At 32.9% G+C, this 72,089-nt stretch overlaps 1 protein-coding gene across 1 annotated transcript; it reads right to left on the bottom strand.

Annotated features, from left to right (window-relative positions):
- Positions 1 to 19,536: 19,536 nt before the first annotated feature.
- LOC131876201 (lipase-like PAD4) lies at positions 19,537 to 22,277 on the bottom strand. The gene is made up of 4 exons (XM_059221038.1): positions 22,272 to 22,277; positions 21,438 to 22,085; positions 21,309 to 21,323; positions 19,537 to 20,376 (listed from the first exon to the last, which is right to left on the bottom strand). Exons 1-4 carry the CDS (start codon positions 22,275 to 22,277, stop codon positions 19,537 to 19,539), a joined length of 1,509 nt encoding a protein of 502 aa, XP_059077021.1.
- Between the last annotated feature and the right edge of the window lie 49,812 nt (positions 22,278 to 72,089).

The raw sequence follows: 72,089 nt of genomic DNA, 5'->3' as shown, positions 1-72,089 counted from the left end.
CGTATGCGCTGTTAGTCCATAAAATGTTGGCAATCCCAACGGTATTTTTTTCCCATTCTGTACTAATAAGTAGCGCGTGCGTGCTTCTAAGCCTAAAAAGTGTTATCGTAGTGTAGATAATAATGGGCTAAGTACCTCGTGCAAGATTACAAGTAAGAAGTATCACGTACGCGCTCCTACACCTTAAAAATGTTATGGCAAGGCAGTGAACTAATAGGTTCAGTACCCCATACACACTATTGGTAGTAGAAAAAATGTGAATGAAAAGGGAGAGAGAGAGAGAGAGAGAGAGAGAGAGAGAGAGAGAGAGAGAGAGAGAGAGAGAGAGAGAGAGAGAGAGAGAGAGGGGAGGAGAGTGGGGAGAGTAGGGGTGATGAAGAGAGGAGGGGGGAGGGAAGGGAAGGAGGGAGAGAGGGAGAGGAGAGGGGAGAGGGAGAGAGAGACAGAGAGATAGAGAGAGGCAGAGAGAGAGGAGGGGGGAGAGGTAGAGGGAGGGAGAGAGGGAGAGAAGAGGGGGGAGGGTGGAAGAGAAGAAGGGGTATGGAAGAAGGGAGATTAGAGGGGAGAGAGAAGGAGGGAAGGGGGGAGAGGGAGAGAGAGAGAGAGGGGAGAGGGAGGGAGATGTAGAGGAAGGGAGGGAGGGAGAGAGAGAGAGAGAGAGAGAGAGAGAGAGAGAGAGAGAGAGAGAGAGAGAGGGGGGGGATAGAAAAAGGGGTATGGAGGATGGGAGAGGGAGAGAGAGAGAGGAGGGGAGAGTAGTGGGGAGTGAGAGAGGAGGGAAGGAGGGAGAGGTAGAGAGGGGGGAGGGAGGGAGAGGTAGAGAGAGAGAGAGAGAGAGAGAGAAGGTAGAGAGAGGGAGAGAAGAGAGGGGAGGGAGGGAGATAAGAAGGGAGGTACCTATAATGACACCAAATAGCACACCATAGGACCTATAACGACACCAAAGAGTGTCCTAAGGGGTCATAGAACACCATATGACCCTTTAGAACACCATATGGTGATGTTATGGGTCATTGGTGTCTTGAGGGGTCACAGGACACCATATGACCTCTTAGGAAACAATATGACCTCTAATGACACCTAAGGGGTCATATCGCAGGTTAATAAAATGATATATTAAATTTAAAGTTATGAATAGAACACCATACAATAGAACATTAGTAGTTTAGTTTCGATATGGCTAAGTTAGACCATTGTCAGCATAAGAGAGACTCCAAGCTAACAAACAATGAGGCTTCGCTAAAAAGCAAGTGTAAGAGATTGACCTAACCCTAATAGTACTGCCTAAGTTTTAAAACATATGATGCTATTAAATTTGTAAGGTTATAGGACTGATCTCGATTGTGACTATAAGAATTACAGAAGAAGAGAAAGAGGAAGGGAGAGAAGAGAAAGAGGGATGGGGTATGGAGGAAGGGAGAAGGGGAGAGAGTGAGAGAGAGAGAGAGATGGGGCATGGAGGAAGAGAGAAGAGAGAAGAGAGAGAGAGAGAGAGAGAGAGAGATCGAATCCAGGACAAAATATGACCCTTAGAACACAATATGACCCCTAACAACATCTAAGGGGTCATAGGGTGTCATAAGGGGTCATGTGACACTTTATTATCCCTTAGGACACCATAGGACCTATAGCAACACCAAATAGTGTCCTAAGGGCTCATAGAACACCATATGACCCTTTAGAACACCATATGATGTTGTTATGGTTCATTGGTGTCCCGAGGGGTCATATGGCATCCCATGACCCCTTAAGACACCATATGATGTTGTTATAGGTTGTATGGTGTCTTAAGGGGTCATATGGTGTCCTAAGGGATCATAGGACACCATATGACCTCTTAGGAAACAATACGACCTCTAATGACACCTAAGGGGTCATATTGTGGGCTAATAAAATGATATATTAAATTTAAAGTTATGAATAGAACATAATACAATAGAACATCAATAGTTTAGTTTTGATATAGCTAAGTTAGACCATTGTCAGCATAAGAGAGACTCCAACCAAACAAACAATGAGGCTTCTCTAAAAACCAAGTGTAAGAGCTTGACCTAACCCTAAGAGTACTACCTAAGTTCTAAAATATATGATGCTATTAAATTTGCAAGGTTATAGGATTGATCTCGATTATGACTATAGGAATTACATAAGAAGAGAAAGAGGGAGGGAGAGAAGAAGAGAAAGAGGGATGGGGTATGGAGGAAGGGAGAAGGGGAGAGAGTAAGAGAGAGAGGGATGGGGTATGGTGGAAGTGAGAAGGGGAGAGAGAGAGAGACATAAAGAGAGGGAGAGGGGGAGAGGGAGAGAAGAAGGAGGGGGGGGGGAGAGGAAGAGAGATTGAATCCAGGACACAATATGACCCTTAGAACACAATATGACCCCTAACAACATCTAAGGGGTCATAGGGTGTCCTAAGGGGTCATATGACACTATATTATCCCTTAGCACATCATAGGACCTATAACGACACCAAATAGTGTCCTAACGGGTCATAAAGAACCATATGACCCTTTAGAACACCATATGGTGTTGTTATGGGTCATTGGTGTCCCGAGGGGTCATATGGCATCATATGACCCCTTAGGAAACCATATGGTGTTGTTGTGGGTCGTGTAGTTTCTTAAGGGGTCATATGGTGTCCTAAGGGGTCATAGGACACCATATGACCTCTTAGGAAACAATACAACCTCTAATGACACCTATATGGTGGGCTAATAAAATGATATATTAAATTTTAAGTTATGAATAGAACATCATACAATAGAAAATCAATAGTTTAGTTTTGATATAGCTAAGTTAGACCATTGTCAGCATAAGAGAGACTCCATGAGAACAAACAACGAGGCTTCACTAAAAAGCAAGTGTAAGAGCTTGACCTAACCTAAAATCTAATGCTTAAGTTCTAAAACATATGATGCTATTAAATTTGCAAGGTTATAGAACTAATCTCGATTGCGACTATAGGAATTACACACTTGATTTCTTTCATGGGTATGTACCATTCCAAGCCATTTGACAAGTGATGATCATCATATACTACCACTACCATGCATACAACAAACTTTAATTTCTTTAGGTGACACTCGTTGTGTAACAACATGGGAACTCTCGCATACCCACCACTATCATTCTCCAAGACATCATCTGTGTTACTCTCCCTCTTTTTCTTCCTACCAGTTGTTTCCTTCTAAAAAACATATTGCAGGTACTCTGGCTCATCATGTTGCTTTGTTGACATTATTTCCCACATCTGCTCTGCTCATTAAAAATACATTCGAGAAGAATATTGTTGCAGGTTTCCTTGTTTGTCATGGTAATGCACCCGTGGTTCAATTTCAAACCCCATTCCTCCTATTCAATATACACACGCAAATCCATCCATCAATTTTATTAGGAGAGCATACCTGATAAAAATCAAAGAGGAAGTTGCAGACAAGAAATAAATTCACTTACTTCTATAGAAGTGCAGACACAGTTGTTGTGGGGTATGGAGGGAGGGAGGGAGAGAAGAAGAGAAAGAGGGATGGGGTATGGAGGAAGGGAGCAGGGGAGAGAGTGAGAGAGAGAGAGGGATGGGGTATGGAGAAAGGGAGAAGGGGAGAGAGAGAAGGATGGGGTATGCAGGAAGAGAGAAGGGGAGAGAGGTAGGGAGAGAGAGAGGGATGGGGTATGGAGGAAGGGAGAAGAGGAGAGAGCGAAAGGGAGAGAGAGGGGGAGAGAGGGAGAGAGAGAGAGAGAGGTACCTTGTATGCATTTGAGAGGGGGAGACAATACACTTATATGTGTATATATATACTTAATATATTAGATATTATTATATACATATATATATAAATATTATATATTATATGTATATACATATATTTTATATACAATATCATATTATACACATATTATATATAGAATATCATGTTATACAATAGCGTACTATAAATAACACGTATATTTTGTTTATAGTCAAAAGAGCGCGTACGTGCTGTTTACAGTAAAAGAGCGCGTACGTGCTGTTTACAGTAAAAGAGCGCGTACGCGCTCTTTACAGTAAAAGAGCGCGTATGTGTTGTTTATAGTAAAAAGAGCGCGTATGCACTGTTTACAGTAAAAAGAGCGCGTACGCGTTGTTTACAGTAAAAAGAGCGCATACGTGCTTCTTACACCATAAGTACCTCATATGCGCTTTGTATACCATAAGTACCTCATACGTTCTTTTGACTGTTTAGGCTTGAAAATAGACCATGATGACAAAGCTATGGTTTGGAAGTTTGATTTCCCTCCATTTCTCTCATTTTTGACGTGTTTTATTTTATCAACTTGGTTTATCGAATTTGTCATCATCAGGTTTACACTTCATCAAGCTGGTATTTCTAAAACTATCACCATATTTTCACCCATCTTCTGAGCTTTCTAACCATATAATTTTTTTCAATTTGAACAATAACAACATATTATTATTGAATTTGTTTTACCAGTGTCTCCATAGTTCTCACAGACATAGGTGCACCATTTTTTTAATAAATTTTGATATACTTATCCAAATTTAAAAAACTTTATATATTATTATAGTGCATTTGATTCTTTACAATTTGAAAAAAAAATGTATTTTCAATTTGTTTAGTGCAACTTATGCTTCGCGCACGAACAGGTACCTAATTTTTCAAGATGTGCTCGATTGGAAAAATCATAAAAAAAAACATACTGAACAAAAAATTACAAACAAATACACATCTTCTAGTACTCACTCTTAACTATCTTTCTACCAAAGGATTTTTCAAAATACTAAATCTAACTATGACTTTTTTCATGCACACGTCAGACACTATGTTATGTTTTTCAGAAAAAATCAGGGTCTATTTTTCGTGCATGAAGGATTTTAACCCCTTGATCTTATTCAATTTTGAAAAAGTTTAGTAGTTTGGAAACTAGATTCAGACTACTACAATATTTGTTCTTTGATTATCTTCATATCTTGAGTGGATGACTTTCGAATTTTACCTCCAAATTCAGGTTCACCTAATTTCAAAAAAAAAAAAAAAAAGTGTCCACTTATACCCCCTTTTTTACCACCATCTTTGTGCACTTACCCTTAGCCATTGACATATTCAAATTATTATATATTTGATAACTATTTTCCTATTATTCTATGACATGACATAATAGGACCAATTATGGACCTATTATGGCATGTCATGGCATAATAGGACATATTATGCCATCATGTCATATTAAGACATGTCATGGCATAATAGGAATATAGTAGGTCCTATTATGCTGTGTCATATCATAATAGGACACATTATGCCATGATGAAAAATTGTGTTCCTATTATGCTATGTCATGGTATGATAGTACCAACTATAGGACACATTATGTCATGATGGCATAATGTGTCCTATTATGCCATGAAATTGCATAATAGGTCCATAGTTGGTCATGTCATCCCATGACATGGCATAATAGGACCTATTATGCCATAATGGCATAATAGGTACTATAATAGGTACTATTATGCCATGAAATGGCACAATAGGACCGCTAAATGTTTCTAAGAATTATTTTTTTAGGTATTGGGCCTTTCAACCAATAAACGAAAATATTTAACCACTTCTAGCAAGCCACCATTCCAATTCTTTAATTTGAACATTTGTACGAAAATTTTTCTTAATCCTCATTAGGCAATACAAAAGTTACCACTACTAGTATAACCTTAAAAGTAATTAACATTACTCTTCAAATTTTAGATATCAAAGTTTAGGCTTAGGTTTATGCCATGTCATGGCATAAAGGTCCTATTATGGTCCTATTATGCCATGTCATGGTATAAAAGGACACATTATGGACACATTATGCCATGGCATTGCATAATAGGTCCATAGTCAGTCCTATTATATCATGTCATGGCATAATAGGACCTATTATGCCATGATGACATAATAAGTCCTATTATGCCATGACATTGCATAAAAGTCCACCCATGGCATAATAGGTCCATAATAGGACCTATTAAGCCACGACATGACATGATTTTCTCGAATTGTCATTTTCATCATATAATTCATCTCCAACACTAAAGAGCTAATTCAACATGTTTACTTACGACCAATTATGGACCTATTATGCCATGTCATGGCATAATATGACCTATTATATCATGTCATGGCATAATAGGACCTATTATGCCAAGACGACATAATAAGTCCTATTATGCCATGACATGCATAATAGGTCCATAGTTGGTCCTATTATATCATCTCATGGCATAATAGGACCTATTATACCATGACGGCATAATAAGTCCTATTTTGCCATAACGTTGCATAATAGTCGACCTATTATGCCATAGGTAAGCCACGATATGACATGATTTTCTCAAATTGCCAACTTCATCATCTAATTCATATCCAACACTGAAGTGCTAATACGACATGTTTACTTAGTATGATAGGACTGATTATGGACCTATTATACCATGTCATAGCATAATATGACCTATTATATCATGTCATGGCATAATAGGACCTATTATGCCATGACGGCATAATAAGTCCTATTATGCCATGACATTTCATAATAGTCCAACATAATAGGTCCATAATAGGACCTATTAAGCCACGACATGACATGATTTTCTTGAATTGCCAACTTCATCATCTAATTCATCTCCAACACTGAAATCCTAATTCAACATGTTTACTTAGTATGATAGGACCAATTATGGACCTATTATGCCATGTCATAATAAAACCTATTATATCATGTCATGGCATAATAGGACCTATTATTCCATGACGACATAATAAGTCTATTAAGCCACGACATGACATGATTTTCTCGAATTGCCAACTTCATCATTTAATTCATATCCAACACTGAAGTGCTAATTCGACATGTTTACTTAGTATGATAGGACCGATTATGGACCTATTATGCCATGTCATAGCATAATATGACCTATTATATCATGTCATGGCATAATAGGACCTATTATGCCATGACGACATAATAAGTCCTATTATGCCATGACATTGCATAATAGTCCAACATAATGGGTCCATAATAGGACTTATTAAGCCATGACATGACATGATTTTCTTGAATTGCCAACTTCATCATCTAATTCATCTCCAACACTGAAATCCTAATTCAACATGTTTACTTAGTATGATAGAACCAATTATTGACCTATTATGCCATGTCATAATAGGACCTATTATATCATGTCATGGCATAATAGAACCTATTATTCCATGACGGTATAATAAGTACTATTATGCCATGACATTACATAATAGTCCACCCATTATGCATAATAAGACCTATTAAGCCATGACATGACATGATTTTCTCAAATTGCTGACTTCATCATCTAATTCATCTCCAACACTGAAGTACTATTTTAACATGTTTATTGGTAAATGACCACTTAGAGAGGTTACCATCTAATATATTAGTACTATTCCAACACAAAGTACTAATGTAACATGTTTACTGGAACTGTGACTTAATTATTTATTATATAAATTACTTTATATATCTTGATCTTATTTTACTTTTTTTACAAGTTCATGTATGGAATATTTTATATTGATTTTAATAGTTGATGCATTTTACAACAAATGAATGCATTAAATTGAATATATAATAGATTTATGAAGTTTCATTTAAATTTTTTATTAAGTTTTGTGAGCAAATTTTATATTTAAAGATTCAATAGTATGTACATGTATATTATTTTAAGTTCAATATTATATCATATTTCATGTGTATCCCATTCAATAACGTAGAAATGTTACTATTTAAAATTGCATAAAAGTTCACCTATTATGCCATCATGGCATAATTGGTCCATAATAGGACCTATTAAGCCATGACATGACATGATTTTCTCGATTTGCCAACTTCATCATCTAATTCATCTCCAACACTGAAGTAATAATTTGACATGTTTACTTAGTATGATAGGACCAATTATAGACCTATTATGCCATGTCATGGCATAATAGGACCTATTATATCATGTCATGGCATAATAGGAGCTATTATGCCATGACGACATAATAAGTCCTATTATGCCATGACATTGCATAATAGTCCACCTATTATGTAATAGGACCAATTAATCCATGACATGGCATGATTTTCTCGAATTGCCGACTTCATCATCTAATTCATCTCCAACACTAAGTACTAATTCGACATGTTTACTTAGTAAATGACCACTTAGAGAGGTTACCATCTAATATATTAGTACTATTCCAACACAATACTAATGTAACATGTTTACCAGAACTGTGACTTAATTATTTATTATATAAATTACTTTATATATCTTGATCTTATTTCATTTTCTTTACAAGTTCGTGTATGGAATATTTATATTCATTTTAATAGTTGATGCATTTTACAAGAAATTAATGCATTAAATTGAATATATAATATATTTATGAAGTTTCATTGAAAGTTTTTATTAAGTTTTGTGCGCAAATTTTATATTTAAAGATTCAATAGTATGTACATGTATATTTTTTTAAGTTCAATATTATATTATATTTCATGTGTATCTCATTCAATAACATAGAAATGTTACTATTTATAAATATTTTCTTAAAACTAAAATAGATTCTTCTTTGACATCGAGTTGTATATAATTCATGTATATCTTTATATATGCAGGAGCTCTTTGTTATCATGGATGTCTTTGACATAGATGAATTATTAGGTGAAAATCCCCCACTGTAACCCCCTCCTCCTCCACCTCCACCTCCACCTCCACCTCCTAGATTGGATGAAATTCGTTTAAGAGAACGAATTAATGAAAACCTACAAGTGATTGAACAAAATATTACTGCTATCCAAAATGAGCCAATCACACCACCCCATCTTCTAGAGTTTGTGAAATTAATTCAAACTGTTGTTGAGTCAGTTAGATCTATTGATTCTCAATTAGATCAATTTATAGACGACGACAAGAGTTGCGTGATGTTTATGTCATGATCCAAGATCCGCTTCAATTGCAACTAAGGATGATGCAACAGATGATACTATGATGACATCATATATGGATTTTATTTTCTCTGATGATCATCTTGAGCGGGTATAGATATATATACATGTGCATGTCAATCTAATACTTCATTAAATATAGGTATAAATTAAGTGCATGTTTTTTTTAATACAATCTAATACTTCATTAAATAAATTTGGTTTATGTAGATAAGGACTACACCAAATGTTAGAGTCAATATTGCATCTACTCCTACACAGCTTAGCACACCTTATGGGGTATAGTGTCAATTTCTATCTAGATATTGTACTAGATTTTTAAGTCAATATGTTATCATTGTATACTATATAAATTTTTTATGTTTATACATTGAATGCTTCTTTCTCCAGGATTCAGGTCATGAGGGACCCTCTACATCACATCGAGAAGAGGGTGTGACAACTGTGACACCATCTATTGTATGTATCTTTGAATTCATAAATTAAATATGAACTCTTACAACATTATAACTTAACTTGAGATTATTTAATACACATATATATATGTTCAATAAATATGATTTCATTAAATGCATGTTTGCAGGTGGACACTACTATCAGGATAGGTTATCCTCATCATTTTTATCAAAGCCAATTTGAACGCACATTGACATCCTTTGAGGTCTTAATATGTAATACTTAATTTGACCTTATTTTGACTCTTAATTTAAGATTTAATTGGACACTTTGAATTTGACCTTGTACAGAAATTAGCTAGCACTACATTTGGCGTTGATACTGCACAAGATACTGCTAGAAGAGATGAGCAACCTTATGTACGATATTTTATTATATGATTATTCAATCAAATTATAAATGTTTATTTTTATTTAATAAAAAAATAAACACGTGTATGTGATCATGTTCATTATATCATGTTTCTTATCTTGTATACAGGATGGCACAACTATCAAGCATATGGTACATGCAAAACAAGTTACCGGAGTAGATGTGCACACACATACGATAAGTTTGTAACTTAATTTATGAATTCCAACTGTATTTGATAAATTATTATCTTTTAATAGTTAATCAATTATTTTAATATTATTTTTTCCTTGTACAGCATGAGATGGGTGGATCTGGCCCACGTCCTAGAGAGAAGAGACCATGAGATGTTATTGATGATAGCACTTAGATTTTACTGTTTATTTGGCTCTGATATGATGTACATGTACTATTTTATATGATATGTACTTTTTTATGGACTTTACACATTTGTTTACATGCGTAATTATTTTTTAACATTGTATATATTGTCTTGGACATGCACATACTTTATATGTATGGATAGTTGCATAATAGGATTAGATCATATATATTTTGTGCATACTTTATATATTTTGTGCACATTAGATATTATGCATAGTTCATCATATTACCATCTAGATATATATGGATTAGATATTATATGGATTATGTGGACTTGAAATTTTATTTATGGAACTTGTGCTTAAATATCTTTATATGGATTATGTGGACTTGAAATTTTATTTAAATAAATTGTGATTCGATAAACTAAAGGTGTACATGATGAACTAACAATGATGATAAGACCAAAGTATCAAAACATATCTTATAATTATAACATATTTTAAACTAAATTAAAAAGTATTAATCATCATAGATACACAAAATATATAATCAAATATGTAATTAACATTACAATAATAATGATGATAAGAGAAAAGTATTAAAACAAATATAAAGAATAGAACTTGATTAAAATATAATTATCGCATTCATAAATTTGACCAATAGTCTCTCATTTAAGTATATTACACAAAGTGTAAATCAAGCAAACCTATCTAAATTTTTTTTTAAAGTCTATTTAAATTATAATAATAAGGATTTATATCTCTCAAAATACAACATAAAGTATTCATAAATAATAGTAGTCATTGAGGCCAAGTCTACTCTGAGAGACCTCGAAAAAAAATATACATAAGATTAGTTTTTATAATGAGGATGCATCAATTTAAAGTAAAAAAATAGTCTATTTAGATTATAATAATAAGGATTTATATCTCTCAAAATACAACATAAAGTATGCACAAACAATAGTAGTCATTGAGGTCAAGTCTACTCAGAGAGACCTGGAAAAAAAAATATACATATGATTAGTTTTTATAATGAGGATACATTGAATTTAAAATACAACATAAAGCATACATCACGACTCTTCAAAGGGATTTGCCTTAAAGGTACAAAAATTTAACTTACTTGTGATTATTAAAAATGAAACTTAAAGTATGCACAAATAACTTGATTTTTATTGATGCCTTCTACTTGTGGTAGACCTGAAACAAAATTACTAGATTAGATTTTATAATTATGATGCAAGATTTAAAATTCTATATAAAATATACATCATGACTTTTAAATGGGAGGTGGATTAAGGGTTCAAATTATAACTTACTTGTATGTATTCCTTCTGTTATACCAACTACATCCTCTGTCTTTTGCAAAGCATCTATAATTGTCTCATGCTCTTCCATAGAGAGAGTCCATAATAGTTTATTAGCAGGTCTGCCATGATATCTATCCAATTTTATATTAGTTACCACTACCAAATGCGAGTAATTTATAACCTTCTTCTCTAATTCATAATCTTCAAATGCGGGCAATATATTCTTTCTTGTTAGATATTTGTGTAGTCATGTGCCAACAACAAACACAGATCATGTTGGATAGTCATAACCATCATCATCTACTCGAGGAGTGCTTAGCTTATGTTTTGGCTCTACACATCGGGCCAACCAATACTTTGTCCCCTCTTCATTGTCCTCTAGTGCAACAATGGCATAGACATGTCCTATCCACAAAACAATTTTATTTTAATATTTAATAAGAAATAAAAACAAAAATATACACTATAATATTTCATATATGTACTATTTAATAAATAAAAACAAATTTCAAAAATAATTTTACCTTGTTCTATAAGACCTGAAATGTGATCATAGTCGTTTGATGCAAACATCTAATCCATATCTTCATCAGTTATTTCATGTGGATCATTTGCATCTATGGGTGTCAATGATCTTTGTTGTCATTCTTCAACCCATTCTTTATTCTCACAAAATTCCTAATCTCTGAAAACACAAAACTAACAAAAGCAAGCAAGCTCCCTTGTGAATATAGTCTATGTGTTTGAATTAGAACTCTTAAACGAATTCCATTTAGTTGATCCAATGATGGTATTACAATCATGTCGAATAGGAATACTATCTTCCTCTACCAACTAGAAGAAACTCTGAGTTGCAAAGTTCTCAGTTTATCCTTTTGACAACTTTGAATTGCACCAATCTACAACTACACGAGCATCTCTGAATTTTATTGCATCCTTGAATTTCAATTGTTCTCTAGAAAGAGCTCTTTTTACACAGGCACTAGCCCCATCGTGTTCCCCTTACCATCTCCCGCTTCAAAAAAACTCCATAAATGTTGGACATTGGTTTTCTTGTGAATTGTGCATAGCCAAAAAAATATTCTTGCATTTTTTAATTGTCCAATGCAGTTATCTGACCATATCATATGTTGTTTCATGTCAATTTCTCTTTCCTTAATATTATCATGAAATACCTCGAAGCAATGTTGAACAAACTCCGACGAGTGTAATCGATTATCACAAACATAGAAATGATACTCCCTCAAAAAAAATTTGTTATCTTTTGTACCATCATGGTCGTGTCTATATATAATGTGCACAAATATGGCCACTTGCACTAAGTTGTAATATTGTGATTGAGTTTCCTCTTGTGGTTTTAGAGTATATTTTTTTGCAAAATCCACAACTAATACTATTGTTCCAACTGGAAATGTGTTCTTGCATATGTGAAACTGTCCATCAAGCCATCGGACATGTTGGGAATGTTTAACATATTTTGGAACAATATGACTTTTAAACTCACTGATAAATGCATTCACACTATTGTGTTCTGTAATCAATTCTAAATGTTTCCCCATCTTTCCATCCTTTAGAGGGTATTCTATATTTTTAAATGTCCTAACATCAACCATTTTTTGTCCAAACTCAGATGAAACATGTTCATGCAAAAATTCACCTATCAAAGAATACTTCCCACATAAATTGCAAAGGCCATAAATGTATGAACTAGAAAGAAATAATTGCTCATTAGGTGGTTTACAAAATAAACTTGCAATAAAATATTTTATAGTTTCAAGTGGAACATAAACACCACAATCCTACGCAAGATCATTACCATGCAACACACAACGTATATATCAAGAAACATCATAATAGTAACGAAATTGAACATGATTTTTACAACAACAAGATATTATTTGTTTATTGATTTTAACATACCAGGGTTTGCATTTTTCAAATGATCCTTGACTAATTCGTAAATTCATTAACATGGATTCATTACTAAATTTTTTAAAGAATTCAGCTTGAGTCATGTCAAGAAGATGTTCTGGATGAGGATCATGAATTTTTTATCCCACCCTTAACTTTAAAACATCTCTAGCATTTGATGAAACTCTAGTGTTATCATGCCAAAATTTTGCAATTAATTATTTAGTTTTGTCATTTAATTTCATGTCTGACCTTTGAAGTCTACCACTAAAACTCCAACAATGGTTTAGTGGATCAATTTCAATTGTGTCTCTACTTTTGGCCACTCTTGACAAGGTTCTACGATGTAAGTTTAAATAGCCACTTATATCACTTAACATTCTTTTACTAACAATTGTTTTGTCAACTATAGCAGTTGTTATAACTCCATGTACCGCATTCTTATCTTTAGATTGACTTGTTTTTCCGATACAATCGATGCACTGGCAACAGTAGATACAACTTGCTTATATGATTCATCTTTTCTTTTTGGTTTTGCATAAATACCTATTTCTCATGACTTTATGCATTTTTAACATTTTTATTAATTGTAGCATTAATTGACATTGGAATCCTAACTTTTTATTATAGAAAATTTGTTTATATAATTTATTCGCATGTGTTCTGATTTGTCTCCAAGAAACTAACCCATTAAGATTATCTAGCACATAGCTATCAATAGTAAACAAATTACATTCATTTTCTTTCAGAGAGGGTGGTGTAATATTTTCAATTTTTACTTCTTTCGTATTGATGTATGAAATTTATATCCAACTTCATTTAAATCAGCAATCTGATTGGCATCATAGTCTTGGGGATTTAAAAACATACCAAGATTCACATCCACATGAACATTTGCATCAACAGTCATACCCGTATTTGGTTCTACATTTCTTGTGTCCATCATGATCTCTTCAATGGTCTCATCTACAATGAGCACTGAACTAGATGCTTCATAAGTGTTATTCAATTGTCGTTGTTGCGATCTTCGATCTCTTCGGCGTTTTGCCTCCTTCTCTCTTTGTGCTTGAATTTTGTCTGTTGTCATTATCTTCCTTTGTTTCTTTTGACCTTAGTTAGAACCCATATTTACAAACTCCTCTTCAAAAACTAATATCTTTTTACCGAGTTCTTTAGGAATTTGTGTAAAACAAATTTAAAAGTACTGCCAAATGTTGTAAAAAATGTTTGTTAGTATGGATTTCAATGATAGAGTGGTAAATTGATGCAATCTATCTTTTTTTTACAGTAACGGTTATTTAGGAACAGGCTCCCGTTTTAAAAATGGGGCCCCCCCATTTTTAAAATACGGTCTCGTTCCTAAATCAAATGGTTAGAAAAAAGAACGGGCCCCCATTTTATAAACAGGCCCCCGTTCTATTGAAATTGATTCCACAACCCGCCACTTGCCTTGGAATTAGGTCCGGGATAGGCCTAGGATGGCCACACCTGAGACATGGACCTGCAAATTCAAATCTCCATGAATGAAAGCGTAAATATGAACTTCTGAAATATTTTGCGTGCTTGTAATTAAAGAATTTTTATACAAAATTAAAACCCATTTCAGATTATACTATCTAGATTCTAAATATATTTAAAAATTGATTATTTTAACTATTTTTCATTTAATTTATACTAAATTGAGTCCAGAAACTTGAAATATTAACTAATTTTGTTAATTTAATAACATTTTTTATTTTAATGAATTTTGAAAAAAAAATTATATGTCATCTATCTACACAAAATTATTTTCTGTTTAAAAAAAAAATTAAGTTTACGTCAAATTATGTGGGCCGTACACATCAAATTTTCAAAAAGATAATTATGATCATTAAAAAATATTTTTAAAAAAATACAGAAAAATATGCTCATCAATCTTCAATGTGTTACAAACCATTTCCCAATACGGTTTGAGAAAATAATTTTAAATTATGTCAAAAAGTGTGGATCGTACACATGCATGGTATGGTCCTGAAACGAGCATTTTTAAAACATAGTTTTTAGAACTCCATTCAAAAAGTTATTTTTTATTTTGTAGGTATTAAAATAAATTACATATTTGGAAAGTACACTCAGAGGGATATCTTTTAAATTTCTGACTTTTTCCAAGATTCAATCTCCAAGTGTTTCAAAATTTAAGCACAAATGAGACAAAATCTGAAAATCAGGGAAAACACTTCCACTTTTTGGCCAAAAAGGGGACTTAGCTTCTTGCATTAACCCACTTGTAGAAAAATGTTAGAGTAAATCCTTAAAGTGCCAGTTGTCTCATGAAAGATTTTAGAAAACACTTCAAAACATCTAGCCTTCCAAATATGCTTTAAAATAACTTGCCTAATAGAGTCAGAAATAACATTTTGCATGTCAAAATAAAAAGATAACATCTTTCCAACTAAACACATGATAGAAGATGGAAGGAAAATTTTTAAACATACTTGTCCATTACTTCATAACAAATATGCAGTCTCAAAAGATGTCCATATTCTTAGCACATAGGCAAAAAGGAAAATTGGCTAGTTGAACCATTAAACATTTCTATCTATCCCTAATAGGTAGCATGCAATGTAAAATTTTCCTAGCAAGCACTTGCATACCCAAATCAAATTTTAAATTTTATATTTGACTACTCATTTTGATCCAACTTTTAGAGATAAATCTACATTCTCTCTTATGATTAAGATGAGGAGTAAGAGGCAAATAAGGAAAAATATGAAAATAAACCTATTTCAAAAGAAAATTGCTATATGAACTATATGACAACCATTTCCAATATTTAAAAAATTTACACACTCTAGAAGTACATAGCTTCATCGAGAGATCAAGAGAGACTAAGGACTGCACACAGATCATAAAATCTTTAATTTTCTCCCTCAGCCCACTTCTATTTGATAAATTTCCAAGAAGCCCAATTAAATGTGCTGAAATCTCAAATATATCTTTAAATTTGTTAACTCCTTTTTTAAAAGATAGTAAGCATGTCTTGGGAAATTAATAGTAAGTGGCTGCTTATGATGGTGAATTAGTCTATTACACCAAATTGAGGTTGAGGCAAAACTGAAACTATATTGCAAGGAAGAGTTATTCCATTCCAAATAAAAATAAACTTGTTGACAAGCTTTCCAAATAGATTGAAGAGGAAAGGATGCTCTAATTTTAAAGAAGGGATCCAATAGCTTTTTATCTAACCAATTAATTGCTTTCCACTTCTTTTTAATTGAAGCTTCCATGATTTGGTGATGGACTAAAATTTTCCATGGTTCATCTCCACTAGTAGCCCAAATAATCCATTTTTCCACAAGGCATAGTCCTTAAGTTTTGGAGTATATTAGCCTAAGACTACCTTTAGCTCTTGGTTTAAAGAAATGAGACCAAGAAGATGCAATGAAACTAGCATTACCATCCCATTTAGACAAAATAAATTCTTGAATCATTTTATTCAAATATTCATATCCTTTCTTGGAAGATATTGAGCAAGATGAATAGTAAACATGAGAAGCAATAAGGATCCTATTAGCCACTTAAATATTGCTTGCTAAAGATAAAAATTTGTTACCTTGACTGAACAACTTGCTTTTTAGACTATTTTAAAACCATCCCCATATTTTGAAAGAGAGGCCCCTAAACTAAAATGAATCCCTAGATATCTTGTTATCTCCTCATGTTTGATAAGTCTTCACTACTACGGAATCCATTGAAGAATAATTTTGGAACATTAAAAATTCATTTTTGTTATGAGCTAATTAGGAACTAGAAACAACAGAGTAAATATTTAGGATGTCCAAGGTATTGTTAAGCTCCTCTTGAAAATTTTGAATAAACAACATGCTATCATTAGAAAAGTGAGAAGTGATATTTACCCTATCTTGAGGAATGCATATGCCTTTAATAAGCTTCATCTAATTATCCTATTAAAGAAAGTAACACAATGCATCGATAGTAATAACATATAAGAAACGAGATAGAGGACAACCCTGTCTTATAGAATGTTGTAATTCAAAGGAAACTGATATAGATTTGTTGACAATAATTTGTGCATTTGTATCTTTAAATAAAAATTTTACATGATTTTGGATCTTTGGAACGAAATCCAACTACTGTAGCATTTTAAGAATGAATCACAAACAAATTTTATCAAAAGAATTCTCAAAATCAAGCCTGACTAATAAGGCATTTTGACATGATTGTTGGCCTCACTCCATAGTCTCCCAAACCACCATAAGATTTTCAAGTATAAATCTGCCTTTTATAAATCTTGTCTGCTCAGCTCTCACTAATATACTGCACAATAGGTTTAATTCTAATATCTAGAGCCTTAGCTATAGTTTCATATCAAGTGTTTAACAAGGTAATTGGTTGCCAACCAGCACTACACCACGACCTTCATTTTTCCCTTTAGGAATGAGTTTGATCAAGACTTTGTTGATACTTGGACCTAATGAGCCCTTCTATAGGCCTCCCAAATAAAGCATATATAAGTCATCTTTGATATGATGCCACATGATTTGATAAAATTCAGTGAAAAACCATCGAAACTAGGACTCTTGTTAGTTTTCATAGAGAAAAGAGAACATTCAAGCTCTTCTATAGAGAGGGTTTAATTAAAAAATCTACTATAACCTGGGTCAATCATATTGGGAATAAAATTCCTGACATTATCTTCCAAGGCTTGACGGATTGCTTGTCAATTGTTCTCTTCTCTATTTAATTTTTCATAAAAATTCTAAAATATATTAGTAATTTCAGTAGGGTCAGTATGTAGTTTACTTTCATCCCTAATGCCCCAGTTATCCTTTTCTTATGTTTATAATTTAGATAGCTGAAGAAAAAATTGGAGGATTTATTCTTTTCTCTTATTCATGAATTTTGGCTCTAATTTTCTCTTTCTGTGCCTTATAATGGTCGATTTTTGGTAGTCCTTCAATAATACCAGTAGAATTTGAAATGTTTTAATTATGAGGGTCAACATTTAATTGTTTTAAAGCATGGACCAACTACCCTTAAGGGTTTTTTCTCTACGTTTACATATCCATGCCATTCTCTTGCCAAAAGAGCAGAGAAATTCAATGCAATGTGTGAGAGCAAGACACCACCATTCAATACATGACTCACCCTCTTTAGGTTTTGGAATGGAATTCCAAATTTCCACTAAGGAAGAAACGTATTCATCATTTTTTAAATGGGAGGTTTTATGCTTATAAGGGAGCTCAACCATTAGAGTATCATCTTGAGTCAAAGAAATAGAGTAGATGATAGGAAAATGATCAGATAGAGTGATAGAATAAACAAATTGCACATAGGAGCCAGAAGAAGAGACTTATCGATGAAGATTGTGTGATATATAAAATTGATCTAACTAATCTGCAATTTGACCAAGTAAACCAATCTGTAGCATGGTTGGAGAATTTAAAAGAAAACTAATTAGTAGCGTGGTTGGAGAATTTACTATAATAATGAACGCTTGGACGTAACTCTTTTCAATATTTGGAAGAAGTAGTTTTCCTTCATACTTCTCATAATGAGGGCTGTCGTGGAGCTATGCTTGGTTTTTAAACATGTCATTGACAAAGGAGAGGAACCATCACGTAATTGTGTTTGGGCCCTTTCCTTTATCAATGACCTATTGGGTTTTATTTTGTTTATGCTCCCAATGATCTTAAGAATAGGTCCATTCTTTGAGATTGGATGCATAGAAACCTTTAATATGATTGAACAACATGAAGATCACAACAGATTTAATCAAAAAGAATTTGAAAGATGAATCTATTACCCAAAAAGTTAAATAAATTGGAGTAACATTTTCCTAAACTTATTTTTGCCTATATTTTTTTAAAATTATAAAGTTAGCACATCTAGAATACTACACTAAACAAATGTACTCACCTAATTCGAAAATGCAGAATGAAAAATCAATAAAGCAATATAATGTGAAATTTTCTTCCAGAAAATAGAAAGATACCAATACATTCGAAGGAACTCCATAGACATGGGTCGAATCAGGCTCTTACTATTCCGAATGTAACAGAAAAGAAAGACGTCTTAGCAAACACGGGCTTATGCGGATTAAAAAGGAAATCAACTTCTCAAGCAGAGCAAATGGTCATGGAAATAAACAACCTCTCACAAACTTCAGAACTTAATCAAAACCCTGTCTTCTGAACTCCCAATTTCTTGACCTCTCCCATGGATTTGAGCAAAGGGGAGCTTGATTCCCACTCTTCTGAGTATTGCAGTTGAAACTCTTTGTATTTTTCCCACCATATCATGAACCCGCTGTCTTCAAAGAAAACCTCCTCGGAAATACTTTTCTCCTCGATCATCTTCGACACATAAACTTCAAAATCTTTGAGGCTTTTCTTGATATGGGCATTGACTGTTTGCTCTTGCTCTTGCTGGAGATTTGTCAAGTCTTTATCAGCTTCTTCTACACGAGCCCAGAAACAAGAGTCCTCAATTAAGGATGCAAACATTGTGCGATCCTTTTTGACATTTAGGCCACTATCAAGGAGCGTTTGCATTTTATCATCCAGCCATTTTTCCAGAACCCGATAACGGAGCGGCCTCTTCTGAATCGATAGATAGCTTTCCCTGTTCTGAATTGATAGATAGCTCTGCTGTCGATAGTGGTCTGCAATGTCCAGAGGCTCTGCAAGTTTTCTGTATGCTTTGCCAGCATATATCCATTTGTCTCTGCTTCGGAAGTCACTGGGCAATTGATGATTCTTCACCATATTAGTAATTTTATCCCAGAAGGGATGTAGATATACTCTAATTTCATTGGCTTTAAAATCTACCTTTCCACCCAGGTCTCTGAAAACATTGTAGGAGCAACGACTGATGCCCTTGCACGCTATTTTAATGTACCATTCCAACATTGCCATTCTACTTTGGTTCTCGCTCAACTTTGAAGTTAGATTCTTAATTTCCATGTCATGCTTGTGTTTCAAATCTGCAGCTTTTTTCAGGGCATCAAATGCAGTCTATTTAACGGTAAAAGTCGTCAGTTTCAATTTCTAAATAATTAAACAGAGCTTCCTAAGAAACTATCGTATCTCGAAATCTTGATTTTAAAGGAAAAATAGGTAACTTTCAAAATTTCTAACAATTGTTTTGAGAGTAGTTCAAAACTTTTTTATTTCATATTTATTATAAATCATCTTTATTTTTTTAATTAGATGAGGGTAAAAATTTATTAGATCAGATAAAAATTTATTAGATCAGAGAAAGAGATATAAAATGAAGAAAGGTTAAATGTCCAGAAAAGAAAATATTACACAACTCTATCAATATCAATATTTGAGATCATATTCTATTATCTATTAATTTTTTATTCTCTAGATCTAACTTATATTGATAATAGATCATGAAATGTAATCCAGAAGATTAATGTTTAAAAACGTTACACAACCAAAATCCAAAAAATTCTGCATATTAATTTTATACTATCAATAATATTGAGAATTTCAATTGCAACATTTAGAATGAAAATCAAGCTTCTTTTGACTCAAATTCATATACAAAAATTTATGGATTTTAACTGTCACAATTTTTGTTTTTTGATTGGTTGTGTCACATTTTTTAACCTCAACATTTTGAATCCTATTTAATGAGACTTCATTCTATTTTCTTTATTCTATCTCATCTTGATAATAGATCACAAAGCATGATATAAAATATTAATATTAAAAAAATTTACACAATAAAAATTTAAAAATCTCTATATATTAAAATATAAAAAATTTATAATTATATTAATTAATATAAAATCAATCTCTTCCCCTGACATCCCTGGCCTAAAAAGGCTCCAATAACTTCCCTATACCAAGCTCCTCCAATTTGCAAAGTTATTTGAGCTCCTTTAATGAATGCCTTAGTATACTTGCAAGAAGATTGAGACGGTGCAAGAACATACCTGGACTAAGCTAATCTGTGACGAAATGCATGCAAAACAAAAAGACTTATAAAGTTATAAAAATTGTATATACGATTTGAAAACAAAGAGTTATATGAGGGATTAATTGAAAATTAATAATGAGATTACCTGAGTCTGAAAACCCATGGCTTCTAATTGCAGTGCTATCCCCATCTCAAAGGAGGATGCTGAAGAGATGTTTGAAGTTCTTGTTGAGTATCCACTTTCAATTACATGTTCCAACAAATCACCATAACTTGTGTGTTCTGAAATCAATGCACCGGAAATATCATTTTCTTCTATGCTTTGCAAAGTTAAAATTAGAATCTCCAAGGCCGCTTGGCTGTCCTCGATACAAGCTGCTCCGTAGGTTGAACAGAACATATAAGCACCAAAGGGTTTATATGGGCTAGACTCTCCATGGCGCTTGAAATTATCAAGAAGTTTCCTGCAATCTTCTTGAGGATCTGAGGCATTGCCCAATATCGAATTCAAATGCGCTGCAACTGATTCAAATGGTGCAAGGAGCATGCGAGGAACAACATCATGTTTTGAAACAACATGACAAAATCTTCCAAACCAATCATGGTAACCAATTGATTCTCTAAGAGCAGCATTTCCCACCAAAGGAGAGCCAAATGTAATGCATAAAGGATAGATATTTTTCAGCCTCTTATCCAGAAAGCAGATCGTAGCCAGGGTCGCTATAGCACCTCCTATAGAATGACCCACAAATACAATGGGTTGTTCCTTGTTCTGTTTGGATAAATTCTTGATCTGATTAAACAAACAATTAAACAGCTTTAAATTTGAATCTTAGAACTTTGGAAATCTACTGAATGATATAATTCTGATTCTTTGGTAGCAGGAACTTTAAATCGGTACATTTTACATGACCTATAATATTTTGAAAACTTACAATTGTACATATTAAGAGTTGTATAAAAAATGTTGAGAATTAACAGGCATAGGTAATTGCATAAATTAAGATAGAACTTAACAAAACATTGCGTACTTCAGTTCACGTTTTGCTAGAAGATAAGTCATTTTGAATCGAAGAGGGATCGCTTATAGAGGCGTCAGTAGTTCAAGTTCAGTAGCAGAACATCCCAGACAGTTAATGGGAGATCCTACGTTTGATTCGTGGCTAACAAGGTACCAAAGTTCAGGTCAGAAGATTCAGGTGAATCACCTAGAATGTTAATTAAAGTAGAGTGTTAGAAGATGAACCCCCCTAACCAAAGATAATCCATAAAATTTTAATTTATCTTAGTCTTCTTTCTATAGATACCCTGACCGGGGTGGTTTCAAGGGTTGATCATATATGCTGCAGAGGGATCTGAATCATAAGAACGATTTAAATACTGAGCGGTTGAACACAGAAAGCTCACGCTCAAGGTCACTAGTTCTAGCGAATTGTCAAATTACAAATTAGTTCGAAAGTGCTGTTAGGGTTATAATCAAAATGATAATTTAGCACAGATCTTTTCTTCATTGAACTAGAAATCTTAAATAAGACGGTACAATACATAAGTTCATAGTAAAGTGAGGCATTTATAGGCAAATCTTTTTAAAGATATGGGTTCTGGGTAGATTGTTGGAAATAAGCAATGTTGAAATTAAAGATCGGTTGGTCTTAAAAAGGGAGTATTTCAGCTTAGATTAAAAGTTCAACAAGATTCAGATCTGATTAGAAGCCTTGAGCATTCTACAGAGTGATTAACTGTGAGGTGTTGGAAATAAGTCACCCTAATCAAAGATGGGCTAATCCTCAAACGAGAACTTTGACAACGAATAAAAGATCTTAAATTCACATCCTAACCGATCCATGAAAAACTCAATACAAAAGACTTAAACTTCACATAAACCAAAAACTGCAGGTGATTATGAGATCTAGGCTTTGGAATGCAAAAGCACATATCCCTCATTAAAGAGTAACTATAAAGTGTTGGGATGTGAAGCCCAATGGTCACATGATCATTCGACTTCCCCAAACTATTCATTTCACATCTGAATGTGATTGTATAAATGACTGAGTGCAGTCATGTATGTATTGGTATTGAGAGTTGATTAATAGAAGTTATTCCCTGCTTTGAGTGTGGATGTAGGCATATTTGCCGAACCACGATAAATCGTGTGTTGTCTCTTCTTATTGCTTTTCTGTTTCTGTTATTGTTTTCTCTGCTCTTTCTAATCTTTACAATTGGTATCAGAGCCATGTTGGCTTGAGCAGAGATGGAGGAAGGAGTAGGTAAAATTTATAACTTCTATAGTAGTTTTATGTTCCATGTAAAACTATGTTTCAAGTGCCGCGTACATTGGTGGGATGGCTAGAAGAAAGAGGGGAACTCAGTTGAAGAGGATAATCTAGCGAAATAAAAGGATGTTGGGATTCTTATTTGCTCTCCCCTTGAGCCAGCCTTGGCACTTATTGGCCAAAATGTTAATGGCCGGGAAGTTGTTGGCATTCGTGTGGTGAAGGTTGAACGCCATGATAGTCCCTATATAGACGCTGGAATTTCTAAGCTGAAAGATGTTGAAAAAGTGGTTGTTGTTGAAGAGGATGAACTCAAGAGATTGCGGGAGGAAGAGTGTATGCCATTGGAAACCCAAGCTGAATCTGTTGTTGACTCCCAGGATGAGGAGCGTGCAGATTGGAGTGAGGTAACAGGGCAAGGAGGCCTTGGAGAAATTTTGGCTTCGAAGAGCTCTGCGGATGGCATGGCCTTGGCGAAAATAAAGAGGCACTCCCATAATGATGACAACCTTTGTGCAGATAATTTCATAGAAGCCTATGAGCCTATGGATTTAGATGACATAGTAAATGATAAAAGTCAGTTTTCTGGTTTGAAACGAAAGCGACCATTGACAGTAGCAGAGGACAATGGGCATCGCTCCAAGTGGTTTCAGGCGTCATATGGAGTGAATGAAAATGCTATTGAATCTATTAATGCTTATTCTAATGGAGGAGGAGATGTTTTATCTCGACTAGAATGCATTGACATTCACCAACCTGATTGGATGGATGTGGATGATAGTGCCAATGTCAATAATGAACAACCTGAAGGTGAGAGAACTCAAACTCGTGATAACAATCTGATGGAGTCGTTTGATGATGAAAATAATGCCATTGTTTTGTTCCTTATAAGGTCTGAGTTTTATGTTTGGATATTAGAATCCAGTAATTGTGAATCGGTAGATATTCTGTTACGGGGAAGTTTAGGTGATGGTGATGAAGAAATGTATTTTAAACTGGGACAAAGTGGTGTTTTGGTTTTTGGCATAATGGGTGAGTTTGTGCCTGATAGAGTTCTTAACTCTGCTTTGATTTGGAAAAGGCTAATTCGAAGCGTATGTGAACAAGAGTTCGCGAAGCTAAAATCTAGCAGGTTGGTTTTAATGTGAATTTCGAAAATGGAAGCAAGAAGGAGAAGTAAAAAGGGTTTTCATACCTGGGTTTCCAAGTCTAATCTCTTCATAATATGAAGGAATTTGTAGAGAGCTCCTTTGTGAACAAGAGCCGGTTGATCATCATCATCCTTGAGACGGTCAGAGAAGAAGTTGTTCTCATTCTTAATATCACATTGTTCATATGAGCTATCACTGGCAGTGAAATCTCCAATGTGAAAGGAAGGGAATGTGATATATACTACGCCTTCAAGTTCATACTCACTCCAACGAAAATAAGTATTGTCATTGTTAGGAGTACTGCACGTCTCCTCCCAAGCTCTTTTTAGGATTTCACAACAAGAAAGATAATTTGCCTGCTCTTGACCAGGAACAAACCTATAACAAACATTTCAGCAGTGATCACCAAATGGGTACTTCAAAACTAACTTTCTAACCACGAATTTCATAAGGAAATTTGACATTTCAAAGAAATCAATGCTTTTCTTATTAAACCCACTTAAATTTTTCAGAAATAGGTTCAGATCTGTTTAGTTCTTTTGAACATCCAACCAAAAATTTATCAGGATCATGTTTAACATGCATTAGAAATTAACTCTTTCTAATTCTAGTCATCTCTTATTTGTGGCCAGTCTTAAACCATACACAATAAGCAACATTTTAAGCCTAAAGAATGTTAGTCAATCCTGAATGTTTAACACTTTTTAAGTCTATAAGTGTATTCTTAGTGTGACCACACATTCAATTAACACTTTTTAAGTCTAGAAAATGTCAGTCAATTCTGAGAATTTAACACCTATAAGCCTAAAAGTTTAAACTTAGTGTGAGTGATTTACGTCGTTCCCTTGTGAACTAACAGAGGCAAACTCATACTTCTTGAGTTCTCCATCATTATGATGATGAATCACAGAATACAATTAGAAATATTAATAAAAAAAATAGAAACATAATCAAATTCAAAAATTGCAACAAATTGTGAAAAAACTAATATCTTCAAACTCTACTTACTTTAACATATCTTCATCCATACTCTATAAGCTCCTATTTGCTGCTTGTTTGAAATGGAATGAAAGTTTAATAATCTATGATTTTAAATAATTTATAATATCTGAATCTATCTACGTCTAATTGTAGTTGTATTTCAAATAAGAGAACTATATGCCTCACCCCCTCTCCTTCAAAAATAAAAATAAGAATATAAAAACTCTTTTCAAATTGTGCTTTGAAGGTTTCAATTCTCAGGAGATGGAATTTATAGGGTAATGGTTGTGAAATTTAATAGGTGTGAACAAGAACAAAGAAAAGTGGTACAAACTGGGATTGCGAGAAGTTGCATTTAGCACGGAAAAGAAATACGTCTAAGTCACTCTCCATATCAATACGGAGCTATGTAATTGCTTTGCTTTGAAGTATGTGGGATGGGTTGTCCTGTATTGAGGACATTGTGTTTTTTTTAAATGGGGAATTAGAAGAAATATATATATTTTTCTATATATATATATATATAATTTTTTAAATATAAAATATTAGTTTTTTTCAAGGTAGTATATTATTGTATTCATTGAATTTTTTATCAATGATTGTATAGAATTAAAAAAAATGAAAAAAAAAAAAGTTTAATTTTTATTTAAATAATTATAGAAATATCATTTTTATTATCATTCATTTTTATCATTTTATTTATATTTATATCCAAGGTGGACGAAGCAACTGGAAACATCGCATCAGTTAAAATCAATTAGGTTAATATGATTAAGTTAATATCAATAGGTTACATAATTAAGTTAATATCAATAAGTTAAAATAACCTAATTTATATAATTAAGTTAATATGATTTAACCTAGTTGATATTAACCTAATTTATATATGATTTAATCTAGTTTATTTTAACTTAATTATATCTATTGATATTAACCTAATTGACATTGATATTAATATGTATTAGATATCAATTAGGTTAAATCAATTAAATTCATATCAATTTAATTAAAATAAAAAATAAATAAAAACAATAGAATTAAATTATAAAAAATAAAAAGAATATAATATAAATAAAATATATTTAAAAATATAAAAAATATTAACTTAATTATATAAATTAAATTCATATTAACTTAATTATATATAAAATATATATATAAATATTAACCTAATCATGTTATTTAATTATATAAGTTAATTTAATATCAACTTAATATATAAACTACATAGCCAATGTCGTATCTCCTAGCATGAGACATGTTTCAAGTAAAAACCTCACACAAAATGTAAAACGAAATATGGAATAGGGGATTCTTGTTCCATAACATTAGAAATTGTTTAAACCGAGGCCAATCTGATGCATTTTTCATGATAAATATTAATTAAAAAACGAATGATGTGACCCAATCAATGTCTCTTTTCAAATTGTGTTTTGAACTTTGATCTTCACAATGAGAATTAAATGATTTAACTAATAGAACACTACCCCTTGACTATTCATTGAATTTTAATCAATAATTATATATAATTAAAAAAATTGAAAAAAAAATAAGTTTTTTATTTTTATTTAAATGATTATAAAACTATTATTTTTCTTTATTCTTATTGATTTATATAAGTCAAAATTTAATTTTCTGGAAAAAAAAACACATAGACTTTATTTATATTTTAAATCCAATCACACGCATATTTCTAAGCTCCGCTACTTTATTTAAAGAGATGATTACCTAGATATTTTGACACAAAATCTGTTTTTTCTTCTTTTCCATTATTACATTGGTGGACATAAAAGTCGTGTGATTTTTGGTACTAATTCTAGTCATTACATTGATTTAATTGATCCTAAAGTAGATTTGAAAGTTACCTCCAAAGTACCGACAAAAGATTTGACACATAGTAGAGTGCATTTTCTTTTTGTCTTGTCATATACAACACTTTAATAGAAACTTTTATTATAATTTATTCATCAATATTATAGTATAATTTATTCATCAATATTATAGTTTAAGTGTTTATCATTATTTAGTGTATATATATTAAGGATTTCTTATTAGAATACACTTTTAATATTATTTTAAAATATCATAATTCATATTTAAAAATAAAATATTAGATAAATAAACAAAATAATTGTATTTCTTATATTACAAATGTAAACAATAAATTTAATTTAAAAATTAAATATTTAAATGAAATATAAAATATTATTTATGTTCTCAATAATTACATCTTACTTTCAAAACATTGATTGTGAAACATTAGCTATTGAATTTAATATAAAAATATAATTATATATGTACTAGCTTCTAGATTATGGATTGTAGAAAACTAATATCTTTAATTATATATGTAGATATAAACTTTTAAATTTAAATTAACAATTATTTTATATTATTACAAAATGATTACCTTTTCTAATTATGTATTCCCATACAATTTAACTTCTTTAAAGACAAAGAGTAGTTGTCTCCATATTTTTTTAAACTTTCCATTAAAAAAAAATTATCATTTTATTTATTTTTCAAATGCATATATTTGTAAGCTCCACTACTTTATTTAAAGATATCATTGCCTAGATATCCTAAGACATAATTTTTTTATTTGATTGGGGTATAACCTTTTGGTGGGCATATGAGCCATGTTCTTTCCATTGAGCCATGCTCTTTCCATGACAGTAAAGTCGTGGTTTCAAACATTATCTTATCTAGGGGACAATTGATTATCTTATCTAGTGGAAAATTGAATGAAGTTTGGTTTTGTAGATTTCACTATTTTTAGCCGAAGCCATCTTGACCTTTTTGCATTTACGTACGTTTTCTTTTGTACATTTTGTACATTTCACTATTTATAGCCGACATTTACGTACCATTTTAATTTATGTTCCCAATGAAAGGTAACGTATACAGAAAGTGCCTAAAGAATTGCTGATAAAATGTAAAAATTAAGATTTAATGTGAAAAACATAAATGATAATAAATTTTTTATCTCTAATATATATATTTATTTATTTGTTTGTTTTACATGTTTTTTATTCATTAAAATATAAAATAAAATTTTAAATATATAATTTAATATAAAATATTAAATATCTAATTTGATTTTAAAATGTAAAGTTTAATATATAAAATATTAGATATTTTAAATGCATCTATTAAAAAACTATTTTATTTATCTTATAATTATTTTATTTTATTTGAAATTATATATATTACATACAAAAATAGTTAAACTAGCTTACATATATTTGATTTTAATCAAATATATATATATAATAAGCCAAGAGATATCCTTCTAGAGGCTCCTATTAGAGTTTGGGGTACATGATAAAAATAGGCACCTCGAGAAGGATATCTCTCGGCATATATATATATATATATATATATATGATTAAAATCAAATATATGTAAGCTAGTAGCAGTCGCGACAACATGGAAAACAATAAAAAAATCAAAATAGAACTATATAATATTATATTATTAATGTTTGTTGCAATAATATGTAATATTATTGCAATTATTATTATTTTCTATTTGTTTGTGTAATAATATTATAAAATACTATTATTATTAATTTATATTGTTTTGATTATTATGATATTATTTTATAATTTATTGAAAATAATATTCATAATATAAATTTGAAATATTTTAAACCTATTATATTATTATTTTAAATTATTTTTAGTTATATTATTTTTTTTATAGTTTTATTGGTAATATTATATTAATAGTGTTATATGATAAGTATAATACTATTATATTCTTATTTTGAAATTGTAATATCTTTTTATAGTTATTAAGTGTATAATATGAGGGTCAGGGTTTAAATCTTGGTTAGAGTTAGGGTTAGGATTATGGTTAGGGGTGGGGCCATGGTAATAGATAAGATTATGATCATGATAGAATAAAAATTATGATGGGCTTTAGTTGAAGATTAGGATTAGGGTTAAGGCTAATATCATAGTTAGGTTTATGCTTAGGATTAGGTTTTGCATTAGAGATATAATTATAATGAGAGTTAGAGTTATAATTATAATGAGGGTTAGTATTATACTTAGGATTAGGGTTAGGGTTGGGGTAAGAGTTAGGATTGGAGTTAAACTTAGTGATTGTAATTAGGGTTAAGGTTAAAGATTATAATTATTAATTACAAATAAAATTAGGATTAGGGTTAGGGTTAGAATTATAATTAAGATTAGGGTTAGGGTTAGGGTTAAGATTGCAATCAAAGATAGTATGTGATGATAGCTATAAGAGTTAGGATTTGGGTTAGGATTAGGGTTGGGGCTAGGATAGGGTTATGGTCAGGGTTAGAATTATAAGATTAAGGTTATGGTTTAGGTTAGGGTTTAAGATTAGGATAAGGGTTATATATAGGATTTATTCTTGGGATTAGAGATAGGTATTGAGCTATGGTTAGAGTCAGGGTTACGGTTAGGATTATTGTTAGGGTTAGGGTTTATGGTTATGGTTATGGTGAGGTTAGGGTTAAGGTTTACAATTATGGTTAGGGTTATGGTTTATATCATGGTTGAGGTTGGAGTTAGGGTTAAGTTTATGGTTATGCTTAGGGTTACAATTATGGCTAGGATTATTGCTAGGGTTAGGGTTTACATCATGGTTAGGGTTAGGGTCAAGGGTTATGATTAGGATTAGGTTTCAGGGTTAAAGTTATGATAATGGCCAGGGTTATATCATGGTTAGGGTTAGCTTCAAGGTTAAAGTTTCGTTTAGGTTTAGGGTTGTGGTTAGGGTTACGGTTAAGGATTACAATTAGGGTTGGGTTTAGGGTTATCATTAGGGTTTAGTGTTAGGGATAATTTTATGGTTAGGATTATGTTTTATTATTAGTGTTACAATTATGTGTAGAGTTTATATCAAATTTAGGGTTTAGTGTTAGTGTTAAGTTTATGGTTAGGGTTTATTGTTAGTGTTACAATTATGTTTAGAGTTTATATCAATTTTAGGGTTAGGGTTAGGGTTAGGGTTAGGGTTACGGATATGTTTTAGTGTTAAGGTTAAGCTTATGGCTAGGGTTAGTGTTTATTGTTAGTGTTACAATTATGCTTAGAGTTTATATCAAATTTAGGGTTAGCCTTATGGTTAGGGTTTAGTGTTAGGGTTAGGGTTTATTATTAGCATTACAATTATTTTTAGAGTTTATATCAAATTTAGAATTATGAGTAAGATAATTTGGTTTAGGGTTAAGATTAGCATAATGGTTAGGGTTATGGTTAGCATTAGGATATACATTATGGTTAGGGTTAGGGTTAGTATTATGTTTAAGGTTAGGATTTATGATTATGTTTATTGTTAGGATTTACATTAGGATAAGGGTTAAGATTAGGGTCATGGTTACCTTTTAGTGTTATGGTTAGGACCATGAGGGTAAGGGGCAGGCTTTACATCATGGTCGAGTTGGAGTTTACATCATGGTTAGGGTTATGAGTAAGACAATGGTTTAGGGTTAAGATTAGGATAATGGTTAGGGTTAAAAATATGGTTTGGGTTATGGTTAATGTTAGCATTAGGTTATACATCATGGTGAGGTTTATGGTTAGTATAATGTTTGGGGTTAGGGTTTATGATTGTGGTTAGGGTAAGGGTTAGGGTTAGGGTTAGCGTTAGATTTTAGGGTTAGAGTTTAGTGTTATGGTTAATATTATGGCTAGGGTTGAGGTTTATGTCATGACAAGTTTAGTGTTTACATCGTGGTTAGGGTCATGAGTAAGATAATGGTTTAGGTTTAGGAATATTTAGGGTTAGGGTTAGGATTATTTAGGGTTATGGTTGGGATTATGTTTAGAGTTAGAGTTTGCATCATGGTTATGGTTCAAGTTAGGTTTTACACCATGGTTAGAGTTAGGGTAAGGGTTGGGGTTATGCTTACGATAATGACTTAAGGTTAGGATAAACATTATGGTTAGGACCTTAGATTTAGGGTTATGGTTATGGTTATGGTTAGAATTAGGATATACATCATGGTTATGGTTAGATTTAGTAATATGTTTAGGGTTAGGGTTAGGGTTTACATTAGGATAAGGGTTAGGGTTAGGGTTAGGTTTAGGGTTAGCGATCAAGTTTAGGGTTAAGGTTTAGTGTTGGGGGTTTACATCAAGTTTAGGGTTATGAGTAAGATAATGGTTTAGGGTTAATATTAGCATAATGGTTAGGGTTAGGGTTAGTATTATGTTTAAGGTTACTAAATTTATGATTATGTTTATTGTTAGGATTTACGTTAGGATAAGGGTTAAGATTAGGTTCATGGTTAACTTTTAGTGTTAGGGTTAGGACCATGGGGGTAAGGGTTAGAGTTAAAGATAAAAATAGGATTAAGGTTAGGGTTTGACTTATAGGTAGATTCAATTTTATGATTAGGGTTACAATATCATATAGAAATAGATTTAGGTTATGGTTATAGATAGAATTATGGTTAGGATTAGGGTTAAGTTTAAAGAAAAAATTGGGGTTAGGATTTGAATTGTAGTTAGAGTTATCTTTACAATAAGTATTAGGATTTAGTTAATAAATAGATTCAAGGCCATTGCAATAGGCTTGCAAATATTTGATGTTCTCCTCATAATAGCTAAAAATACTTGATGTAAAAGTATTGTAAATCTTTGATGTGCTTCTCATATATGCTTTCTTTTTTTCTTCTCATATATGATTTCATATTTTAAGATGCATAATATGACAATCTTACATTGATTAAAGTGGTTCATAATATAAATCCATATACTCTCTAAGTTAGTAATACATGACTCTTCTAAGTATAGATTTTTATAAATCCATATACTCTCTAAGTTAGTTAATAATAATACATGACTATTCTAAGTATATATTATCAATGCTCCCTTTTACTAACTTCTAAAGAAATGAAACCATTAATTTAAGGATCCTAATGTTTTAAAAACAATTAGAGAACATATTATGATATTTATATTATAATCTATATTTGTTATAAATAAATTTAAGGCAAAATAAATTAATACTTTTACACTAAATAATAATAGTAAATGAATATTATCAAATACTAATTTGATATTTTTATTTTTTATTATATTTATTCATATAAAATATATTATTATACATTTTTTAACTGAAGTTAAACTTATGTAGTGTAGGTATTAGCATAAATCAACTAATTTAAAATAGTATCCTTTTACTTGTGAAATTTAAAAAAAAATAGAAATTAATCTAGATATATAAGCAACATTTCTATTCTATTTTTTCTTTTTGCATGTAAATTAATTCAATTTCCAAAATTAAACTCAATTATTTTTTTATTTTTTATAAAATTGAATCAACAATTAGTTTTACAATAAATTTAAAAATAAAATCTAGATATAAATAGAATATTTCTAAAAATATTGTAGATATATAAATAAGATTTCTATTCCATTTTCCTCTTTGCATGCAAATCACTACAAATTCTAAAATAATTGAAAATTTATTTTTTAATTTTTTAAACCAAAAATCTAGATTTAAATGGAAACTTTCTATATTTTTCTAAATACATTAGCAAAATATCTAGTTTATTTCATCTTTTTACATGCAAATCATTTCAAAATCTAAAATTAAACTAAATCTTAATTTTAGAAAAAAAAATTTAAAAATAGAAATTAATCTAGATATATAAGCAACATTTCTATTCTATTTTTTCTTTTTGCATGTAAATCAATTCAATTTCTAAAATTAAACTCAATTACTTTTTAAAATTTTTTAAATTGAATCAACAATTAGTTTTACAATAAATTTAAAAAAAAAATCTAGATATAAATAGAATATTTCTAAAAAAATTGTAGATATATAAATAAGATTTCTATTCTATTTTCCTTTTTGCATGCAAATCACTACAAATTCTAAAATAATTTTTTTAAAAATTTAATTTTTTAAAACTAAAATCTAGATTTAAATCCAAATTTTCTATATTTTTTGAAATTATTTTTAATTTTTTAAAACAATATCATTTAATTGTATGAATATTGGTATGCCAAATGCGGTTTAAGACAATGGAGAAGTATAAATATATTATGGTAGCAATATTTCATTATGAGAGATGCTCTATTCAAGGAAAAATGAAATTCCTTTGCTTTTGTGGATGTTACAGAATAAAAATACTTTGATTTCTTGAGTACAATCTTACAAAAAATTTATATTTTGACCTCAAACTTTTATTTGAATTTCAAAATATATTTTGAAACTAGACAGATCAAAGGATGAAACTCCTTTAGTTTGTGGATATTAGAGAATAAAAATACTTTGATTTTTATAGGGAAATATAGTTTTGTGGATATTAGAGAATAAAAGTACTTTGATTTTTATAGGGAAATATTACACAAGGGTTATATTTAAACTTCCAAACTCTGAATTTCGACATATATTTTGGTACTCACAATAAATTCCTAATTTTTAAAGATTTGACAAATTGTAGTAGCAACATTTATTATGAAAGATGCTCTATTCAAGGACAAAAACTCTTGCATCTAGAATCTAGAACATGAAATTCTTTTGGTTTTGTGAATATTAGAAAACAAAAATATTTTTATTTCTTGAGAACAATCTTACACAAGATTATATTTGAACTTCTTTGAATTTAATCTCAATTATATTTTGATAGTCAATAAATTTTATAATATTATATATATTGAATAGCAATATTGTTTTATCCATATATATCTGTCCAAACAGAGAGATTCTAACGAAGGCTATATCTACTATATATCTGTCCAGACAGAGAGATTCTTTCTAATGAAGGCTACAGAAAGAAAATCATGAACTAACGAATACCAATAGGGTAATCCGATAAGGAGTAGCATAAGCAGAGCAAGGATTCGATAGCGAAACCAAAAGCATCGAACACATGCCTTAAAGGAAGTCACAAATGCAAGAATAATGCACAAAGAAATACAGAGAGATCCAAAGGAAACATAAGGCAACGAAGTCCTATAGAGTCTTGCATCCATCAATTTCTACAGAGCTTTTAATTAACAAAATAGGCAACTCCCAACCTGATATTTTAGCAACTGAAGATGATTTCTTTTCCAGTGATGTGGAGCAATTACCAGTCCTCTAGATCAATCAAGGGCAGCGATTGATAAAGACAAAGGTGGCGATAAGTCTATGGTCTATTGAGACAGCCGATTGAAGAAAAATGACTATGATATCAAAGTCATTTCATAAATTTAAATCAATATTATCTATTCTCTAGAAAAATGCTTATGAACCAATGAAGAATGATTAAAGCTTTGATCAGTATCAATATGCAGAGATCTCAATATGTAGCGATCAGTGTTGAAGATAATAACAGGGCTAGATTCACTTACCTGAAAGCTTGTTGTTCTGGTGCTGGGATCAAAAACCTTTTTTCTCTCTTCTCGGGAGGATTATTATATAGCATGAAGGGTAGCATGCAGTAACGTTACATTGAAGCAGAATGGCAATCGCAACCTGAACATTTACAGTAATGTTCATGCATTGGGGAGGAATGGCAATCGCACCCTGAACGTTTACATCTGCCATTTTCTTTAACGGTCCACGCATACTTGGAGCAGTTACAATGCATGGCCAAGGTTTCCATTTTCTTTAGTGTATACACGGAGCTGCGACTGTAGGAACGCCTCTCGACGTAATTATATTGTATTTATATTATTTGTTATTTTTATATTTACATTATACTGTATCTATATTATATTTTATCTCTATACAAATTTTTTATTTCATAATTGACATTTAGTTTTTTATTAGGGGGAAGGCGTCTCCTTAATTGAAATGGACAATCTATTTTTTTTTTTTTTGGATCTAACAGTTAAAAAACGTTTAAAAAGAATGCAAGACTATCAAATAAATGTTGATCGTTCGTTTTTCTCTGACAGGTCCGTCCGTAAATTCTTCTATTCCCTCGTTAGTACCGCCACCTCGTTAATGTTGCCACCGTATGCATGAATAAGAATAAGCTGCCCAGCATTGTGCAATGGTCAGAATTCTACAGTGGAAGGAGGTAAGTGTGTTTCACAATCCAAAGTTTCGTACTGTGCACTAAGACCAGACTGGCCAATGACCCACTGCGGATGCCATTCAAGTCAAATCTCTGAGATTCTCGTAAGATGTACAAAAATAAAAAATTGCAAACTTATATTCGTAAACCATTTTTAAATTGCGAATGAATTCCGTGTGCTTTTCAAAAAGTGAAAATCAAATACGGTAGCTTAATGTTTTAAATTGTTCTTATTAGTACTTGTCCTTAGGTAACACTATTGTAATGACTTTTTTGTTTTTTCAGTTATTAAAAAAATTAATTTGAACCAATCACAAACAAATTTTAACTTTTAATTTTTTCAATCTTTTTATTTACCAAAATCTAATTGTACAATTTTTAACATTATAAATTACGAAAATTATTTTTTGTATACTTATTAGCTAAATACAATTTAATTGTTATAAGTGGATTTTTAGGAAATCCAAAATAATTAGTTTTAGAGGAAAATAAATATAGAATTTAATAATGTTATATTATTTTAATAATATGTTATTATAACATAAATAGATCTATAATCAAATCAAATAATAAAAAAAAATGGTTATGTTATAATAAAATAAATTGATTTGTTATTTTTACTAATTATACTTTTATACATATTTTATTATATTTAAATGACAATGAATTTAAAAAATTATTACTATTTTTATTTAATTAATTTGACTTAATAAAATTATTATCTATCAAAACTATTGTTATTTATTATTAATTTTAATTTTTTTTAATATTTAATTTTTTATATAGTTTTGTTTACACATTTTTGTTTATTGTATTTTAGTTTTTTAAGTAGATTTAAATCTAAAACTATTTCAATTATTTAACTTTATTTTGTGAAATTAAAAATTTAGGTAAGATGTTGTGATCTCATTGATGCTTATGTGAATGAATATAATATTGATGTATGATTATAAACCAATTTGAGTTTATGTGTTGAGCTACGAATCAGTCGAGTAGACTTGAACTCAAGACCTTCCATGTGAGAGGCTCGCAGCTAACCACTACATTGTGGGGCCATCCCCTAAAGGAGCAGAGTTTTTTCTCCTTCTCTATTTCTCCCTCTCTTCGAGACATGTGGACCTGGGTTAAGGGGAAAATTGATAAGAAGCTCAACAAGTGGGATAATAGGATCCTCTCCCTAGCAGGTAGGGTTCAAGTATGTCAAAAAGTCCTCTCCTCATACAGTATCTACTACTCTTTGGTTTGGATGTTCAACAATTATCAAATTTATGAAATTAAAAAGGCTATCGAACGCTTCCTTTGGTCTAATGGTAAGGGCAAAAGAAAGGCCCATGCAGTGAAATGGGCCTGGTGCCACTTAGACAAAAAACATGGAGGTTTGGGCCTTAAGGATCTTAAGTTGCAAGGAATCTCCCTTGCCACCAAATGGATATTTCATGCACTAGATGGGCAAGAACCTTGGAAAATTCTTATCGGAAACAACATTCAAAATGGATTCCCCAAGGCTGCCAAATCATGGAAAGCTCTCCCACTCAGTGATCTACTTGCTAGAAGTTTCTCAATGTCTGTCCAAGGCACCTGGGTCTTTAAGTCCATCTGGAAAGCCTAGGAGCATGTGCGTAGACTTATTTGCAACTCTAGCATTGACTGTGATAACACTATAAATGGTGAAAGGTCGATATGGTGGAACCTCCACCATAATTCTAAGCCACTGGCTTTAACCCAAGGTTGTTCTGCTAGATTTTGGCATAACAAGGGGATCAAGTTTCTTATAGATATCCTGGAAAATGACAACCTCATCACCTGGGAGGAACTTAGTAGTAAATTTAATCTCCCTGCTTTGCATAAGAGGACCTACAATATGATTAAGAATGCCTGTAACACCCTCAATCTTCCTAAGAATACTCATGTTGACACCCACAGGTACCTCTCATTCCTTTGGAAGGATGGCTCCCCCTCCCAAAAATTAAATCCAAAGTTATCTACAACTTGTTTAACCAGGACACCTCTGTGATCGACCATGTCAACACCCTATGGAATGTCCACCATAGCCCCACCGCTTGGTATAAAACCTTTGAGAACCTTTGGAAACCCCCCATCCCCCCTAAGATCAAGTATTTCAGATGGCAACTCATACTGGATAGATTGCCTATTAGGAATAATGTAGCTACATATGATCTCTGTTCTGTCTGCAATAAACCTGAGTCCACTCGGCACATCTTCCTTGACTGCCCTTTTGCTAGGGAGATCTGGTTAATGTTTGGAATATCCTTTACTGAGCATGTCTTCACTTATGATATAGTTACTGGTTTTGTCCATAATCTTAAAAAGGATGCTAACTTAATTTGGTAAATTTTGTCTTTTTTTATCCTTTGGTTTATTTGGAAACTCAGAAATGAGGAGAAGTTCCAAGGTAATGCTAGGGAACTTACTGGTTTTTTTTAAAAACTCACACACTATAAAATTGTTATTCAGGTTTGCTTCCTGATGAATGTTGAACGAAACAAACTCCTGCAGTTCCTCAAAGAAGGCGGAGCCACCATGTTTATATACGAGATGCAAGATGGGTATGAATGGGCAAAGATTGCAGAAAATCAAACCACCTTTAAGAGTACAGTTAAGAAACTGATTAAAGAACTTCAAGATACCAGAGCTCCCCCCTTCAATAAGGTTGACATGTGCATACAAATCATGGAAAGGAAGAAGGTGGTCTGGATGGAAGGACCACAGGGGTGGACCACATGGTTGGAAGACCAGGATGAAATCCTCCTCTAGTTCCTTATGGCAGCAAGCACAACTTTATTTTGGAGTTTTCTTTTAGTGCATTGTATATGACACTCGTCTAGTTCTTTTTGGTTTCACTGTTGAGGCCCTGCCTCCCCTGAACTCATTTGTATAACCATCTTTTTGGTCTCTCGATTTATAATATAAAAAAATATTAAAAATATATTAAGATTTCTTTAATTTATATTATTTTTTCTAGTAAAATTTTAATTATTATGAAATAATTATGTTTAGTTTTTTTTATTTTAATTATTATAATTTTTAAAATATAATCATTATTAAAATTAAATCATAATTATTACTAAGACTATACTAAAAACAAGGCAAGACTAGCCATTATGTGACACTTGTTATTATTGCTAGAATTTGAAACTAAAACCAATAGGTAAGACTAGTTTTTTTTTTACCACTCCTCCATCTATTGTTTTATTGGAGGGATGTGTAGTTTAGTATGCATTAGTTATATTAATATTAATTAATAATTAATTAAATTTAAAAATTAGTATATTTATTTTTTATTTTTAAATTAAATATGTGGATTTTTTCTATGTTTTTAAATAAGTATTCTTTCTAGTAAGATTGTTTGCATTTTATAAAAGAAAAAAATAGTTAAAATAATTTTATTTATTAAAATTTTTATTTTACATTGAATTATTAATGAAATTTCTTTTAAGTCTTACTTTAAAAAAAAATTGTTGAAAAATTAAGTTTTATATATTTTTTAATGTCAAATTTAATAAATAGTTAGTTGAGAGTTAGTTTTTGGAAAAGTTGAATTGAATGCAATGCTTTATAATCATTTATGTAATATTATAAAACTTTGTATTAACATATTTTGGTGCTACTTATGATTTAATTATATATTATATATTTTTTATACTCTTCAAGATCTGCATAGTCAAATTATATGTTATATATTTTTTATATTCATTTTTATCTTCAACTTAAAGATAAGTATAATTAATGTTGAAACTAATGATAAATAAATTAAGGATATATATAATATTTTATTAATGAATTTATAATTATTCTTTAAATTGTAATATAGAACACATTTTAGAGTTTATATTTGTAGATTCGTGAGCAAATTTTTTATTTAAATTAAATATATTTATTTATTATTATATACGATATTTTAATTTAACATAGCAAAAAATTATTAATTATATTTCAATGAAATTACAATAATAAAATAAATGCTATTAGAAGTAATTCAATTCATAATAGTTTTTTTCACTCCATCTCTCCTAGTATCTCTAAATGTATCCCTCTCTACCTCTCTATGTATCACTTCCTATAACTTTATAATCAATCTCTCTCTCTCTCTCTCTCTCTCTCTCTCTCTCTCTCTCTCTCTCTCTCTCTCTCTCTCTCTCTCTCTCTCTCTCTAGAACTTTATATCTATATATCTTTACTGAGCTAGCTCTTTATCTCAATACTTCTTCTATGTCCCCTTGTATCTCTAAACACACACACACACACACACACACACACACATATATATATATATGCACCTCTCTCTTTCTCTATCACCTCCTATCTCTATCTTTATCTTTTTATCTCTCCCTCTCTATATGTTTATCTCTACTATCTCTATTTTCCCCTCTCTTTTCTCTTTCTTTATCTCCCCCTCTCCTTATCCATGTATCATTCTCCATCTTGAAATCTCCATCCCCCCCCTCTATCTATATCCCCTAAATATATCTCCTTACCCCTTCATCCATCTCTTTCTCTCACTATTCTACCCTCTATCTCTTCATCTTTATATCTCTCTCCCTCTCTACCCATTGCAAACATAACATGAGCCTATTTGTAATGGAGCATGATTATCTTCTCGATTAAACTCTCACTTTCCCATTGATACCTTTGTTGTACAAACAATATTATTTTCTAAACTGCCTAAATTAACCTTGTGTACTATAGAAATGTATGCAAATAATAGACAAAAAATTGTTAATTGACCTTCCATACAAATTTGGCATACTCATTGCACACCAAGGTGCAATTGCTAGTATTTAAATTTTTAAACTTTTTTCATTGTGAAGAAAATCAATGAAAATAAAAATAGTAGTTTATTTTTAAATATCTTTATATATATATATATTTACACATTAGTGTATATTTTGTTTTATATGATGTTTATTTTCAAAAACTTAAATTTATTATTAAACTTAATATTTTGACATGTGAATGGTTCTCAAATTTAAGTTGAAAGATAAAAGTTAACATTTTAACACACTTTCACTCCACTCTACCTATTGTTGCCATTGCAGAATGCCTATAGATATTAATTATACTTGATGCTAATGTAAAATATTAAAAATATAAAATCTAATATAGAATGAAAAATTTAAGATTTAATACTATATTTTTAATAAATAATTATTTTCATAAAAAAGATAAATTTAAAATAAATAAAATATAATATAAAATATAGAATAAAAAAATAAGTTTTGATGTAAAATATAAAATGTCAAATTTTTGTATAAAATAAAAAACATAAATTCCAATTTTAAATCTAAAATCTAAAATATAGATTATAATAAAAATACAATAGAGTGCAATAAATATAAAATTTAACAGAACCATTCACTCTTTAATAAATAAAATTCAAATAAATTGTTTTACCTTTTTATTTAAATATGTGTCGACTTATAAGTTTATTCTTATTAAATATATTAATTCTTTTGAATTTTTCATATTTTGAATTAAAAATATAAATCTATCCAAGTATATGGTTATTAAATTGTCATTTTTAGTCTGATTTGATATAAATGAAGTAATTTTTTTTTATTATGAAAACCATTAAATATTGCTATGAGTTTTATGAAATATAAATTCACAACATAAATAAAATAAGTTGAAAGTGATCTGCAATTTTAGGATCACATTATAATTTTTCATTTCAAAAAATATAATGTGAGTTAAAGGTGCAACCACTAACTTAAATATTATACAGTAAATTGTATTATATATTAATATTATAATATTATTACGACATATATTATATTAGTATATTATATCATTTAGTAGATAGTATATCATTTTATTATAACATTATATACTATATGATTACCATTTTATCAAAAACTTTGGAGACATTGGTAAAAGAAATTCAAGATTAATATGTTAATGTTGTTCAAATTTTAAAAACATTATATGGTTAGAAATCTCAAAAGATGGGTGAAATTATGGTGGCAATTTTACAAATATCCACTTGATAATATGTAAACCTGATGACGATGAAGTTGAGAAACCAAATTGGAAGGAGAAAACACATAAAAAAGAGGGAAATAAGGCTCCCAAACCTCAGCCTTGCTATCCAAGGCTAAATACAATGCAAAACATGTACATATTTTTATAAAATAAAAAAAGTGCATATTTAAAAGAAAAAAATTAAACGCGTACACGTTATGTTTAGTAAGGAAAACAAGATTTAAACCTATCTCTCTTACCCTTCTTTATATCACCCCTTTGTCCTCTAAATACATCTCTCTCTCTCTCTCTCTACATACATCCCCTCTCTTTGTCTCCCTACATACATCCCCTCTCCATCTCTACCTTTACATCTCTACATACCTAATAACATCTCCTCTCTCTCTCTCTCTCTCTCTCTCTCTCTCTCTCTCTCTCTCTCTCTCTCTCTCTCTCTCTCTCTCTCTCTCCTTGTCCCACCCTCCCATGCTTTGTCTCTACTTCCTATCTCCCCTCTCCCTCTCACCACATACCTCTACCCCCTTCCTCCCCACCTCTATTATTCTTGTTGGTGTAATTAATTATTCATGTTGGATATTATTACACCTTACTTAAGTTTACTTAGGTACATCCATATCATCGTAGTTTGGGTATGAGACACTTGGGTGTTTGTGCCACCTTGGGATAGTGTGTGTAGGAGAATTTTCACCTTTTGTGGTCTTATCTTGTTGTTGCATTCCACATTCAGTGAGTGATCCACCTCATGTGAAATATTATATCGTTTCTCCTACCTACCACATCTATTTTCTACCTACCCTTGTTTCTCATTGAGCCACATGTCATGTTTGTGTTCTCACATATCCATATAGCCTTGCATATATAAGCGGACTCATATTCATTGTATGTAATTGATTGGTTGATGATCTAGTTGATCAATGTTTTCATCTTGATAGAATACAATTTATTCCTTTCATCTATTTTGTCTCTCTATTGTACTTTTCATTGAGCTCCTGATCTTGGCAAAATCTCACATGGTATCAAAGCCTAAAGGGCTTATTTGGTTAGTCATTTTTTGAGCCTTCAATTTTCAAATCTAGGGAGGTGATATTTTCAGGTGCATCTAATGGCGATTTGGACATCATGGTTGAGTCTAGAAGGTCATTTCCATGAAAATTGAGTATAAACTTGGCCTATTTTGGTGAGGGAAAAAATTTCGCCAATTCTGTTATATTTGTACAGATTTTTCAAAAAAAAAAATTACATTTTATTGTGAATTTTTTTTTTAAAATTTCATTTATATATTCACAAAAAATAATTTAAATCAAGGAGGGGGGCATTTTGAAAAAATTATTGTAAAGGCTTAAAAAAAAAAATCAAAAAATCAAGGGGGGGGTTACCCACACCTGACCTTCGTACCCTGCTGCGCTTTATTTTGTGCAGGCTTTGTACTTCATTTCTGACAACCTGCAGTTTGGGGGGTGGGGGGTGTTGTACCTGTTGTCCTCTGGTATTTTTATGTGTCACCGACTGACTGCGCTTCACCCTGCCACATCCTCCATTACCATCCATGGTTTCACCAATCTCTCTGGCAATGCCAATAGTCCCGGCCTCCTCTCTGCAGCTCCCTACGTTTCCCAACTCCCCAGCCTTTGTTTCTCCTGTCATTCGTTGCTTCACTTCTACCCGCATCCTCACTGCGATGACTTCTATTGGCCCTCTCTCACCAACGACCTACACACACACTTGCCATCGTCCTATTTCCTCCCCTCGCGGCCCCTACAGTTGTCATTGCTCCTCCTACCAACGACCTCACCTGCCAGTGAAGTCGCCATGCAGACTCATTAGTGAAGGCATACAGCCATGCCAGCGCATGAACAGAGCCATATAACATCCACGTGGCATCCAATCATCATCTGTGTCTACCATATTTGTTGTCCGTACACCGAGTTGTCTGCCATGTCATCAATTGTCATGCTACCATGCATGAGACACGTCATCATTCTGTACAGTACAGAACCACTCGCAAACTGCCACATAGCACTTTCTATATAGCTAGCTAGGGGGGAGCGACAGCCATTTTGACGATCATATGGCCATCAATTTTAAGCTCGCAGGTTGTTGACATCAGCCTGCATCAACATTTTTCAAAAATTTGAAGACCCCTCTCCAATGGGCTTTTCAGTTTTGCAGTCTGACTTCGAGAGGCCATAACATGCTCATTTTCGCTCCTTTTTTGGTGCAATATTTTTTTATTAGGGCTAATTTTTGTGCTCTTCGCAGTGGTGGAGGAATTTTTGATTTTGATAGACCTATTTTTCAAAATTTGCAGATTCTCATGATTGTCTATCTAATCCCCGATTTTGCAACTTCATAGGTTTCATTTGGGGTCATATGACCTCCTTTCCAAGTGCCATTTTTTTAACTGCATAAGTTTTTGTCTACTTTCATAATCAGCCATTAGTTTGTAGTGATTTTGAGTAGAAATTGTACTTTCAGTATTTGGTCATTTTTTGCCTATTTGGTACTTGTATTTTTTTTGGATCTCTTGCAGTATTTGTTGGAGTCTCTTATAGCCTATTTGAGGCAATTATAAGATTGAAATCAGAAGTCCACCTTGCCTTGTTTTGCAAGTGGTCCATTGTATACACACTAAGTATAAAGTGCCAAATCACCATTTTTTATTTTTTTATTTTTTGGGGGGGTGGGGATTTCTTGATTGGGTAATTTGGGGGGTGTCTTGTGTGATTGTGCCTCTCTCTATCTTGTGTTTTTCATTTTGGTGCTATGGTTTCTCCTAAATTTCCACTTTTAACTCCTCATAATTATGCATCACGGAAGATAAAGGCATGGAGTAAACTAATGGAAAAAAGACTCATTCATTATGTAAATGGAACTATTACAGCACCACCTAATCCTACAGCTAATCCTAATGCTCAAATTGAATGGCTCACTAAGAATGCTATGGCACTTGGAACTCTTAGAAAGTATGTACCAGATGACCTCATTTTTCACATTGATAAGTGTACTACAATTAAAGAGGCTTAAGATATTTGGGTATATGCACCAAGTTGTGGTACTAAAAGGGGGTCTTAAGATGCCACATTTTTTCTTGAAATCAACAAAGTCTGAACTTCAATGACAAATTGAACCTAATTACACTCCAAATTCGAAGATGCAATAAGAACAAGAGTCAGAGTGCTTCGAGTCTACTTTCTTAACTACTAATTTATTTTGAAAATGGTGGAGATTAAGGGCTTCAAAAAGTGGTCCTATTTTTATGCAAAAACATAACATAGCGTTTGTTGTGGCCCCTCTAAAATGTTAACTTTCTTTTTGAATTTTTAAAATCGCTTCAGTGAGAAATTAGCTAACACCTTGTAGTTTATGCTAGATTTTTCAGCTAAATTTTTAATGAGTATATTTTTTTTACTAATTTTCAAAGTGGACACATCTTGAAAAACAAAAATTTGAGCGTGCTCCCCCCTAAAATCATTGAAAACTAATTAAAAATCAAAACCTTTTTTTTAAAATTGTGTAGAATGGAATCTAGTTTCTAAAACTGTAAGTTTTTTCAAAATCTGATGAACGTGTAAAAATCTATACCCAAAATAGTGCATGTTGGTTTTTGAGAAAAACCACACACACTAATAAAATAAATTATAGATGAAAGACTTAACGAAATCCAAATTTGAAATAAATTACATTGTTGGATAGCTAAGAGGGAGCTCAAGTTTACCATGGTATTTTTTTTAACTTCATTGAAACATGTGCAAACCTGACGGAGAGCACGACAAAAAATATGTCAAAATTTTCAATGTTTTGATAAAAACACATCTCTAGCCTGAAATGGTCATCCAAAACTTTGGGTTGGATTCCCAAGGCAAATCCAACCAATAGGTTTAGTGTTTTCCAAAGCCGATCATTTGGCGCGCACCAGATATGGCGCTCTCCCTATTTGGTGTGCGCCAAATGTGATCAATGGGTTTTCCCATTTGGAGCACGCCAAATAGGGAGAACACCAAATGTGTACATAGAAACCCCCACCTTGCCTCTCCCTTCTTTATCTCCCTTCCCTCATAGTTCCATCTCTCCCTATGAACTAGATCTCATATTCTCTCTCTCCCCTTACCTCTTCTCGAGGTCTTCATTCTTATAGATACATAATCTTCTTTGTCCCTCCCCTCTCCCTCTCTAGCTCTCACAATTCCCTTAATCACCTATCCCTCGAGCTATCTCCCTCTCCATGCTTACACTCATCTAATTCCCTCTCTCACCTCTTTCCCTCAGTTTCTTCCTCACTCCCTCCTCTCTCTAGGTCCTAAGAGGTCATAGGACATCATATGACCCCTTAGGACACAATATGACCCCTAACGACACCTAAGGGTTCATATAATGTCCTAAGGGGTCATAGGACACCATATGACCTCTTATGTTACCATAGGACCCATAACGACACCATATGGTGTTCTAAGTGGTCATAAGACACCATACAACCCATAACAACACCATATGGTGTCTTAATGGGTCATAGGACACCATATGACCCCTTAGTACACCATATGGTGTTGATATGGTTCGTATGGTGTCCTATGACCCCTTAGGACACCATATGATCCCCTAGTACACCATATGGTGTTAGTATGATCCTATGGTGTTCGATGATCCCTTAGGACACCATATGACCCCTTAGGACACCATACAACCCATAATGACAACATAGGGTGTCCTAAGGGGTCATATAGTGTCTTAAGCAGTCATAACAAACCATATGACATGCTAAGACACAATATGGTCCCTAACGACACCTAAGGGGTCATATAGTGTCCTAAGGGGTCATAGGACACCATATCACCCCTTAGGACACCATACGACCCATAACGACACCATATTATTCCTAAGGGATCATATGGTATCCTAAACGGTCATAGGACACCATATGACCCCTTAGGACACCATACAACCCATAACGACACCATATTGTGTCCTAAGGGGTCATATGGTATCTTAAGGGATCATAGGACACCATATGACCCCTTAGGACACCATACAACCCATAACGACAACATATTGTATCCTAAGGGGTCATATGGTGTCCTAAGGGGTCATAGGACACAATATGACCCCTTACGACACTATGACCCTTAACAACCCCGTATTGTGTCCTAAGGGGTCATAGGACACAATGTGACCCCTAACAACCCCATATTGTGTTCTAAGGGGTCACATGGTGTCCTAAGGGGTCATATTCATTATGGGTCATGTGGTGTCCTAAGGTGTCATATGGTGTCTTAACGAGTCATACAGTGTCCTATGACCCCTTAGGACACCATATTCCCCCCTCCCTCCATATCTCACCCTCCATCCTTACCTCATATGGTTTATCATATCAGGTTATAGGGTCTATGGTTATTGTATAGTGTCGAGGATTTAGCATATTGGGTCATACGATCTAGGGTATTTGTTATAGGTTTTAAATGGTTTAATTTTTATGGTTGTGGCTATCAAACTATAGGGTATAGAGTATAGATTATAGGGTATAGAGTAGAAATTTATCAAAGGTTAAAAAATTTCAATGGAAGTCATTTGGCTAGCACCATATTTGGTGCTAGCCAAATAAGTTGCACTAAAAACGGTTATATGGGACCCTTGACCCGTGATACAAGCCCACATTCTCTCATTTTGTCTGCTTTCTATGCATGATCAAACAAAAAAATGCTTTTTGCATGGTGTTGATATTTTATGCAAGGTTATTTTATACATTCCATCAGCTCTCCACCACCTTTTTTTTCATTTGGCAACGTCGAAGAGGAAGAAAATAGTTTTTTTTTTATCAAATTTGAATAATTGAGGTAATATTTTCTTGTTTTTAGAATTCAAATACTTATTAAGTATTATTTTATTTAAATTTTAGAATAAAAGTGTTTTGTCAAAATTTATTATAATCCTATTAGATTTACATTAGATTTAACAATGCATTTGAAGGAAGTTACATAAGAAAATTATTTGTTTAGTGGTTTAAAACAAAATTTGGAATTTCATACATCCTTTTTAAGATCTTATGAAATAATTCAAAAAAGGAATACATGAAATAATTTCAATTTCATATATCCATTTTAACATATGCATAATTAGGATAGTCGTAGATGCATTAGGATTGTCCTAACATAATTAGGACAGTCATAGATGCATTAGGACTGCCCCTTACGCCTCTTGAAATCTCTTTATGAATTAACTTTATTCTCTTTTATGTGCATGTACATGTATAAATCATCATCATGTCGAGGAAATGACCAAAAATGTAACACCGAAAGAGCGTGAAGCTAAGAATGCAAAAAAAGAGAAGGAATGAAGCAACTTCATGAAGAAAGGAAATTGAATACCATAGAAGAAGAGGTGCCAATTGAAGAGGAACATGAAATATCCATCCAATCTAAGAGAGACAAAATTGGCCACACAAAGGCAACAGATGCAAAACCTTCGTGCAATGAGACAATTGAATCCCGAGGTTGAGAGCATATCTATCACAATTCAAGTTGAAGGTACCCCATTTCTTACATCTCAGGTTGAAGGCACACCATCTCTTATTGGCACACCTTTGGCATCTACAATATCTCATATTGAATGCACTCCCTCTATGACATTTGATGTTGCAAGTACTTCACGATTGACATCAAGTATTGGAGATACACCATCTTGTACACCTCAATTTCAAGGTATGTCATCATTTTCATCTCCAATTGAAGGTATGCCACATATCCCTAATGTTGTTGACATTCCTAATATTGAGGTAACTCAAAGTTTGAGAACACCTCCTAGAGTTTTGCATAGAAAGCCTAAGTATTTGATTGATATTGATGCTAATGTTTTGAAACCAATGGTTGACAAGATTTCGAAGTGTACTTGTTAAAGACATGCTAACCAGATATGGAAAATATTGTTTGAGCCTTTAAATGAGATGGGAAGATGTCAACTATTTGTTGAAATGATGAGAAATCTGAAATTTAGGCCCATAATGAAGATTCTTGGGCTAAGAACATTGATTGAATCAAGCGACAAATCTATTGTGAAGAATCTGATGAATGCATATGATACTATTGGTTCTAACTCATGCACAAAAGATAGTAATGCCACACGACGTTTCATTACATCAACAATTGTAAGCACTCAAACTAAGAAAGATCGCCTCATTAGAAAGACAAGTAAACAATTGAAGATACATAGACAAACTCAAATGAGAGCTATGGGAAGGCGACAAAGAGCGGAGGATCCATATAACAATGAGTTATGGGCATTTTCTGGTAGATTACCACAAAAAGATAAAGCAATTGTTGAAGCCTTGAGGTCCCTAATTGAATATTTTTGGAAGAATAACACAATGGTATCTCCAAATCAAAGAGATGTTGTAAGAAGGAGGATTGGTAGTAAAATCCGTGATCCACATCCGAAACATTTTTTGGATATGACTCAAACACAATTTTTCGCCAAGTTTCAACGTATGTATCCTCAAATTAAAATTAGTCAAAGATTCTTTGAAATGGTAAAGTCTTTTTATGTCAAAATAAATCACACACGCACAACTTGTTGTTGTAGAGTACATATCGAATTTTCTAACCATTATGATGTTTATCAGCACATATGTATAGATTTACATGCTAACAATGTTTTGCAGGAATGCAACATAAATGGTCCACCGACATCTTCAAGGGAATTCATATCTAGCATCTTATGTGAAAGAGTAGATGGTCAAGTATATTACAATAAGCGTTGCTTGGATGGCACATGTGTTCATTGTGGTGGATTGGGACGTTTACAAAATTTTCAACATATGGATATTCGACAAGGAATTGGTAATGAATTAGTGGGATTTGGAAAATATAAGATAGTGGCCTACATGCTAAAAGATGGAAAAGAAGCAAAACTGTGTGAATTGGTTAGTGAGAAGATTCCAGTGTATCAGTTTATGGGCACTTGTAAACTCCATGAAACACGGTAACTCCAAAATATCTGCAAGAGTTGCATTACCTTTCATAGCAATTAAGCCGAATTCGTTATTTCTCACAAAATAGTATTTCATTGGAAAATGGTTACAAGCTAAAAAAGCTTCGAATTTTACATTATACGTTTTTTAATTAAAACAGTATTCAAGTTTAGATACAGTGTGATTTTAAAAAGCAATTAAGATTTACGAATCTTCTGCATAATTGAAGATAAGCTTTACTTGGAAAAGGTATCGCTCAGAACTAATGTTTTTGAGTTACCTCTGAAAACTATTTTTGTTGAAATTACTATATAGTTCTTAATTTGCACCGTACTGTGTTTTCTTGCAGGCATTTTAAATTCTGATTTTGTTACTCCCAATCACCATCAAAGATACATGTATAAATTCAATTCCATGCTCTGAGCTTTTTCATGGATTCTTTGTCGATATTGTTCTTTTAGGCTGAAAACTAATGTTTTAGAAGTACCTCACAGAATTACAGTTTTTGTTCAAATTATCATATAGTTCTTAATGTTTAGCGTATTGTGTTTTCTTGCAGACATTTTGAAGATAATGGTGTGTAGCATATAAATATTTATTTGTGACTTTGTTACTCCCAATTACCTGAAAGGTACATGTATGAATTCATTTCCATATTCTGAACTTTTTCATGGATTCTTATCGATATTGTTCTTTTTGGCTGAGAACTCATGTTTTAGAGTTACCTCATAAAACTTATTTTTTTGGTTCAAATTATTATTTAGTTCTTCATCTCTTTACCGTATTGTGTTTTCTTGCAGGCATTTTGAAGATCATTTCAGCTTTTCTCCTTCTTCATAGCTTTCTTTGTTCTCAGGTATGGTATTACATCATATAATTATTTGTTCACCTAAGCTGTACAAATGAATTTCATTCTACTTACAATAATGGAATGAATGAAACGTTTTAAAAAGCCTCACCCACTTGCATAAAAGTTTGAATTTCTTTTATACGATTTCTATTTGCACACAGTGATAAAAAAAATTCACCAGTGCGTGACTTTAGTTTACAAAGGAGTTTTGTTCGCTTATCTTCTATGTGAGTCATATTAGTTGGAAAGTTCGCAATAAAATGTTTTCCTTTTTAAATTTGAGTTCTCATATGTACCTACTTCAGTCTATACTTCAGTCTATATTAAGATACTTGGTTTTCTTTTAACAAGATGAATATATCTACGTCTTTAACTCAGTCTCGAATGTCTCTGCATTAGTGATCATTTCATTTAACTGGAGATACTTTTTTACCGAGTGATAGAATGATATAAATTCGCCTCTTGTTGGATTGTTTATCTCTCCACTTTGGTTTAGTCATTTACAAGAAAAATTCCTCTTATAATATTTTTGTATATATTTATTTGGGAATTTTCATACATAGATACTCACCTTGAAACAGACATTTATCTACAAATTCAGCTTCATATCTGTATTTACATATATATTTACATATATACATATATATCCTTATATATATATATAGATATATTCTCACACTCTTGCAGTCCAGGGTCTTTTACAGAATTAACTCGGATAGATAAGCACTCACATTCTCTTCACATGTATTAATATTCTCTTGATGGATATATATTTATTTTATACATATATCTATACACACACACACATATATCTATAATGATATATATATTTGGATACATATATATTCTTATATAAGCATCTCTATAAAATATAGATATCTTTTTTTCATATATATATATATATATACATTAGTTTCTCGGAAGTTTATAGATCTTTATATTCTTTTATATATATATATGTGTGTGTGTATATATATTCCATGTATATATTCTTATATTCTTATATTTATATACATTCTTATATATATTTGTAGGTATATATGTCTTTATATACATATTTATATATACTTAGAAACATACTTTATATATATATATATACTCTTATATATATTCAGATATAACCCTCTTATATATAGATGTAGAAGCATATATATAGGTATATATATATATTTTCCCGCAGGTCTCATTTACTCCTATTTACTTGAGTACTCCTAAATTTAGCCTTTCTTCAAGCCTTATATAGTCTTGTTGCTCCGTTTGGATAAGTTTTAAGACTAGAAGGAGGCAATGCCATACATAAATAAGCATAGGTCTATAAACGTGCTTGCATATCTCACAATTCAGATATATGTGGTCATGGATATATAGGTATTATTATTCATGTAGATACTGCCTTCTACTAGGACTAAAACTTGCATAGCTAACCTTATCTCTATTTCTTCTAAATGAACCCCTATATTTAGCTAGCCGCAGCAGACGTATGAGACATTATGGTCGGACATCATATGTTAGCTCTCTTTCTCGATCAAATCTTCTTAATGGCTCTTTGCAAAGCCGAGGTGACGTTCCCTCACTAATTTGACAGATCAAGTACCCTTAGCCTGATGGCTTAAGGCGGTGGTAATTATGACCATGAGCCTTGGAGATTGCATTCCTTGCATCGTATCAACTCATTATGGTGTTGCTCATTATGAAGCATTAAAAGTGCAAGTTCTATTTAGAATGTCAAGCTGGTCCTCCTTGCCATTTCTCAGTTAAGCTACAATGGATACCCCTCTCAGGCTTCTAGGGTTGAAACGCCAGATGGCCTTTGTGGGTGAGATCAAGGAAGAAAGAATGAAGGGCATTCTCGTCCAATAGAACCCTCTGATCTCTGGAGCTGTAATGAAATTTCTAGGGAATGAATTCATCATGAATAAGGACCGGACCAGAGCGAACCCTGACATTGTAGCAATGTTTTTAGCCCTTGCAATGCATTTTGAGAAAGATAGGGATATTATGGTGAAACTATGCAAGAAGGTCTTCATTAAAGATATTCTAGGCGAATTAGAAAGGGTGGTGATCAACATAGATGAGAAACTCACAGCTCCCAAACCTTGAAATTATGATATTCTTATTAGAATGAATAACCCAGTTCCTCGCTACCCCATTCTATTAATCGACGACCCCGTGGCCTTTGAAGCTCTTCGTCCTGTCAAAAGCAGAAATCTCCTTTTCCTCTCATGGATTCTTCAAGTTAAGAAACCTCCTCATGAGAAATGGTTGATTAACTATTTGGAGGCGGAGAATATCATGGTTATCCCTGACAATGTGCCAATCCCACGCTCCCCTGCTGGCCCTTCAGCAACAAAACCAGAGAGCTCTAGCTCCAAGCCTCCTCACAGGCCAGGCAAGAAAGGCTGAAGCTCCTTCTGGATGACATGCTTCTAGGTTTCTGCTTTTGTTTTCGAGGAAGCCCTTTTTTGTTTTCAGAAGTATCAGACCAATTTCATGTGAATGTTTTTACTTAGCTAAAAGATCTGTGATAAAGATGTCTATAAATATGTTTATGCTTTTCTAAAACTAGCTCGGTGAACTTCAGGCTTTAATTGCCTTTCTGCTGCTATATAGATTTATATATTTTGAATATATATAGATATACAACTATATATCCATATTTATATATAAATATATGTATATATGCTTATATATATACAAAAATGTTGGTCTTTCAAATTCAGTTTCTTCCTAGTTATTTCTAGTATTTTAGGACTGGGCTTGCTTAGATAGTTTTTCACTTCTCTTAAGCTTTCCCATGAACATGGAGGGATCTCTGTTTGAACTAAAACCTATGATGGATGGTAGCCCATTGCACTATCTATGCAGAAGTTTTTATGGGTGTTTGCTTCTCAACTGTATAGTTAGCTTATCCATCAATCTTCCACGAGCAATGACCATTCATTATGCTTTTTGGAAATACTGTGAGGCTAATATCTTGAGTTTTTATGTTTTATGCTTTTATGTTAATAGGGTGACCATCCTACATGTATGATCAATTGTGAATTTTAGATTAGAAGGTGATTTCTATTCACTTTTCTTTTCTAACATTCTGGTGAGAAATATTTGGAGTGTTTGTACAGCTTAGGGTGTAGGGCATGCTTCACCCTGTTTTTTCAGGTAATAACAGGATTGCCACTTACATTAAGAAATCAGAGGGTTGTTGCTCTAATTTACAGAAGGCATTTTCTCAAGCCTCTTCAATTCTATCTCGACGTAGAACCATTATCATTATTGTAACTTAGCCTACCATGGACAGGGAACCATTATCATCCCCATTATTGTAACTTAAATTTCATTTTTTCTTTTGATCCTTACAGGATCTGGGCTAGACCAGAGGTTTTCTTTCCTCCATTCTTTCCTATCGGTGCCCACACTAAATGGAGGTGTAATTGTAACTATTTTTCAATTAATAAAATTCTCTAGCTTCAACATTTTATCGATCAAAATATATATATATATATATATATATATATATATATTCTACTATATTCATATTTAATAATAAATATATTATTAAATATAATATATAAAAATAATTATAAATATAACTATAATATTAGTTTAAAAGGAATTTAATAACATAATTTATATCATATTAAATATTATCTCAAAAATGTATAATCCACAGCTTTGGCACATATTACTCATTTCGTCCCGGATGTCTATGCAAGTAATAATAAATGTTAGTATTTATCTTATTTAGACCGAATCTTCAAAGAAAGTGGTGATTGATAAGAGTGAGTTGCGTGGAAAGAATTTTTTATGAATAAATATTTTGTATACCAAATAACTCTTTTCAGCATCAACATTAACATTGTGAACCCAGATAAGGGTCTTTTACATCTTTTGGAGCCACTGCAGCCAACCAAAATTTCATCAGTCAATAAGATTTGATCGTTTTTTCACTTCTGACTGGACATGGTTTTCTTATGAGCCAAGCACGGTGGACCTGAAACAGCTTTTATTTTTATCTATTGGCTGGTTTGATTTTTTTTCTTCTTATAAATCGATTCTTACATCTTCGAGAAGATGTATACAGTATAGTTGGGAAGGCCACAACTTGCCGGCAGGTGAGTGTAGATCAGATATGATTTATAAGTTTTCGTGTTCCATAGAAAATCGTACCCTGTTCTATCAATTCAACAAAGAACTGACAATGAGAAAAAAAATTGCAGGGGCTAGATGAGTCTTGTAAGATTAAGAATCATTTTCAATCGTCGATCGTCAATATCAAATCGTTCAACTCACCTTCGACGTAATTATCTAGAATAACATACCATTCTAATATCTAATTATGCCAATTTCAGAGTGGATATCGATGAATCTTGATGACCTAAATGAGTACGACGCTCGCTTCTTCTCTCGTCCTTCCTTGTGGGCTGAAGTCTCTTCTTATCTCTTCTTACAAGCAGTTACGCAAACTCGCAGACCTTTCTTTGCTCTTGTTTAGGCGGTTTCCTGATTATAACTTCATGATCACGCAAGGCCACTTTCTCCAACTTTTCTTTTTCTTCATGATCACGAATACCTCTACCCTATAAAACCCACTTTCTTCACAGTCGAAATCATCGAATCAAGCAAGCTTGGAACCCACTCGCCCACGGTAAGTATAAAGCTTGTTAATTATCATTTATGGTTTAAATTTCGACACAGTTTTTGGGCGACCAAAATTTGCTTTGTTCGCTAGTTAACAAGAGATTGGTAGACTTCATAAGTTTACTTTGTATTGCATATTAAACACGATAATGATGACGTTTCTCGTTGGTTGGTCAACAGGAGTACAGAAATTTTAATCTTTTTTCAAAAATGTAAGTGGGTTTAACAAGAAATATATTCATTCTTAAAGAGTTTCAACTTTTCTATTGAAAATTGTAGGGGTGAATCTAAGTTTTGGAGTGCCCAGTTGGTACTAATTGCTAGAATTTTCGGTATAGGTTCACTGTTGGGGAAGAGCAGGCGGTTTTTCTTTCTTCTTGTGAAATCCTAGAGAGAGCTTGGGACGAGACACGCTGTGTTTCAAATAAAAAGGATATTACTTATTTTCGTCGGAGTGAGTACGAAAGTGTAGTATTTATCACATTCCCTTCGTTTTATATTGGAGATTTTACTGCCAGTGATAGCCCATATGGTCAGTGCCATATCCAGAATGAGAATAAAGTTTTCTCTCACCGTCTCAAGGGTGATGATGATCAACTGGCTCTTATTCACAAAGGAGCTCTCAATATGTTCTTGAACATTCTGAGAAATTCAGACTTGGAAACCCGGGTATAATGACCCTTTACTTCATCTTTTGTAGTTTCTCTAAAAATTTTTTTTGTCATATTCTATAATAGATTATAAAATATAATTGAGAATGTTTATAAGAAAAAAATATACCCAATCAAACCCCAAAAGGGTAAAATTTGGACCGGATCTTTATTGTGCAAATATGAAGCAATATTGGATTTGTCAAAGTCACTATTGAAAGAACAGATTTCATTTACTGCATATCTGAAATTTTAACATCTAAAAGTATTGCTTTTTTAATTGTTTGTTGCAATAGATGGATAAGTTTTCGAAGCAAAGAAAGGAACAAACCATTATATTTGTGGGTCATTATATATGAGGTGCCATTGCAACCCTTGCTACGATCTGGGTTCTGGAAAAAAGGCTGAGACAAATTTCTCCTCTCTGCATTACATTTGGTTCTCCTTTGGTCGGACATACTGTTCTTATGCAATCAATTAATTCTCAAGGTTGGTCCGGAAGTTTTTGTCATGTGGTTTCAAAACATGATATTGTTCCGCGGATGCTCCTTGCACCTTTTGAATCAATTGGACAGCATTTGAATTCAATATTTCCTCAGAGAGTGAGCATAATGGGCAATGATTCTGTGAATTTAACGCATCCTTCTACTATAGAGGCTTGCAGGAAACTTCTTGACAATGTCAAGTGCCTTGGAGAAGAATCTAGCCCTTATAAACCCATTGGTACCTACATGTTCTGCTCAGTCTATGGCGCAGCTTGTATTGAGGACCCTCGAGCTGTCTTGAAGATGCTAGTTTCAACTTTGCAAAACACTGAAGAAAATGGTATTGCAGCTGCTTTAATTTCAGAGCACATAAGTTATGGTGATAAGTTGAGACATGTTATTGAAAGTGGATACTCAACAAGAACTTCAAACATCTCTTCAGAATCCTCCTTTGAGATGGGAATAGCACTGCAATTAGAAGCAATAAGTTTTCAGACTGAGGTAATCTCATATCTCTTTTAATAATTGTTCTCAATATATCACTCACATGACTCTTAGTATTCAAAACCGGCGTACAATATTTGGAACTTTAATTATACTTCGTTCGAGTTTACTTGCGATTTGTGATAGATTATCCTAGTCAAGGAAAGTTTTTACACAGTATCAATCTTTTACAAGTAAATAACTCTAAATTGGAATTTCTTAGTAAGAAAAATTAGTAGTTTATTATGGCATGTACAATCCACTATGTTTTTGATGAATACTAAGAGGGGGTGAATTAGTATACCAAAAAACAATGTACTTAAACACTTTACTAGACTAACAGTAATCCGGTAAAACAGTTTAGCAAACAAACCGGTTAGCACAGATGCAAACCAAATAGCAAATAATGCATTCACCCATAGAAGTACAAACACCATAATACAAGAGATTTTGACGTGGAAACCCAAATGGGAAAAACCACGATGAGATGGAGCTCACAAGTGACTATCTGTAGAATAGGAACCAGACCGGTTAAGGTCATACAATGTTCTTTACCAGAACAAATCCTGTTAGGAATCTCAATCTTTGTTAGGAGATAAGTCCGATTAAAGACTACCTTGCCAGAGGATTTTAGATCCATAGATGTAAACCACCTTGTTAGATGATTTACAAAAGGCTTTTGGGCCTATCCGGTTAAGGGCTACAGACTTGTCGAAGATGTGAGTAATCAACAGGTGAGTGATTTAGCAAATAGCACAGATTGCTTAGTTAGATCTTTGATAGCTTGTTCCTAATGCATTCCAGCATTACTTTAGTCTCCAACACATTCACTCTCTGCCTCTTCTCGTAGACTTGATCTTCTCAATTAAGATCTCTCTTACAAAAACTCATCAACCACCTTAAACCCTAGCAACAACATAAAACCCTAGACATGATGTCCTTATAAAGGAATCTGATTTTCATGTCTGTCCAATAGGATTACAATACAATTTCCTAGGTTCAATGCATCTAGACATATTTGGTAACACGACACAAAAAGCATCGATAAATGATCGGCACCGCCAAACAATCGGTGGATGGTAACTCATCACAAAATGCCAGTTGGTAACTCATCACAGAGTATTACCAGCTCATACAAAATATCAATTTAAGCAAAATACCGGTTGCCGGTTTGACAATAATGAAGACTGGGAAATATGAGTTGTCTTGCTTCATTCCTTCGTATCGCTTGAGATCCTCGAACCGCTTGGAGTCTTTATACTGCTTGAGATCGGTAAACAGTTTCTGCAAAACACCGATAGTCTAAAGACTATAATACATCATACCGGTTGGAACAAATGCCGGTTGAGCTTTAACTTATACATACAAAAAGTGATCTCAATGCAAGTGTGTGTCCATCAATGACAATCACAACATAATCATCAAAAATGCCAACAATCTCCCCCTTTGGCATTGATGGCAACACTTAGGAAAATTTTGACATCTAAGTGTTTTATAACAAAAATATGCCATAATCAAAATTACTCCCCCTAAGCATATACACTATCCCTTTTGTAGAAAATACATGTATACTACTCTTTATCAGAGATAGACATGAAAAAACATCAAAATTTATATTCTTCTCCCCCTTTGCCAACAATGACAAAATAAAACATTGTAGACTAACTCCTGTTCCAGTTGTATTAAAATAATAAGTGTTTATGACAGTAAGGAATAAAATTTGTCAAAAACTGATTTAAAGTCCTGCAAAAATTGCTTCATTGATAAGGACTATGACTCAAGTAGGGAGGTAGCCACTTCTTTCTCTGTCTGCATCTGGGAGACCTGATCTTCCATGGCATCTATAGTGCTCATTTCTTGAGTGAGCATTAGGGCATCAAGATTTAGATAGCATTTCTAGAGAATTTGCAATCTGGGCAGTAGGACCAGTTGAAGTTCCTACAAGTTCCTTGTCCTGTTGCATATTTCTGCCTCAATTCTTGTAGACTAGAGTTGAAGCCTGTGAACAGTTTGGCCATATGTGGAGAAAGAATCATATGGCATCTTGAAGGTGCTGATAAATGACTGCATATCTTATTGTAGTTTGTCCTTCTAGGTGAGCACATCATCACAAAATAGATGGGGTTGGCAAATCTTACTCAGTAGTAGATTCCTCTCATCCAGAGCATCCCTTATATCTTTTTAAGCTTTTTGTAGATCGGACCGAAGCTCAGTTAGCTTCTTCACCAGGGCAATGTTGAGAGTCTTTTGATGCTCTTTCTTGGCATTTGCCTCTGCTACCTCTTTCAGGCTCTGCACTTGATCATCCACTACAGTGCATAGGAGATTCAATTGTGCCAGTGATGAACAAGTATTGGGGAGGTTTGTACCAGGTAACAAACCAGTAAGAGTGTCCATCGCAGCTTGGATCACATCCTGCTCCTTCTTCCTCCTTATCACTTCAAGGCATTCTTGAGCAACCTTAATACTCTGTAGCAGCTCCATTTTGTTTGCAAAATGGAGGTCAATAGGATTGGTGAGGTCAACCGGTTTGGCTTGACTACCGGTTGCCTTTGGAGTCTCCATCTACGTGCTTTTCGCTGCTTCTTCTTTCTCTGTAGCTCTTAACTTTTCCTCTTCTATCTTTTTCTTTTCCTCTTCTTCTGTTTTCCTTTTCTCTTCTTTCACCCGCTTCTCTTCTTCTTCGTCCTTTTTCTTATGTTCCTCTTCATGCTGCTTGTCCTCCTCTTCTTTTTTCTTTTCTTCATCCTTCTTCTTCTTCTCCTCTTCCTTTTTCCCCTTCTCCTCTTCATCCTTCTTTTTCTCCTTCTCCGCTTCCTTTCTCTTCTCCTCTTCTTTATCCTCCTTTGCTTCCTTTTGCTTTTCTACCTGTTCTACCTGCTTCTCCTATCTTGTTGCTTCTGATGGTGCATCCTGAGTAACATTTTCACCATCTAAGGCATCTACATCAATGGGGTCCATTTGTTCTATGACCGATTCTTCTTCACTATCATACACTACATCCGGTTTGCCAATTTCCGGTTCTTGCTTAGCCTTTCTGTTGGCTTTAGCCACTTGATGCATCTTAAGAGCTTCTTGAGAAAGAGTATGTGTATCCTTGATCACTTCTTGACCCTTTCCTTCTAGTAATAGGAGTCTTCTTCTTCTCATGAAGAAGAGGCCTTTGTATTTATTCATAACTTTGAAAAATTCTGAATATGATACATCAGGAAAATGTTGAACAAATATTTTCTCTCTCATTTCCTATTCTTTTTCTATGGCAATGCGTCATTTATTGTCTAAAGAATTATACAAAGAATCTGGTATCGCAGATCTAATTTCTGAAGGCGACTAGTCATTAGCACACAAATACTTAATAATTTCCTGCTCAACTGCTTCCTTTTCATCCTCATTGAAATCATCAAAACAATCAATTAAATCATTTAGCACTTTTCTCCTAATATTCTTTATAGTTCTTTGACAATGTGTCAAAGGTTTGTAAGAAGAAATGTCAATATTTACCAGTGCAAATGATGCTGGTTCATTCTTTGTCTTTTTCTTTGTTTGCCTAGTCTTCTTCTTAGGCAGTTTTTCTAACATAGTTTCTTCTGAGTTAGGTGAATTGCTTTTTGTCTTCTGCTTCCTTTCAAAGACTTTTGTAGGTGCCACTTCCGATTTCTTCTTAACTGGTGATCGCTTGGTCACTTTGGGACTAGCTGCAGTAACCGATGCCGATGCTGAAGGCACTGCCTTTCCTTTCTTTTGAGAGGGTTCTACAACCGGTGCAACTCTTTCCAAATAGGTGTCAGTCTCTTTTCCTTAGGATCAAGGGGTGAGGCGATTAGGGTAGAGGCATACCCGTCTAGCATATCATACATTACCTCATAGCCCATAGGCTCTACTTCTTCCTGTTTGGGCTCAATAGCCTCCATTATGTATTCATCCACTTTGATGATAAAGCATATGTCCTCTTCATATTTATTGACAATGTCACTAGATATGCTCATTCTTAAGATCATCTTGCTTCTGAACTCATCAAAGTACTTGTTCAGAACTTCAGGGTAATCGGTTCCAATTGCTTGCAGGCTCTCTTTGATTTGTTTTGTTACCAGTTGGTCGGTAGACCACTGAATATCACCTACTCCTGGAAAGTAGCCTTGGAAGTAAAAGAACAACCCAACCAGTAGTTGTCCGAACTTGAATCGCAGTGCATTGTCCTATTTGATTGACTTAAGTTTCAACATAAGTTGTCTTTGCATACAGGTGCACAGATCAAATGATGCATCCTCCTTGATCATCCTGTAAGTGGCATTTACCGCTGCAGTAGAGACAAAGTTAATTCTTCTAGTAGAGAAAGTCCAGTAGCCTATCACCATGCAGGCATACTTGACTAGATCATCTTTGATTGAGTTGACGGTCATACCTTGTGAGTCGCTCACTGAACCGGTGAGCTTGGACATTTCAGTCTTAATGACCTTCCTTAGGGTTGGTACTTCCCTTGAATTGTAGAAACTGGTGATGGCATGAATAGCTTGTGGTGTGATATCATGCATCTGCTCTAGGTACATCTTGTCACCATGAACTCTGCTCAGAATGATTCAAATGTGATCATCTGTGAAATCCTCTAGGAAGTAAACCGCATTGTGAAGCTTCTTCTTCTCCAAGATGCTATACTCTGGTTTGATCTTTTTATCCTTCCCATAGAATAGACCTAGCTGAGAATGGATTGCGAGAGACCCTAGGTCTTCAATTTTACAATCTATATAATCAGAAATGCCTTCTTCTACTATCACACCAACTGGTACTTGAGACAAGGCATTATATTTCGACTTTCATTGTATGAAGTCCATAGAATCAACAATTGCACTAGAACTATCGTGAGATGCGGAAGCCATGATCAATAGAAAACTCGAGAAATACCTTTCAGAAATCAAGAATTTAGGGCTTGCTAATTCCACTTTGCCTCACACTTTGTCGGTTGCTGAATCACCGCTTTGAGTCCTTCTCTTGACCGTTTGATATTTGCTTCTGAATCTTCTTCAGGATTTCGAAATTTCTTTGAATCATAACACAAATCACTTTTTCTTTGCTCTGCACTTAAAAAACTTATTCGCTCAAAAAATGATAGTGAGAAATGATTTGAAAATTCCTTTTAAACATATTCCTCACCTACCGTAATAAATGCTCCACCATTAGGGCGTAAACCCTAATTTGCCTGTTACCGTTTACAGCCTTCTGCCAAATGACAGGTATCACATACCGGTTAAGGTCTTTTACTGGTATAAACTGGGGGTTCGAAACATTTCACCATTTGCTCCCCCTAAGCTTTTCAAATGCTTAGATTGTCGGTTCTGTGATTTCCACACTAGGTGCAGAAACCGGTTCTCCTTGCAACATTGCTAGTTTCTTTTTCTAGGTTTTGTTCATATCTGCTCGAACAGTTTCAATATCAATCTTTCCTTCCAGAGTGACCAATATGCCATCCGATATGTTCTTTCTTGTTCTGCAGAATTTGGCAATGTCACCCAGTTTGTTGCAATGATAGCAGACCATTCCAGGTGCTCTCTAAGGTCCATTATTCATGTTACCGTTCTTCCTTCTGCAAGTTGTAGTAGAGTGACCATGACAATGACAGATCAAACAGTTTGCTCTCCATCCAGTTGCCGCTTGATAGCTACCGCTTCCTGACTAATGATTAAAGGCATTAAACCGGTTGTGATTCCAGTTCACAAAAGGTTCCGGACCAACTCTTTGAGTCCTCTGAGGATATCTTCCAGTGTTGTTCATAACAGACCTGCATTCAGATGCTCTATGCCCAAACTTGTTGCATGCATAACAGTTACCATTGAACTTATTGGATCTAGGTACATTGTTTATAAAGTAAGGAAAATTATTGTAGGCTTTGCTCCTACATACATTGGCAGTATGTCCTTCTTTAAGACAGTTAAAGAAAATAGGTTTAAACTTTTGCTTACCTTTACCTTTGAATGTCGGTTGCTTCTTTGATGCTTCAACATTTTCTCTTGAGGTCTCACCTTGCTCATGACTAGAGTAACCAAGTCCATCAATATTCTTGACAAGTTTGGCTGATTTAAGCTTTTGCTCTAGCTTAATAGTACTCTTGTTGAACTTAACAAGTATTTCCTTTGACTCAGAGAGTTCTTTGGAAATAGCATCATTTGTCTCCATCAAGTTTGCATTCTCAGAGATGGCTATGTTCAGTTCACCTTGTACTTCTTCTTTTTCCATTCTACTCTCATGAAGGTGAACAGTAAGTGCACTGATCTCTTGCTTCAACTTGGAGATTTCATGATCTTTGTCCTTGACCAGATCTTCAGCTTTCCTTCGGTTCTCAAGCTCTTGACACATTCGGATAGTCAGTCCTTCCAACTCCTTTCTCAGGTTGGAATTGGATTCATTTAGCTTTTCTACTTCTTGGATTAGGGCTTCCATGTTCGCTTCATCAAAAGAACTATTTTCAGATAGCTCCATTAGTTTTTCAGCATGTTCTCTCCTTTTTGCCTGAGAAGCCTTATATTTGAACATAAGATCATCATAGGCTTGCTCAGACTGAGTGAGCGGATGACTAAGTTCCCTCAATGTGTATTCCCCCATATCTCTTTCCAAGTGGTTAAACTTATAGAAAGGTTGGCTCTGATACCAATTGATGAATACTAAGAGGGGGGGGTGAATTAGTATGCCAAAAAACAATGTACTTAAGCACTTTACTAGAATAATAGTAAACCAGTAAAATAGTTTAGCAGACAAACCGGTTAGCACACATGCAAACCAAATAGCAAATAATGCATTCACCCACAAAAGCACAAACCCATAACACAAGAGATTTTGACGTGGAAACCCAAATGAGAAAAACCACGGTGAGATGGAACTCACAAGTAACTATCTACAGAATAGGAACCAGACCGGTTAAAGTCAAACCGGTTAAGGTCATACAATGTTCTTTACTAGAACAAATCCTATTAGGAATCTCAATCTTTGTTAGGAGATAAGTCCGATTAAAGACTACCTTCCTAGAGGATTTTAGATCCACAGATGTGAACCACCTTGTTAGAGGATTTACAAAAGGCTTTTGGGCCTACCCAGTTAAGGGCTACAGACTTGTCGAAGATGTGAGTAATCAACAAGTGAGTGATCTAGCAAATAGCACATATTGCTTGGTTAGATCCTTGATAGCTTGTTCCTAATGCATTCCAACATTACTTTAGTCTCCAACATATTCACTCTCTACCTCTTCTCGCAGACTTGATCTTCTCAATTAAGATCGCTCTTACAAAAACTCATCAACCACATTAAACCCTAGCTCAACAACATAAAACCCTAGACATGATGTCCTTATAAAGGAATATGATTTTCATGTCGATCCAATAGGATTACAATACAATTTCCTAGGTTCAATGCATCTAGACATATTTGGTAACACGACACAAAAAGCACCGATAAATGATCGGCACCGCCAAACAATCGGTGGATGGTAACTCATCACAAAATGCCGGTTGGTAACTCATCACAGAGTATTACCGGTTCATACAAAATACCGGTTTAAGCAAAATACCGGTTGCTGGTTTGACAATAATGAAGACTGGGAAATATGAGTTGTGTCGCTTTGTTCCTTCGTACCGCTTGAGATCCTCGAACCACTTGGGGTCTTTATACCGCTTGAGATCGGTAAATAGTTTCTGCAAAACACCAATCGTCTAAAGACTATAATACATCATACTGGTTCGAACAAATGCCGGTTGAGCTTTAACTTATACATACAAAAAGTGATCTCAATGCAAGTGTGTGTCCATCAATGACAATCACAACATAATCATCAAAAATGCCAACAGTTTCAAATACAAGAGATACATATGTTAATCTAAAAAATTTAAATTTGTAACATTCCTTTCAAAATTACAAGTTTTCTATTAATAAGACCACCTACTATTAATATTTCTTATAAACCATGAGAACAAATTAAATAAATTATCTTACAAATTTGAGAAGTTCCCCTGGTGAAATTATTCAAGCCCCTTTTACGCCAGGGGACGGGAGAGGAGGGGAGTGAAGTGAAAATTGATATTACTGTCACCACCGTTTATTTCCCTACATGCTGTAGCTTCTTAGGATATTCTGTTTACACTGATTATTATCTGTCAATGTAGTTTATTGTATTTAGAAATCAAGACTGATTTGTTTTATTACAGAATAACCATGCATTTGATGCCCTGAAAGAAACTGAAGATTTGAAAAACAAGCTTGACATGGACATTGAGAACCTCAATAAGAAGTTGAGCGAGAAACAAAGTGAGATGGCTGAGCTGGAATGGTACATCAAAACAGTCTGTGACGGCAACAGCCGTAGCTTCTACAATGTTTTCAGGGACCTAGACGAAAAGAAAGACTCTCGTGTGAATTTGATTAGGATATCTCTAAGAAATTTCTGGGATGACATAATTGATATGGTGAAGAATCATCAATTGTCCAATGACTTTCGATACCAAAATAAATGGATCAATGCTGGCACTGCATACAGAAGACTTTTAGAGCCTCTGGATATTGCAGCCTTCTATCATCTGCAAAACGAGAGAGGAAGCTACCTCTCAATTGGGAATAGGCCGGTCCGTCATATGGTGCTGGAAAAATGGCTGAATGATAAAAATCAAACTCGCACCGGTAGAGATAGGAGGCCTCGCACAAAGTTTGCGTCCTTAACTGAGGACTCTTGTTTTTGGGCTCACGTAGAAGAAGCTGCTAAAGACTTGACAAATCTGCAGCAAGAGCAAGAGCGACATCAAGTTATCAATTCCCATCTCAAGGAAAGCCTCGAAACTTTAGAGGTTTATGTGTCGAAGATGATCGAAGAGAAAAGTATTTCCAAGGATGTTTTCTTGGAACAGAGCAGCTTCATGATATGGTGGAACAAATACAGAGAGTTTCAACTGCAATACCCAGAATGGATATCAAACTCCCCTTTGTTCAGATCCATGGAAAATCTGAATATGGAGGTTTAGAAACCAGGTCTTTATTAAGTTATATAGTTTGTTACAAGTCGTTTATTTCCATGACCTTTCCCCTGCTTGAAAAGTTGTTTTTCCTTTTCAATCTAAATAAGCCCGTGTTTGCTAAGTTGTGTTCTTTTCAATGTAAACAAGTCTATGTTATATTCCTATTAATAATAGTTGTTTTAAGTTGTGCTCTTTTCAACTTCAATAAGTTAAACAATGCCTTGTGTTCCTGTGATCGAGAGTTAGGAATGTGGAAGGAAAAGTTGCAGAAGAAGTAGTGAAGCCAACTGGGTAAATATGAACAAGATGAGGAGGAAGTTTTTGCCCACAATATTGAATCATACGGTTTTATCAATTATTTATGATTATATTCTTCAATCCAAACTTCATAAAGTCCCAAAAAGTCCAGATCTATGCAATTAAAGTCTTGTTCTATGCAATTAAATTTAGAAACATTCAGTACTCATCTGAAGTATGGCCAATTTAACTGAAAATATTTGTATATGAAATTTTGCAAGGATTAAATGTTTTACATATTAGATTTAACTTAATTTTTTTTTTACAATAATAAGAATAAAATATTTTTGAAAATTAAGTATGAAAAATATAAACATATATTCAATCAAACAATGCTAATTTGACTTGAAAATATGATTAAGAAAATAATAAATCTGACAAATAACAGAAAAGTTAAAAAAAAAATTAAAATAATAAATTATTAATATAAAAGAATTCAACATCTTTTAATATTTTATATTTTTGGAAATCATTATTTTTAAATGTAATCATATTTTACATTTTCAGATTGCAAGAATGTGCTGAACACCCAAGTAATGTTGCACACCCAAGTAATGCTGCACAGGTTTTAATGTGAAGAGCAACGATAAATTATGAATCTAAACATTATAATAAAACAATATGACTTTTTATTAAAAAATAAAAATTAATTAAAATATGAATTAACCAACACAAATATTAAATCAGCCATTATAATCATTTGTTCAATATGAAAAAATTGTGTTTTAATATAAAAAAAAAAATTGTAACTGTTTTCTTTGTTTTCTATGCCCCTGCAATAAACTGTAACTAGATATATATACAATCAGCAAACAAAACTTATGATAGCATTTTTTTTAACATGGACAAATATGTATTGATTTGTTTTAGGTGTAAAATGGAGGTGTTTCCACGTCTGGCTATGTGGAAAGTCTGTACATGCAAGAGTCCACCTCAAAGAAATCGCTCCTCCCCACCTTACACATCTAAATATACATATTAATCCACAAGTATACTGTACTTCATAACAGGCGATTGAGCTTTCTTTTGTTTGGGCTTTTGGCTATGATTACTCGTTCTGCCACATAACATTTTCGATAGTGGGATGGTTTCATAGGCTTGGGTTGCATTCTGATTGGTCTCATTGCATTCAACTTAGTTCAATTTGTTCTGGACTGATTTGAATTTGGTCTGATGTACCAAATCAATTTCTTTTCTTTGGTGTACCCTGGAATAAGTTTCATTTCAGCCCAATCCACTGAAATGCAGATGGGTTGTATTGAAATCAGTGGCATAAATTTCAAATGAGTCATCTTTCTGGATTGCATACAAGTGGTTTCATGTCTGGCTCACACTGCAATGGGTTTCAGATAAATCAAATTGCACTTACACGGGCTTTATGCATTTGAATTGTATTTTACTTTCGACATTGGGGTGAGTTGTACTAGTGTGGATTGGATTTTATTAACTTTGGCCTGATTCTGCTCAAATTGGTTTCTCTATTGGATTGGGACTTCTGTTTTTGAAACATGTTTCATTTGTCTGTTGCCACTGAAATGGTTCTCAGATATATGGACTGTTGCATTTAGACAGCTTGGATGTTTTTGCATTTAAGTGTACAGCCGTGCTATATACTTATCAGTGTCATTTTTTCTCCGGCTGCTATATATGGGAAACTGGACCAAGCAGAATAACAAACAAATAATAGGCATTGTTACTGGGCTACAACAATAAAGAAAACGTATAAAGCATATGCAAACAATATGCATTGTTTGGGCCCTTGATAGAATTCTTTAGGTCTTATTTTACATAATTTTCACAGCTTAAGCATTTACAGAATGGAAAGATACAAAAACTTATAACAGCTGTAAATATTAAGAAAAAAAACAGAATCAACACACTGACCTGATCACTGGTGTACGCATAGTCTATTCCAGCCGTAGTGGATTTTATGTATACAATGTCCAAAGTATTTATTGACATTAAAGGCAGTTTAAGTATATTGCAGGTGGCTAAGATATTGACTTTGAGGTCGCGTTCTGGTAATTGAAAATAAATAAATAAAATATATCCAAAAGAACAAACAAAATCAAATTTTTACTCCAAAATGATTTGCATTTACTGAATTGATATGCCTCAATTAATCGTACCAAAAACAATTAAAAAATAAAATAAAAATAAATTATGCAACAACAGTTATAAATAAAATTATAGATAAATATTTTTCTTGTTATAAAAATATAAAAACAATTAAAAAATAAAATAAAAATGAATTATGCAACAACAGTTTAAATATTTTTCTTGTTATAAAAATATAAAAACAATTAAAAAATAAAATAAAAATGAATGATGCAACAACAGTTATCAATAAAATTATAGCTAAATATTTCAAAACTATACAAATTCAAACAAATAAACAAATACTCTTAAAGTGTAAAATGAGAACAAATTGAATCTAACCGTAAGTTACCTTACCTGACTTCGGCAAACTAATAAGTTAGAGTTCAAACTAATAAGTTAAAGTTCATGTTACTTATTTCTATAGAGGATTTTATATCATCTATAAGATTTCTTAATAATAAGAGTTATTTAAACATATTATTATTATTATTTATTTTTATATTTCTTAATAATAAGAGTTATTTAAACATATTATTATTATTATTTATTTTTATTTTTTTAAAGAATAAGAATGGCATAAATTTTTCTATTATTACCTATTCTCATGGATGATAAAAAATATAATTATTTTATGTTATTTAATTTTCAATTTGTATTTTAAAATTAAGGAAACAAATTTGTTTAGCATTAATAATTAAGAATGTGTTAATTTAAATAATTATCTTTCATCTAAATAATGATTAAGAATTATAGAAATTATGTTGAGTTATATAATTTTATAATTTACTTTTTTATTAAAAGATTTTAATAGAAATTATAAAATGTATTAGTATGTTTACATTGTGTTATTTTATTAATATAAGTAAAATTATCTTAGTTTGTTCATTTTTTTTGATGAATAAATGATGAACAGTTAGTATCAAACTGGTACTAAGAGGGGGGGTGAATCAATATAGACAAAAATCAATTACTTAAACTGGTTTGACTAACACTGGTCTAAACCAGATTAGTACTAGTTAAACACATTAAGAATGTGGAAGATAGAAACCGATAACTTTTGGCTTTCCACACAATCTAACATCATATTTCCACTTCACCCATATGCATACTTAGTAACACATCAACAGAAATGTAAAGACTTACTGATTCAACATGCTTTACCACTTGACAAAGAATAACAAAGCATCACATGAAAAGAATCACACATAACACACATATTTTTCATGTGGAAACCCAACTGGGAAAAACCATGGTGGGGACGAATACCCACAAGCTGTTCTTTGAACCCTTTTGAAGTTCTCTCTGTTAGGAGCCTAGTCTGATTAGAGACTTTTATAATAGGTTCTATTAGGAACCGATCCTGCTAGGGATCACCCAGTTAAGGGATGGCTAAAATACTCGGTTAAGGGTTAAACCCTATTAAAGGTTACCTTGTTAGAGGATTTCAAGAACTCAAAGATTTTGAGTCACTTTGTTAAAGGATTCATAGCAAGCCGGTTAAAGCTACCCTGTTAAGGGATTTTCCAATTGCTGAAGTGGTTAGAGATCAACATATATTACAATGATCTAGTAACTGCACTCAATGCCAATGATCTGGTAACTGCACCCAATGCAGATCCGCTTTAGTTCCTTCCTTCTGCAATCACACTCTGCAGGTATCTATTCTCTTATCTGGTCTGGCAAGAATCACGTATCTCTGCACTTAGATACACACACAACATTTTCCAACAACCTCAACATGAAGAACAACATCGACCTTATAGGAAACAGATAGGTTGGTAGCATAAACCCTGAACCCTAAACATTTTAGGTTAAGCAATTCAATCAGTTCAATCCTAACCATTGAACATATTACATTGATTACAATAGTCTTGAACAGATCTCAAGATGTTTTCCATCGTTCGTTCTTCACTGCTTCTAGTAGGCTGATAACCCATCACGCATTCTCCACCGTTTATAGAGACTTCACACATTCTCGAGGTAGATAGGATGAATCTCCTTCATGCAAGATTCTTCATACGCACAAGACTGACATGGCACCATGATCTGATCTTCATTACAATGCTAACTCATCACGCGATGTCATCGATTGAATCACACAGGCTTGGAACACTTCAATTGGAAACCCTGAAGCTAAGACTACCAACCAATAGTCATACCACATTCTATATATCGATTTACATTCCAACATACTGGTTCACTTGGAACAAACATACTGCTTCACTTTTTTACACATACCGGTTCACAACATCATACCGATTCATATGCCAACATTTTTGACTTTTTAAATTTCATCTGAAATTAGAATCAAAATGTTATAATTTTTGTTCTTAAAATATTTTAAAATTATGAGCATAGTTGTTTTCAATAATTTCTTAAAGTTAAAGATCTCTATTGTTTCTTAATGTTTTTTTATAAACCATTCTTCATAAGAATATAAATCAAATTAAATAAATTACATTACAAAAAAAATAAAAATGAAGAATAATATTTTCATTGTTTATTAATGATATTCAAGTTCCCCTCTATATAGATAAGCATAAAAATGTGTTAAGAATGGCCTCTAAATCAAATCACATGTTTAGTAAAAAAATAAAATAAAATGGTAAATGTGATTGCAATCTACTATTTAATGAGTGTAAGAAGATAAAAGTGTATACCTTACACTTGTACATCACTTTACACATATTCCATAAATGCACATTTGAAATATCCAAATCAAGTCATGTCCTAATTTTGGCACCCCACTTTAATTTGTTTCATAGTTCTATGGACTATTCTCATTTATATACTTGACCTTACTAATAATAATCAATCCAAGAAATATTGAACTTTGTTGTTAGTAATAGATAGCTATTTGGGAATGGCTCACAAGAAATGAATTTTGGTAGAAAATCAAAAGAAAAGGCATAACCCTACGCCGAGCTCCCCTACTTTCAGGTTGCAGAAAAACAATTTTGAGTGTTTGGGTCATCTTCCTCCCCTTGATATAGGCAAAGAGCCTACTTCCCACCCTGCTTTGGTTCTCCGTGGGAGGGAACAACGACCTTAGAATCAAAATCTTGATTATTCCTCAAATTTAAACAAGGAAAATGGCTGGCATGTTTCCCTAAGCAGGAGATCCCTTAGGCATTTGTGGGTTCAAACTAATGAGACCCAAGGCAGGTCCTCTAGTATTCTTGAGAAGGTATGGATTGCTCCCTTATCTTCATTCATTTTGAATTTTTCTTCAGGCGCCAATGTAATTCCCCTGGGTAGGAGACCAATCCCTACCCCTGATGCTTCTTCCCCCCCTTGCCGTATATCTCAAACAAAATCCAAGAATGACGCCTTCATTCAAAAAATTTCAAACGAGCCAAAAAATGCAAACCCTAGACCGAAGGATGAATTGTTATATGTCTCCGAAAAAAATTTGCAATGGGTTTGAGGGACCATTGCAAAAAGTATGGTTTCTTTGCTAAATGGTGTGGGAAAGGGGAATCAATGAAATCTGTAGCTCAGTGGTGGGAAGAAGCCTATGCGGGTCAGGTAAGTATTAGTATCCTTCCTAATGACTTTCTATTTATCGATTGTATAAGGCAATCTTTAAAAATGGATTTGTTAACTGGTAATGCTGTATTTTATCATATCTATAATTTCAATTTCATTGATTGGTAGCTAAACTTCTTCCCTAACACATATAAGCTTCAAAAAAATTCAAAATGGATTAGATTTAAGTACATCCCAATAGAACTTATGCATGCCCAAATCCTGTTTAATATTGGGGATAGCCTTGGGGGTTTTATTGGCCTTGAGAGGGACTGGTGTCGCTCTTTGGATGTCAAAATGTTTATTAATCTAGATTCCCACTTACCTCGGATTAAACCATTGATCTTCACTATGTTGAACTGTAAATACCATTTAACACCTGAATTCTATGAAGGCTCGATACCGAACCACTTAGTCTTTAAG

The sequence above is a fragment of the Cryptomeria japonica genome, chromosome 5 (assembly GCF_030272615.1).
Source record: "Cryptomeria japonica chromosome 5, Sugi_1.0, whole genome shotgun sequence".
NCBI lineage: Eukaryota > Viridiplantae > Streptophyta > Pinopsida > Cupressales > Cupressaceae > Cryptomeria > Cryptomeria japonica.
The sequence above is the reverse complement of the archived record's forward strand: the minus strand, read 5'-3'. Positions and strand labels throughout refer to the sequence as shown.